At 63.9% G+C, this 67,253-nt stretch overlaps 1 protein-coding gene across 4 annotated transcripts; it reads right to left on the minus strand.

The window, feature by feature from the left end:
* Positions 1-1,322: 1,322 nt before the first annotated feature.
* CSNK1G1 (casein kinase 1 gamma 1) lies at positions 1,323-44,587 on the minus strand. Of its 4 annotated transcripts, XM_054169001.1 has the most exons (13): positions 44,297-44,584; positions 41,610-41,650; positions 37,674-37,743; positions 28,429-28,580; positions 18,365-18,599; positions 14,951-15,036; positions 14,544-14,628; positions 12,564-12,712; positions 10,266-10,370; positions 7,423-7,527; positions 6,696-6,802; positions 4,322-4,345; positions 1,323-1,500 (listed from the first exon to the last, which is right to left on the minus strand). In XM_054169001.1, exons 1-13 carry the CDS (start codon positions 44,472-44,474, stop codon positions 1,446-1,448), a joined length of 1,392 nt encoding a protein of 463 aa, XP_054024976.1. In that variant the 5' UTR covers positions 44,475-44,584; the 3' UTR covers positions 1,323-1,445. The 4 variants fall into 4 exon arrangements, with proteins under 4 accessions (XP_054024976.1, XP_054024978.1, XP_054024979.1 ...); XM_054169003.1 differs by lacking the exon at positions 7,423-7,527 and having other exon boundaries at positions 44,297-44,587; XM_054169002.1 differs by lacking the exon at positions 4,322-4,345 and having other exon boundaries at positions 1,324-1,500; positions 44,297-44,582.
* Positions 44,588-67,253: the final 22,666 nt, after the last annotated feature.

A 67,253-nucleotide genomic window follows, 5' to 3' on the forward strand; every position in this document is an offset into this window, starting at 1 on the left:
CCCACCCCTGTGCCAAGCCCCCTGAGCCCTCTGCTAGCTCCTGGCCTGGCCGGGAGGTGGCGTGCGGGCACCGTGGCTTCCCCTGTGGGGCAGGATGATGACCCACAGAGGCAGAGAGGACGTGAAGGCTTATCCCAGTCAGTCCTGGCTGACCATCTGGAGATGGAATCAGAGTTAAGGCAGTGAAGTATCCTCTCCCCTGCTGAGGAAGCTTCCCTCCTGCCAGTGCTTTCCGACGGAGGCCTCACAACCACCCCACCGCAGGGCCCTGCTCGCCCAGCACCCAGCAACACCTCGGCTTTGGCAGACCTCCAGCTCCCTCACTCCAGGATCTACCTCTCCAAGCAGCCCGGCAGAGCGGGCGCTGCTCCCTCCTGCCGGTGCCCAGCTAGGGCCTGGCATCTCCCGCTGGCAGGGGCGGGCACGGCGCGGGGGGCGTTCGCTGGCAGCTAGGGAGGCTGGCTGGCGATTCAAGTATGCTTCCCTCGGGGCACCCAGGCTGGCAGGAGGGGCAGGGAGATGCCCTCCGGATCCCCACCGCGGGGCGCTGCTCTGCACCCCGCCACGGCTGCCAGCTGGGTGCCTGCCCCCCCGGCCCCCGGCGGCGCTCCCCAGCCACGACCTGCAGCCGTAAACGCTAAAAAGGGATTAAAAGTGCAACGACTTCAGCTGCCGGCAGGCAACCCACACTGCTCCGGGCCTGTCAGAGGGGGGAGGCGCCGAGGGGGCCCCGGGGAACAGGAAACAAGAACAAAGACCCCAACGGAAAAAGAACCCGAACTGGAACAGTAGATTGCAAATGTCTCACAGCTTGCACCTTGCAGCCTCCCTGTTCCCAAGGAGCCCAAAGGGAACCTGCAGCAGCCGGGCCCGGCCCTCGCCCCGGCCTCCTGCCCCTCCCGGCAGCCACCGGCGCCTGCCGCCAGAGTTCTTCGCATCGATGAGGAGGGAGGAGGAGGACAGAGGAGCGGAGAGCGCGGGGCAGGGCGGGGCAGGGAAGTGAGCAGGAACTAAGCAGAGTCCTCAGGCTTGCGTGAACGAGCGATGCCTTCACCGTAAACAAGGGGAAGGAGGGGGTCAGCCAGCCAGCCCCCCCCTCCCGGGGTGACCAAGACCTGAGCCAGCCACAGTCCTGGTCCCAAAAGGAGCTTCAGGCTTGGAGTTGAACGAGGGAGACCATTCAGCAGATCCACCCCAGAGTGGTTTGTTTTGGAAGGTTTTCTTCTGTTTTTGGTTTCAAATGTCACTGGTTGGGGTTTCTCCTGGGTTTTTTTATACTTTTTTTTTTCCTTTTCTCCTTTTTTTTTCCTTTTTTTTTTTTTTTCCTCCTTTCCTCTCTCTTCCTCCTCCTCCTCCTCCTTCTCCCCCCTAAAGAGAAGCCCCTTCCAGTGAGGCAGGGCAGGAGCTGCAGCGCAGTGGTTCCCGCAGGGCCCAGGAGGCACCGGTCACTTGTGACGCTGCGCCGTCTTCTTCCGTTTCCTCTTAAAGAAGCAGCAGCACCTGGGGCACAAAGGACAAAGCAAGTCAGCTCCGTGCCTTGCACCCCGGGAAGGTCCCCTGGCACCCCGGGAAGGCCCCCCCTCCAGCCCAGGAAGCTTCCCCCCCCACCCTGGGCTTCCCACATGCAACGGCACCTTCGCGCCCCGGCGCGAGGGGCGGGCTGTGAGGTGCTGGGGAGCGGCTGGCACTGCCAGCCTGGGCTGGTAAACCAGCCAGGGGAAGCTGGCAGCAGGCTGTGGGGGATGCCACACCACCCAGAAGCCGTGGGTGACAGCCTGGGGCAGAGCACAAGGAGCTCCAGATGCTCAGCTCCCTCGGGCCGAACGCCGGAGGAAGCGGCCGGGGCCGGCGAGCCCTGGCCGCTCTGCCCGGCCACGAGGCTGCTGAAAAGACAAATCCCCAAGAGATCTCAGCTCAGGGACCAGGATTCTTTGCTGAACCTTTCTGGATAACCAGAGCTTCCAGCTGGGATGAAGCTGGCACGCAGAACCCCTGCTTCTTCCCTCAGCCGCCGCGAGGGAGGAGCGCAGCGCAGCGCCCAGGGCGTGGGGGAAGCAGGAAGGATGGAGAGTGGAGGCTGAGGTGGGGGGGAGAGCACCAGTCACAGCTGAGCCCTGAAGCAAGGTGGTGCCTGAGGGCCCTGCCAGCCTCCTGCAGGACGACCTGGTGCTGGAGGAGCCTCTACCTCGCTATGCTCAGCCTGCTGTGAGGAATCCTCTGCGCACAGGAAGGGGTCTCTGCCACTTCTGCTCCCCACTGGCCCTTCCTCCTGCCCTTACAGCCCCCTCCAGAGTTCCTGGGGGATGCTGCAGGTCTGCTTTTGCACCAAGAGCAGCCGAGGGCACGCAAAGACCTTTTTCAGCCACAAGCCTCTTCTACCAACAGCCTCGACCAGGAGCGTCCAAAGCCACTGCCACCGCCTCGGCCTCGCAGAGCAGGGTGGGGACAGGCTCCTCCTCACTGCTTGTCCCCAGCTGCAGCCCTGCTACAGGCTGCAAGCGCCGGGGCTGACCACCAGGGCTCCACGAGCCAAGCCTGCCAGCACACATCAGCATCGGCCGGGAGCCCCAGACCCCCTGCACCATGGAGAGCTCCAACCGCCGCAGCAAGAGGAGCGCTGCCTCCTGCCGCACCCTCCTCCAGCTAAGGGCCAGGGGAAGTTGCAGGTCCTCTTTGCCTTTAGGTTCCCCAACAGGCCCAATTTGGAGGTGAGAAGAGATAAAACACAAAGCCCTTCCCCCCTGCAGGGTCACGGCCTCAGAGCCACCTGTGGGGACTCCACCGCTCCCCTCTAGCCTGGTGCCTGCAGCATGCAGTCTGAAGCATCACCCAACCCAGGCTCCTGGGCTGGCACTTTTCACTGTCCCCCCAACCCCCTTCCCCTAGGACTGCTCTTGCATCTTAGTGTCACAGAGTCACAGAACTATCGGGGCTGGAAAAGACCTCTGAGGTCATCAGGTCCAGCCCCTGACCTAAGCAGGTGGCCAGCTGCCACCTGCTGCTGCTGCTCCCCTGCCACCGTGCTTCTCTCCCACAGCAGCCACCTTCCTTCATGATGTGGGCAAGAGTGAGTGGGGGGGCAGGTTAGGAGGAGAGAGGATGGAAGAAGATGCAGGAGTTAGGATGTGGCATGCAGCGGGGGAGGGAAGAAGAGGGCTGAGCAGCACTGGTTTCCTTGGCTGCTTCTCCTTGTCTTTGGTTTTTTTGAGGTCCAGGGAAGGGTTCAGGAAAGGAAGTCCTGGCAGATCAGACAGGCAGAGGCAAAACACCAACATAGAAGAGTAAGGCAAGGCTGACAGGTACAGGACGTGGTCTCTCTGCATGCAGACAGTGCCCAAGAGAACAGCCCCAGCCTACGACATACAGAGAAGCCAGAGAGATGCCAGAGGAATCGGAGCAGTGCCTGGGGAGCAGGGCAGAGCTGGGCAGGCTCCCACCCCAGGCCATTCCTCGCCCACACAGGAGCTTTGCCCACTGCCCCCTGGCCCTCCTCGGGACCTACAAACTCCTCCCCCCCCCCCCCCCCCCCCCCCCCCGGCTCTGCTTAGGCCTCTGCCCCCCGGGAACACCTTGCCTGAGGGCCAAGGAGGGAGGGACACCTCCAGCCGTGGCTTCAAAACCCTACTACCAGCACAGCTGTGGCTGAGCTGGGCTGGGAGCGATGCCGACCTCAACCCTTCCAGCCCTTCCTCCCCAGGGTCACCTGCAGCCTCTGCTGGCAGCTGCCCCCGGGGGCTTTGGAAAGGAGTCCTCCGCCACCCACCCTCCCAGCAGGGGCTCTGTCGCCAGCAAGGACTTCCCAGCCACGTCTCTCCAGCCTCTCTACTGCCACAGGCCCTGGCCCAGGCTTCCTCAGAGGGGCAGCAACAGGCTGCCTGTCCTCCATCCCCAGGGCAGGGTTTTGCCCCCTGTAGCTTCGTCTGCACGAGGAATTCCTGCAGGGCGCTGGGCGAGCCTGGTCCTGACTCTGCCCAGCTCTGCCAGCCAGCATCTGCTGAGGGCCCTGCCGGCTCTGGGGGGGTGGAAAGCCGAATAGCAAAGGATTGAGCTCATTTTGCAGCCTTCATTCAGCCACTGGCCGAACTGCTGGGCCTGCAGGGGGCCAGCAGGACCCAGCCCGCGGCCTGCCCGCGGGGCGCCTGGCCCTCAGGGCAGGACAGCTCTGGGTTGGCTTTGTGCTCTTTTGGTGGCTTTTGGGTTTTGGCTGCTTGGTTTGGTTTTTGGTGAGGGTTCAGTGCCTTTGATATGGCTTTTTTTTGTGCCAACCCCAGCCTAGTCTGGTCCGCTCCCCCTTGCATGTGGACTGGAGAGAGGGACTCACCACAAGTTGAGCATTTTCAGGCAGCTACAGAGAGTGTAAGAGAAAAAACACAGAAAGGAAGAAAGAGCAAAATTAGTTCACAGAGGTGGGATGGAAGCGGTCGCTGCAGCCATGCACGCATGCAGTGCAGCCCGGCAGACACACACCATGCCTGCCCGCCGCCCCCCAGCCCTCCTCACACCTCTGCCCCCCTCTCCTTGCCCTCAAGGCGCCAGCTCCCTGGGGCTGGGGTCAGGAAGGGGCTCTGGGCCCCGGGAAGAGGAAGCTGCTCCTGCCCTCCAGCGGCAGCAGGGGAGCCGGGGCCCGGGCCCTGCCCCTCGCTGAAACCCACGGCTGGGGTCAGGAGCTCGTCTCCAGTGCACCCCACAGGAGAAGCCTCTGCACTGCTCCTCTTGACTGCTGGCAGTGCCCAGGAGAGGCCTTTCTGCTGCTGCATCTCAGAAACCACAGAAACATTCAGGTTGGGAAAGAGCCTCAAGATCACCAAGTCCAAGCCAGAACCCTGCTCTGCAAGGCTCACCCCTGAACCAGAGCCCCAGGCACCACATCCAAACCACCCTGAAACACAGCCAAGGGTTGGTGACTCCACCACCTGCCTGGGCAGCACATCCCAGTGCCTGACCACTCTTGCTGGGAAGCTTTTTTCCTTAATGTCCAGTCTAGCCACCTCCAAAGGCAGAAGCCCAGCTCCAGCTCCAGCTCCTCCTGGCTCTCTCTGGGATGTTTTGCTGCAGAGCAGAATCCAAGAGTCCTTAGCCCTCCCCAGGCAATGGGGGGGCTGATGATCACAGATGCCCAGGGGGATGAAGCCTTCCCTTGGCAGTCACCAGAGAGCCCAGACCTAGCAGGGCAGAGCAGTTTGTGCTCTGCTTGCCAGCACCTCCAAACCAACCTGGGAGCACAGAGAGCAGGGTGGAGACACCTCCATCCTGGGTGCCCTGAGGCACAGCCTGGGCAGCGAGGCCCTCGAGTGCCCCTTCCTGCCTGCCCCAGCACCTGCCCTGCTTGTGGCTGTGGGGCCTGGGCCTTGGGCTGGCTGAACAAGGAGCTGCAGAAGCACAGGCTGAGGGTGGGCTCCCATCTGCAGCTCTGACTCCTCCTCACTTTGGGTTGTGCTATGGAGGACCCTTAAGGTCCTGGGAGCGACCCCAAGTCCTGTGCTGGAGGGGCACCCGCTTTGGTCAGAGCAGGACAGAGCCTGTGAGGCCACTCCGGTGTGGTCTCTGCAGGCCACCCCACCCCTGTCTAAGGGGAACGTTGTCCATCCTGCAGGCTGCACCTCCAGGCCTCCCCAGCCCCTCTGCACTCTGCCAGGAGCCTGTGCCAGGCCCCAGGCTCGGTCCACTGGCTGGAGGCAGAGCCTGTGGCTGCTGCCAGGATCAGGCCTGGCCAGCAAGACCATGCAGAAGAGCTTCCTGAGGCACAGAGGAGCAGACAGCAGAAGACCTCCAGGACAAGCAGCCTGACACACAGCTTGGGCCCCTTCCCATGCACACAGCCCTGGTGACACCTGCCAGGCTTCCTCTCCTCCCTGCCAGGAGCCATTCCTAACAGATTCCCAGAAGGGCTGAGACAACCCAGGTGGGACACACGGCCCCAGCGTCCCCCAGGCAAACCAGAGCCAGGCAGCTGGCCCACAGCACAGAGCAGCCCAGAGGCAGCCCCGGGGCCAGCTCACCCCTTGGTGACCTGCTAGGGTCCTGCTCTGGTTCAGAGGCAGCGTGTTGAGGCTCATGCAGGAGGTGAGAGGATGGTGCCAGCTGCAGCCTGTGTGCAGAGGGAGGCAAAGCTGCAACCTTCTGCAGCAGCTCTCGCTCCTGCCCGGCGGCCAGAGGGGAGAGGTTGGCTCGGAGGGGCACAGCGATCCCCACCAGCACCACAGCTGCTGCTGCTGCCTCTCACTCAGCTTCCCAGGCCTGAGCCAGGGAACACACAAAACCTCCTCCTGCCTGCAAGGGTGGCTGCAAGAGCGCTCTGGAGGCCTGGCAGCCGCTGCTGGCAGCCAGCACGCAAAGCGGCCACCGGCAGACCCCCAACCTCTCCACCCGGCTGTGCCCCCAGCGCCTTCTCCCGCCGGGAGCAGGGGCTGCTCAGCCAGGCCCCTCCGCTGGGGGCCCCCTGGTGTCTGTCTGTGCTCCTGCCTACCCTGCAGAACATGCTCTGGGGCAGAGCCACGTCCTCCAGCCACGCCACGGGTGGGGGGAAGCAGCAGCGGCGGCGCCGCAGGCACCATGCAGAGAAGCAGCAGGATGCAAGGAGAAGGGCACGGGACACGAGCGGCAGCGAGTGCTTCACCACAGGCCAACCAAGCCCCACTCCTCTCCTGGGGGAGGAGCAGGGAGCAGGGCAGGGGCAGGCCTGCTGGGGCACGTACTTAGCTTCCTCCACCACCTCCACCTCGGCCTGCGCGGTTATGGGCGCGTTGGAGTGGGCTCCCGTGGGGTCGTCCACGTTCAGCTCCCCGTTGGTGGAGCTCACCACCTGCAACACAAAGCAGAGCCCTGTCAGCACAGCCCCCCTGGACAGCCTGAGCCAGCTGAGGGCTCTGGAGCTTGGAGAGGAGGAGACTGAGAGGTGACCTCGTTCCTGTTGATAAAGAGGTGAGAGCCTGGCACAGGCTGCCCAGGGAGGTGGTGGAAGCCTCCTGCCTGGAGGTGTTTGCAGCCAGGCTGGAGGTGGCTATGAGCAGCCTGCTGTGGTGTGAGGCAGCAGGGCAGGGCAGTGCCTGGGCAGGGGCAGGGCAGTGCCTGGGCAGGGGGCAGGACAGTGCCTGGAGCAGGGGGCAGGACAGTGCCTGGGCAGGGGCAGGGCAGTGCCTGGGCAGGGGGCAGGACAGTGCCTGGGCAGGGGGCAGGACAGTGCCTGGAGCAGGGGCAGGGCAGTGACTGGGCAGGGGCAGGGCAGTGCCTGGGCAGGGGCAGGGCAGTGCCTGGGCAGGGGCAGGGGCAGGGCAGTGCCTGGGCAGGGGCAGGGCAGTGACTGGGCAGGGGCAGGGCAGTGCCTGGGCAGGGGCAGGGCAGTGCCTGGGCAGGGGCAGGGGCAGGGCAGTGCCTGGGCAGGGGCAGGGCAGTGCCTGGGCAGGGGCAGGGGCAGGGCAGTACCTGGACGGATCCGCCGTGCCGGTCGGCAGCCAGGTGGGAGGTCAGGTAGGAGGTGTTGGTCTGCCGGCTGGGTTGGATCTCCCACTCCCCGCGGCGCTCCGACGCCTGCTCCCGGCACGGCCCCGGCGGGAGAGAGCAGAGGGACAGAGGTGAGCGAGGGGAGGCGGCGGCGGGCTGCGAGTGAAGTGCCTCTGCAGGAAGCGAGGACTTCGACCCCGGCTGGGCTAAGAGCTCGGCGAGGGCAGCCGCGGCCGCGCTGCGGGCAGCCTCTGCAGCCCGGATGCCTTCCCCAGCAGCCCGGATGCCTTCCCCTGCAGCCCGGATGCCTTCCCCTGCAGCCCGGATGCCTTCCCCTGCAGCCCGGATGCCTTCCCCTGCAGCAGGAGGCACCACAGCCTACAAACACAGCAGCAGCAGGACCCCTCTGGCCGCTCCCGGGCACCAGAGAGCCTGGCAGGGCGGCAGGCTCACAGCTCACAGGAGGTGAGGGGTTGGAAGGGACCTCTGGGGATCTTCCAGTGCCCATTGCTGGCTCTTGTCCCCAGAGAAACATGCAGGAGGGGAAGGCAAACCTCCCAGCTCCCTGCCAGAGCACACTGTGGGCTCAGCACAGCACCACAGGGCTGCTTTGGGACCTTCAGAACTCCTCCAGCCCCAACCTTCCCTGCAGCCAGCAGGGACAGCCCCAACCAGAGCAGTTTGCTCACAGCCCCAACCAACCTGACCTGCAGTGCTGCCAGCCATGGGGCAGCTCCCAGCTCTCTGGGCAGCCTGGGGCAGGCTCTCAGCACCCTCAGTGTCAACCATTTCTCCCTTCTCTCCAGTCTGAGTCTCCCTCTTGCAGTTCAAACCATCCCTCCCTTCTCCTCTCACCACAGGCCCTGCTCAAAGGCTGTCCCCAGCTCTCTGCTCATCCTTGAAGCACTCAAAGGCCACCACAAGGTCTCCCTGGAGCCTTCTCCTCTCCAGGCTGAACCACCCCAACTCTCAGCCTGGCCCCACAGCAGAGGGCTTCCAGCCCTGCGGTGGCCTCCTCTGGCCCTGCTCCACCAGGTCCCTGCCTGTGCTGAGGGCTCCAGAGCTGTAGGGGGTTCTCAGCAGAGCAGAGGAAGCATCACCTGTGCCTCTACTCTCTAAAGTGTTTCCAGGCTGAAGCAGAAGTCTAAAATAAGAAGAGGGCAGAGCAGCAGAGCCCTGCTGGTGCACACCCAGCCAGCAGGAGGGATGCTCAGCAGAGACACCTCCACCCTGCCTGCAGACAGGCAGCCCCAGTGAATGACAGCAGGTTATCAGCAGGGAAGCTGCAGCAGGGGACCAAAGAGAGGTGCCTGGGCCCTGCCTGTCCCCTGCAGCCATGGATGATGAGCCCCAGCCCATGCCAGGGGAGCAGAAGCCAGAGGGCTGAGTGCTGCTGCAGAAAAGGCAGAAGAGACTTCAAGCTGAGACAGACTTCAGAACCCCCTGGGTCCTGCTCCTGAGGCTAGGAAGGACTGAAGAATGGAAGTGCAGGTTTGCAAGGCTGGCAGGGGACAGCTCCTGAGTGCTGCTTCTTCCAGAGCAGGCTGCCTGGCCAGCCCAGGCAGGGAAGGAGCACCACTCTACAGCAGCAGCAGCAGCAGAAGCCAGCTTCAGCCTGGGGGTCTGGGAGCAGCTCCTGGGCAGAGCTCAAGCAGCCACAGCAGCCAGATGGTTCTGCTCCAGCTCTGCAGCCCAGTGTGTGATGAACTGGCTCTGGAGAGGGCTGCAGCTGAGCTGCCCTGACCCATGCAGGGACACTGAGGAAGTGATGCCTGTGGGGTCTGAGTGTAGAGCTCAGAGACTCATGGAATCACAGAGTGGGTTGGGTGGGAAGGGACCTCAAAGCTCATGCAGCTCCAACCCCCTGCCATGCACAACCTCATGGGCAGGAAAACAAGGGGGAAGTTAACTTCCTGGCCAGGAAAACATGGGGGGAATCAACTTCATAGGCAGGAAAAATGGGGGAAGTCAACCCCATGGGCAGGAAATCATGGGGGAAGTCACCTTTCTGGATAGGAAACAAGGGATAAGTCAACCTCATGGGCAGGAAATCATGGGGGAAGTCACCTTTCTGGATAGGAAAACAAAGGATAAGTCAACTTCATGGGCAGGAAATCATGGGGAAGGTCAACTTCATGTCTGGAAATCATGGAGGAAGTCAACTTCACAGGCAGGAAAAATGGGGGAAGTCAACCCCATGGGCAGGAAATCATGGGGGAAGTCACCTTTCTGGATAGGAAACAAGGGATAAGTCAACTTCATGGGCAGGAAATCATGGGGAAGGGTCAACTTCATGTCTGGAAATCATGGAGGAAGTCAACTTCATAGGCAGGAAAAATGGGGGAAGTCAACCTCATGGGCAGGAAAACATGGGGGAAGTTAACTTCCTGGCCAGGAAAATGTGGGGGAAGTCAACTTGCTAGGCAGGGAAGTGAAGCTGATGGGCAGGACAGAAGGGGAAGTCCATTGCTGGCCACGAGTGCTGCCTGACTGCACAGTCCAGGTGTGAGAGTGCCAAGCAGCCAGCCCAGGCTGCAGAGCTGCCTTCACCCCCCCAGCTCCAGCCAAATGTCCTCTTCCCAAGTGTCCTCTCCTCCCTTCACAGCTGGGAGGATCTCCCTGCCCCAGGCAGAGTTTCAGCACCCTGCTGCTTGGTCAAACTCCCACTTGAGGAGCAGCCTCAGGGCAGTGCAGGGATTGTGCTGGCCCTGGCCCTGGCCCAGCTCAGCCCCAGCCACCTACCACAGCCTGTGGCTCTTCTGCCCCCAGAGGAGCCCCCAGAGGAGGCCAGAGGGGCGGCAGGGGAGGTGGCAGCAGGGGCTGACCTGGTTGCGGAGGGCCTGCTGCGAGGGCCGGTCCCTGTGGACGTGGCTGTCTCTCGTCACGGCAGAGGTCCCGGAGTCCACGTGCACAGATCCCACTGGGGTAGGCTGCAAGACAAGGCCTGGGTTAGAGGATGCACCACAGGATCACCTTGGGGTGGAGAAGCCCTTTCAGAGGCTCCAGTCCAACCATGCTCTAACCCTGCTCAGGCTGGGTGTAAGCCATGGCCCTCAGCACCACAGCTCTGCCTCTTGGAAACCCCTCCAGGGATGGGGATTCAGCCACCTCCCTGGGCAGCCTGTGCCAGGCTCTCACCACCCTCATGGGCAACAACTTCTTCCTCACATCCAAGCTCAATCTCCCCACTTCTAGTGCTGCTCCATCCCCCCCAGTCCTATCCCTCCCTGACACCCTCACTCTGTCACTCTGTGACACTGTGATTGTGCCTCTGTGATCGTGACTCTGTCTCCATGAGTGTGAGTGTGACTGTGTGCCTCTGTGACTCTCAGACTGTGACTCTGTCTCTGTGATTGTAACTCTGTGACTCTGATTCTTTGACTATGTGATAGAGACTCTGTGATACTGTGATTGTGAGTCTGTGACTGTGACTGTGATTCTGTGACTGTGACTCTGACTGTGTGACTAAGTCGCTCTGATTGTGATTCTGTGACTGACTCTCTGACTCTATGATTGTGACTGTGACTGTCTCTGTGATTGTGAATCTGTGTCTCTGTGACTCTTTCTCTGTGACTTTGTGATTGTGCCTCTGTGACTGACTGATTCTGTGCCTCTGTGATTGTGACTCTATGACTCTGTGACTGTGATTGTGACTCTGTGACTCTGTGAATTTGATTGTGACTCTGTAATTGTGACTCTGTGAGTCTGTGACTATGACTGATTCTTTGACTATGTCTCTGTGATTGAGACTCTGTGATACTGTGAATGACTGTGACTTTGTGACTCTGTGACTGTGTGACTGTGACTGATTCTGTGCCTCTGTGACTGTGTGAGTGTGACTCTGAGTGTGACTGACTCTGTGACTGTGTGACTGTGTGACTGTGTGACTGCCTCTGTGCCTATGTGACTCTGTGACTGTCTCCATGAGTGTGAGTGTGACTGACTCTGTGCCTCTGTGCCTGTGTGCCTCTGACTCTGTGAGTGTGACTGACTCTGTGCCTCTGTGCCTGTGTGCCTCTGACTCTGTGAGTGTGACTGACTCTGTGCCTGTGTGCCTCTGACTCTGTGAGTGTGACTGACTCTGTGCCTGTGTGCCTGTGTGACTCTGACTGTGAGTGTGACTGACTCTGTGCCTGTGTGCCTGTGTGCCTCTGACTCTGTGAGTGTGACTGACTCTGTGCCTGTGTGCCTGTGTGACTCTGACTCTGTGAGTGTGACTGACTCTGTGTGACTGACTCTGTGCCTGTGTGCCTGTGTGACTCTGACTGTGAGTGTGACTGACTCTGTGCCTGTGTGCCTGTGTGACTCTGACTCTGTGAGTGTGACTGACTCTGTGTGACTGACTCTGTGCCTGTGTTCCTGTGTGACTCTGACTCTGTGAGTGTGACTGACTCTGTGCCTGTGTGCCTGTGTGACTCTGACTGTGAGTGTGACTGACTCTGTGCCTGTGTGCCTGTGTGACTCTGACTCTGTGAGTGTGACTGACTCTGTGTGACTGACTCTGTGCCTGTGTTCCTGTGTGACTCTGACTCTGTGAGTGTGACTGACTCTGTGCCTGTGTGCCTGTGTGACTCTGACTCTGTGAGTGTGACTGACTCTGTGAGTGTGACTGACTCTGTGCCTGTGTGACTCTGACTCTGTGAGTGTGACTGACTCTGTGAGTGTGACTGACTCTGTGCCTGTGTACCTGTGTGACTCTGACTCTGTGAGTGTGACTGCCTCTGTGCCTCTGTGCCTGTGTGCCTCTGACTCTGTGAGTGTGACTGACTCTGTGCCTGTGTGCCTGTGTGCCTCTGACTCTGTGAGTGTGACTGACTCTGTGCCTGTGTGCCTCTGACTCTGTGAGTGTGACTGACTCTGTGCCTGTATGACTCTGACTCTGTGCCTCTGTGCCTGTGTGACTCTGACTCTGTGCCTGTGTGCCTGTGTGCCTCTGCCTGTGTGCCTGTGGCTCAGCCTGTGGCCGCTCCTGTGTCTCCGACGCTGTGCCTGTGTGCCTCTGACTCTGTGAGTGTGACTACCTCTGTGCCTCTGTGCCTGTGTGCCTCTGACTCTGTGCCTGTGGCTCAGCCTGTGGCCGCTCCTGTGCCTCCGCCGCTGTGCCTGTGTGCGGTGGGACTCACCAGGGGCCTGCCCACCCAGTCGTAGGCGTAGTCGAAGGTGTAGCCTTTCTTCTCGAAGAGCTCGGTGAAGATGGTGCGCAGGTAGTCGTAGTCCGGCCGCTCGAAGAAGTCCAGGCGCCGCACGTAGCGCAGGTAGGTGGCCAGCTCCTCTGGGGGGAGGGAGGCAGCCTCAGCCCTGCCCTGCCCCGCGCTGCGAGGGGACTCGGCGGGAGGGGGACATGGGGACGGGACAGGGGAGGAGAGACTGGAGCTGAGGGGCAGCAGGGGGAGAGAGGAGCTGAGGGGCAGCAGGGGGAGAGAGGAGCTGAGGCAGAGCAGGGGGAGAGAGGAGCTGAGGGGCAGCAGGGGGAGAGAGGAGCTGAGGGGCAGCAGGGGGAGAGAGGAGCTGAGGGACAGCAGGGGGAGAGAGGAGCTGAGGGGCAGCAGGGGGAGAGAGGAGCTGAGGGGCAGCAGGGGGAGAGAGGAGCTGAGGCAGAGCAGGGGGAGAGAGGAGCTGAGGGGCAGCAGGGGGAGAGAGGAGCTGAGGCAGAGCAGGGGGAGAGAGGAGCCGAGGGGCAGCAGGGGGAGAGAGGAGCTGAGGGGCAGCAGGGGGAGAGTGGAGCTGAGGGGCAGCAGGGGGAGAGTGGAGCTGAGGCAGAGCAGGGGGAGAGAGGAGCTGAGGGAGAGCAGAGGGAGAGAGGAGCTGAGGGGCAGCAGGGGGAGAGTGGAGCTGAGGGGCAGCAGGGGGAGAGAGGAGCTGAGGCAGAGCAGGGGGAGAGTGGAGCTGAGGGGCAGCAGGGGGAGAGAGGAGCTGAGGGGCAGCAGGGGGAGAGTGGAGCTGAGGGGCAGCAGGGGGAGAGAGGAGCTGAGGCAGAGCAGGGGGAGAGTGGAGCTGAGGGGCAGCAGGGGGAGAGAGGAGCTGAGGGGCAGCAGGGGGAGAGAGGAGCTGAGGGGCAGCAGGGGGAGAGAGGAGCTGAGGCAGAGCAGGGGGAGAGTGGAGCTGAGGGGCAGCAGGGGGAGAGTGGAGCTGAGGGGCAGCAGGGGGAGAGAGGAGCTGAGGCAGAGCAGGGGGAGAGTGGAGCTGAGGCAGAGCAGGGGGAGAGAGGAGCTGAGGCAGAGCAGGGGGAGAGAGGAGCTGAGGGGCAGCAGGGGGAGAGAGGAGCTGAGGCAGAGCAGGGGGAGAGAGAAGCTGAGGCAGAGCAGGGGGAGAGAGGAGCTGAGGCAGAGCAGGGGGAGAGTGGAGCTGAGGCAGAGCAGGGGGAGAATGGAGCTGAGGCAGAGCAGGGGGAGAGTGGAGCTGAGGCAGAGCAGGGGGAGAGTGGAGCTGAGGGAGTAGTTCTTCAATATAAGGGTGGTGAGACTGCCACAGGTTGCCCAGGGAGGCTGTGGCTGCCTCCCCCCTGGAGGTGTTGAGGGCCAGGCTGGATGAGGCCTTGAGCCTCCCTCCCTCCCCAGGCCATTCTGTGGTTCTGAGAGTCACTGAGCAGCTCCTGGAGCTGGCACACACTGCAAGTCTGCTCTTCAGTGAACCCCAATCCATGGCACAGTGCTCAAGGTGGGGTTGAAGCTGGGCTGAAGGGCAGGTCACCAGTGGGCAGAGCTGTCCACACTCTGCCCAGCTCAGCTGAGCCATGTGGAGGGACAGAAGCACAGAATGCAGGGCATGGAGTGACCTCAAAGATCACCCAGTCCAAGGCCCTGCCAGGGCAGGGCACACAGGAGCACAGCCAGGGGGGTTGGAATGCCTCCAGACATGGAGACTCCACAACCTCTCTGGGCAGCCTGCTCCAGGGCTCCTTCAGCTCAAACCATCCCTCCCTTGTCCTCTCGCCTCCTGCCACCCCACAAGCACTCCAGGTCCCACTGATTCACAGCAGCAGCTTGCAGTTGTCAACTGCCAGTGTGAGGAGCACCATAATGGCTACAGAGCACCAGACCCTCCCTGCCAGAGGAGCTCAGGACTCTCCTGTCCCCCCCCAGAGGGTCCCCTCAGGGCTTTACCTGGAAAGTTCTCACAGAGAACTTCAACTGGAGTGTTTCTCTTTGTGTCCCCAATCTTCTGATACCTCTCTTTCAAGGTGTCAGCCTGCAGCACACAAAGACAAGAGAGTGGTGTGAGGAGCAGGAGCTCAGCCAGGGGATGAAGAAGCTCTGTGTGGGAAGCAGAAGGAGCTGTGGCAGGGCTGGTGGCAGGTGATGGAGCTGGGAGCTGAGCCTAGAGCAGGGCAGCAGCAAGGAGCACTCAGCCCTGTGGCTACACTCTGGGCTGCCAGTGCCCATTGCCAGCTCCTGGCCTCATCAGGACAGGTGAAGGACCCCAAGGGCAGGGCAGTGCTTCTGGTTGGATTCTGCCCCATCAGCTGCTGAGCTGGGCAGTGGCCAAGGCCCGAGCTGAGGGCCAGACCTACCTTCAGGCCCTGCCAGGGCAGGCTGCCACGCAGGAAGTACATAAACATGTGGCCCAGGGCCTCCAGGTCATCACGGCGGCTTTGCTCTGCAACACAGGAGAGGAGAAATCACTGCCAGCCCCCTGCTGCCAGCAGCTGCCCACAGGCCACCCTGCAGCTGCTGCCTGGAGCCCAGGAGCTTCTGTGACACCCCCCAGGGGCTGTCCCCCAGGAGGGTAAGGATGATGGAGCTGGGAGCTGAGCCTAGAGCAGGGCAGCAGCAAGGAGCACTCAAGCCCTGTGGCTACACTCCCTCAGCATCTTCCCTGCTGCCAGCAAAGAGCAGCCAAGGAGAGCTTCACATCTTCAGTCCCTGAAAGCAAAGCCACTCAGGAGTGTCCTGGGAGGCTCATTTCTTACCAGCCCAGAGGAGGTTAGGGGTTGGAAGGGACCTCTGGAGAGCTCCCAGGCCAAGCCCCCTGCCAGAGCAGGAGCAGAGAATCCAGCACAGGGCACACAGGAACACATCCAGGCAGGGCTGGGAGACTCCACAACCTCTCTGGGCAGCCTGCTCCAGGCCTCTGGGACCCTCACAGGGCAGAAGTTCCTCCTCCTGCTGAGCTGGAACCTCCTGTGCTGCAGTTGCCATCCCCTGCTCCTTGGCCTATCCCAGGGCACAGTGAGCAGAGGCTGTCCCTGTCCCTTCCTTCCTGACCCCCAGCCCTCAGCTATTGAGAGACATTGATCAGATCCCTCTCAGCCTTCTCCTCTCCACACTGAACACCCCCAGGGCTCTCAGCCTCTCCTCACCAGCAGTGCTCCAGGCCCTGCAGCATCCTTGGAGCCTCCCTTGGCCTCTCTCCAGCAGATCCCTGTCCCTCCTGAGCTGGGGAGCCCAGAGCTGGATGCAATATTCCAGGGGAGGTCTCAGCAGGGCGGAGCAGAGGGGAAGGAGAACCTCCCTGGCCCTGCTGAATGCCCCCCAGGACCCCCTTGGCCTTCTGGGCCCCCAGGGCACATTGGGTCCCAGGAACTCAGAAGGTGTAAGCAAAGAGAAAGGGCAGGAGGTGACACAGGAGCTGTGAGACAGCCCCAAGGGGTGGGAGCATCACCCCCAGAGGGGCAGAGCAGCTCCCCAGAGCTCTGGAAGGCAGCACAGCACTGGGTGATGCTCTTCTCTCTGAGCTGCACAGGGTCAGTGTTGGTTTTCTCCCCCCAAAAGGACACTGAGGAGCTGGAGTGGGTCCAGGAGGAAGCTGTACAGGGTCTGGAGGGCAGGGCTGGAGAGCAGCAGCTGGGGGAGCTGGGGGTGTTCAGCCTGGAGATGAGGAGGCTGTCAGGGGAGCTTCTGGCTCTCTACAACTGCCTGAGGGGGGAAGTGTTGGCTGCCCTGGGATGTGCCTGAGGGCCTGGTCCTGGAGACATTCAAGACCAGACCTGATGTGGCCTTGGGTAGCTTGAGGCAGAGGAGGCTGAGGGGACTTTGCCCAACCAGAGAGTGGGTGAGGGAACATCCAACCCTCACCCCTGCAATGGGAAGCTCCTGCTGCTACAGACATAGAGTCACAGGATCAGGGAATCACGGAGTCACAGAATGGTCCAGGCCAGAAGGGACCTCCAAAGCTCACCCAGTCCAAGCCCTGCAGCCAGCAGGGACATCCCCAACTAGATCAGGTTGCCCAGGGCCTCATCCAGCCTCACCTTGAGTATCTCCAGGGCTGGAGCCTCAACCCCCTCCCTGGGCAACCTGTGCCAGTGTTCCAGCAGCCTCCTGGCAGCAGGGCAGAGCCCAGGCAGGGAGGCTGAGGCCAGGCAGGGAGGCTGAGGCCAGGCAGGGAGGCTGAGCCATGGTAAGAGGCAGGAGGCAGAGGGCAAGGGTCAGGGGTCAGAGGGGCAGCGTGCAGGGTCAGGGGGGCAGCGTGCAGGGTCAGGGTCGGGGGTCAGGATGGCAGTGTGCAGGGGTCAGGGTCAGGATGGCAGTGTGCAGGGGTCAGGGTCAGGGTCAGGATGGCAGTGTGCAGGGGTCAGGGTCAGGATGGCAGTGTGCAGGGGTCGGGGTCGGGGTCAGGGGTCAGGATGGCAGTGTGCAGGGGTCGGGGTCAGGATGGCAGTGTGCAGGGGTCAGGGTCAGGATGGCAGTGTGCAGGGGTCAGGGTCGGGGTTGGGGGTCAGGATGGCAGTGTGCAGGGGTCAGGGTCAGGATGGCAGTGTGCAGGGGTCAGGGTCAGGGTCAGGATGGCAGTGTGCAGGGGTCAGGGTCAGGATGGCAGTGTGCAGGGGTCAGGGTCAGGGTCAGGATGGCAGTGTGCAGGGGTCAGGGTCAGGATGGCAGTGTGCAGGGGTCAGGGTCAGGGTGGCAGTGTGCAGGGGTCAGGGGTCAGAGGGGCAGTGTGCAGGGGTCAGGATGGCAGCGTGCAGGGTCAGGGGGTCAGGGTCAGGATGGCAGTGTGCAGGGGTCAGGGGGTCAGGGTCAGGATGGCAGTGTGCAGGGGTCAGGGTCAGGATGGCAGTGTGCAGGGGTCAGGGTCAGGGTCAGGATGGCAGTGTGCAGGGGTCAGGGTCAGGATGGCAGTGTGCAGGGGTCAGGGTCAGGGTCAGGATGGCAGTGTGCAGGGGTCAGGGTCAGGGTGGCAGTGTGCAGGGGTCAGGGTCAGGATGGCAGTGTGCAGGGGTCAGGGTCAGGATGGCAGTGTGCAGGGGTCAGGGTCAGGGTCAGGATGGCAGTGTGCAGGGGTCAGGGTCAGGATGGCAGTGTGCAGGGGTCAGGGTCAGGGTCAGGATGGCAGTGTGCAGGGGTCAGGGTCAGGGTGGCAGTGTGCAGGGGTCAGGGTCAGGATGGCAGTGTGCAGGGGTCAGAGGGTCAGGGTCAGGATGGCAGTGTGCAGGGGTCAGGGTCAGGGTCAGGATGGCAGTGTGCAGGGGTCAGGGTCAGGATGGCAGTGTGCAGAGGTCAGGGTCAGGATGGCAGTGTGCAGGGGTCGGGGTCAGGATGGCAGTGTGCAGGGGTCAGGGTCAGGGTCAGGATGGCAGTGTGCAGGGGTCAGGGTCAGGATGGCAGTGTGCAGGGGTCAGGGGGTCAGGGTCAGGATGGCAGTGTGCAGGGGTCAGGGTCAGGGTCAGGATGGCAGTGTGCAGGGGTCAGGGTCAGGATGGCAGTGTGCAGGGGTCAGGGTCAGGGTCAGGATGGCAGTGTGCAGGGGTCAGGGTCAGGATGGCAGTGTGCAGGGGTCGGGGTCGGGGTCAGGGGTCAGGATGGCAGTGTGCAGGGGTCAGGGTCAGGATGGCAGTGTGCAGGGGTCAGGGTCAGGATGGCAGTGTGCAGGGGTCAGGGTCAGGGTCAGGATGGCAGTGTGCAGGGGTCAGGGTCAGGGTCAGGATGGCAGTGTGCAGGGGTCAGGGTCAGGATGGCAGTGTGCAGGGGTCGGGGGGCCGCACCTTTGCCCAGGTGCGTGTTGATGCTCATGTAGCGGGCGGTGCCGGTGAGGCTCTTGTGCTCGCGGTAGGGGATGTGCTTCTTGGTCTCGGGGTCGACGTACTCCTTGGCCAGCCCGAAGTCGATGATGTGGATGATGTGCTCCTTCTTGTTGCCCTGCCGCCCGATCAGGAAGTTCTCCGGCTTCACGTCGCGGTAGATGAGGTTCTTGGAGTGCACGTACTCCATCCTGGAGATCTGCAACGGCGCCGGCCTCACCGCCCGCCCTGCCACCGCCCTGCCACCGCCCTGCCACCGCCCTGCCACCGCCCTGCCACCCAGAGCACCCGCCCTGCCACTGCCCTGGCACCGCCCTGACACCGCCCTGCCACCCAGAGCACCCGCCCTGCCACCGCCCTGCCACCGCCCTGCCACCGCCCTGACACCCAGAGCACCCGCCCTGACACCGCCCTGCCACCGCCCTGCCACCCAGAGCACCCGCCCTGCCACCGCCCTGGCACCGCCCTGGCACCGCCCTGCCACCCAGAGCACCTGCCCTGCCACCGCCCTGCCACCCAGAGCAGCCGCCCTGACACCGCCCTGGCACCGCCCTGGCACCCAGAGCACCCGCCCTGGCACCCAGAGCAGCCGCCCTGACACCGCCCTGGCACCCAGAGCACCCGCCCTGACACCGCCCTGGCACCCAGAGCACCCGCCCTGGCACCCAGAGCACCTGCCCTGACACTGCCCTGGCACCCAGAGCACCCGCCCTGACACCACCCTGGCACCCAGAGCAGCCGCCCTGACACCGCCCTGGCACCCAGAGCACCCGCCCTGACACCACCCTGGCACCCAGAGCACCCGCCCTGGCATTGCCTTGACACCGCCCTGGCACCCAGAGCACCCGCCCTGACACCGCCCTGCCACCCAGAGCACCCGCCCTGGCATTGCCTTGACACCGCCCTGGCACCCAGAGCACCCGCCCTGACACCACCCTGGCACCCAGAGCACCCGCCCTGACACCGCCCTGCCACCCAGAGCACCCGCCCTGGCATTGCCTTGACACCACCCTGGCACCCAGAGCACCCGCCCTGACACCGCCCTGCCACCCAGAGCACCTGCCCTGGCATTGCCTTGACACCGCCCTGGCACCCAGAGCACCCGCCCTGGCACCACCCTGGCACCCAGAGCACCCGCCCTGGCATTGCCCTGACACCGCCCTAGCACCCAGAGCACCCGCCCTGACACCGCCCTGGCACCCAGAGCACCCGCCCTGGCATTGCCTTGACACCGCCCTGCCACCCAGAGCACCCGCCCTGGCATTGCCCTGACACCGCCCTGGCACCCAGAGCACCCACCCTGAGACCGCCCTGGCACCCAGAGCACCCGCCCTGGCACCTGCCCACCGCACCCACGGGCACCCAGAGCACCCTCACTGACACAAACAGCACCCACGAGGGCACCCAGAGCACCCCCACGGGGGCACCCAGAGCACCCCCACAGGCACCCAGAGCACCCACGGGCACACAGTGCCCCCACGGTGGGAGCAGACCGCTGAGCTCACCCAGTCCCACCCTGCACCCCGCTGCCAGGCCCCTTGGTGCCTGCTGCTGGCACCCCCCCAGGGGTGGTGGCTGCACCCTGCCCTGGGCAGCCTCTGCCAAGGCTCGAGACCCCCTCCCGGGGGGAGAGACTTCCTAGCACCCAGCCTGAGCCTGCCCTGGGGCAGCCTGGAACCATCTCCCCTGCTGCTGTCTGGGAGGGACCTCAGGGGATCTGTCCAGCATTGAATCCAACCTGGATCACCCAGCCAGGCTCTGCCAACCTCGGTGAGAAGCTCAGCAGCCCCCTGCCTGAGCAGGGCACCCAGGGCAGGGCACCCAGAACACTTCCAGGTGGGTTAGGAATATCTCCAGAGAGGGAAGGCTCCACACCCCCCCAGGCAGCCTGCCTCAGGCCTCCAGCTGCCTCACAATGGAGATTGTTCCTCCCGTTGCCATGGGGAGAGCTGCAAGCTGCTCCAGCCCAAGCCTCAGCCCAGGTCTGCAGGGTCACCCCCAAACCACGGCCCTGAGCACCAGCTCCACAGCTGCTGGAACATCCCCAGGGGTGGGGGCTGCAGCACTGCCCTGGGCAGCCTCTGCCGATGGCTGAGAGCCCCTGCAGGGGGGAAATGTTCCCTGAGCTCCAGCCTGAGCCTGCCCTGGGGCAGCTTGGAGCCCTCTCCTCTGCTCCTGTCCCTTGCCACCAAGGAGCAGAGGCTGTCCCCTCCTCACTCCAACCTCCCTGCAGGGAGCTGCAGAGAGCAGCGAGGTCTCCCTCAGCCTCCTCCTCTCCAGCCTCAACACCCCCAGCTCCCTCAGCCCCTCCTCTAGCCCAGGGGCTCCAGGCCCTGCTCCAGCCTCACTGCCCTGCCCTGGACCTGCTGCAGCTCCTCAGTGTCCCTCCTGAGGAGCCCAGAGCTGGACACAGCACTGGAGGTTGGCCTCAGCAGTGCTGAGTGCACCACCCCTGGCAGGGCAGCAGAGGTGGCAGCAGCCTGGCACTGAGGCACGGCAGGCCAGGAACAATGCTCTGCACCAGCACAGGTGAGGGGTGACCTGCTGGAGAGCAGCTCCCCACAGCAGGCCCGTGGGGGGCTGGTTGGTGAGAAGTGCTGCACGGGGCAGCAGTGTGCCCCGGCAGGCAAGCAGGCCACTGGGGGCAGTAAGAGCAGTGTGGCCGGCAGCTCAAGGGAGGTTCTCCTTCCCCTCTGCTCTGCCCATCTGCAACACTGTGCCCAGCTCTGGGCTCCCCAGCTCAAGAGGGACTGGGATCTGCTGCAGAGAGTCCAACAGAGGGGACAAGGGGATGAGGGACTGGAGGGGAAAGGGGAACAGGAGGAGACGCTGAGAGCCCTGGGGGTGTTCAGTGTGGAGAGGAGAAGGCTGAGAGGGATCTGATCAATGTCCCTCAATAGCTGAGGGCTGGGGGTCAGGAAGGGAGGGACAGGGACAGCCTCTGACCACTGTGCCCTGGGACAGGCCAAGGAGCAGGGGATGGAAACTGCAGCACATCACCACCACTGATGGGCACCAGCTCCCCCTCACCACCACTGATGGGCACCAGCTGGTCACCAGCTCCCTCTCACCACCACTGATGGGCACCAGCTCCCCCTCACCACCACTGATGGGCACCAGCTGGTCACCAGCTCCCCCTCACCACCACTGATGGGCACCAGCTCCCTCTCACCACCACTGATGGGCACCAGCTGGTCACCAGCTCCCCCTCACCACCACTGATGGGCACCAGCTCCCTCTCACCACCACTGATGGGCACCAGCTCCCCCTCACCACCACTGATGGGCACCAGCTGGTCACCAGCTCCCCCTCACCACCACTGATGGGCACCAGCTCCCTCTCACCACCACTGATGGGCACCAGCTCCCCCTCACCACCACTGATGGGCACCAGCTGGTCACCAGCTCCCCCTCACCACCACTGATGGGCACCAGCTCCCTCTCACCACCACTGATGGGCACCAGCTGGTCACCAGCTCCCCCTCACCACCACTGATGGGCACCAGCTCCCTCTCACCACCACTGATGGGCACCAGCTCCCCCTCACCACCACTGATGGGCACCAGCTGGTCACCAGCTCCCCCTCACCACCACTGATGGGCACCAGCTCCCTCTCACCACCACTGATGGGCACCAGCTCCCCCTCACCACCACTGATGGGCACCAGCTCCCTCTCACCACCACTGATGGGCACCAGCTCCCTCTCACCACCACTGATGGGCACCAGCTCCCCATCTCCAGCAGCTCTGGGTGGGACAAGCATCTTGCTGGGTGAACAAGGCCTGGAGACCCCTGCAGGAAGCACCTTGCTGGCTTGCAGGGTGTCCTGCAGCCACTGCTGGCTGCATGCAGCTTCCCCAGCAGCAGCTCACAAAGCATCCAGGCAGGGTGGAAGCAGAGAAGGAGGAAGCTGAGGGCCAGCAGCATCCTAGGCAGCCCAAAAGGCTCTGCCCTGCTGCCTGAGGAGCACCAAGTGCTGCAGGAGGCTCTGCTGGAGCCAGGAGCTGTTAAGGAGCAAACCAAAGAGGCTGTGCTCAGGTCCTGACTTTGCAGTTGGCATCTCCAAGAACAGAGCCTTTGGGGGAGCAGGGAGAGACTGATGGGGTCCTGAACTATCAATAGCTGAGGGCTGGCTGGCAGCAGGATGGGGCCAGGCTCTGCTCAGTGGTGCCCAGGGACAGGAGGAGGGGCAGTGGGACACAAACTCAACCACAGGAGGCTCCAGCTCAGCATGGAGAGAAATCTGTTTGTTGTGAGGGTGCTGGAGGGCTGGGGCAGGCTGCCCAGGGAGGCTGTGGAGTCTCCTGCTCTGCAGAGCAGTGCTGTGCTCCTGTGTGCCCTGCCCTGGCTCCTGCTCTGCAGGGGCTTGGATTTGCTGCTCTCCACAAGACCCTTCCAACCCTTCCCATTCTGTGATTCTGTGCAGGGACCCCCAGGGTCTGGTCCAACCTTTAAACCAACCTGGGTCACCCAGCCAGGCTCTGGGAGAAACTCAGCACCAGAGAGAGGCAACCAGGGCAGCTGGGCTGTGATGGGAGCAGGGTCAGCCCCCGGGAGGCAGAGCTGGAAGAGGAATTTGACCTCCTCTCTCTGCTCCCCCAAGCTGTGCTCCCAGCTCCTGAGGGGTGCCACAGGGAGCTGCTGCTCTGCAGCCTTTCTGCAGTGATCTCAAACACACTCAGCCAGTTCCCAGGAGCTCTTCTCCTGCCCACAGCCTTCCCTTGTTGCTCTGTGTCTCACCACCTCCCTCCCTCAGCCCATCTGCTGTTGTCTCAGCCGTGCCAGATCCTCCGTGGAAGGAGCTTTTGGGGCAGCCAGAAGCTTCACAACCCTCAGCACTGGCTGAAAACAACAATTCATCTCCTTGCTGGGGCACCAGGAAGGGCTGGAGGCTTTCCCAGCTTCTGCCTGGCTTTGTTGGGCCAGAAAGATGGAGCAGGGAAGGTGAAAGGGCAGCTCCACACCTGGGAGGTGATGCAGGGTGAGAGCCCTCTGCCAAGGCATCCCAGTCAGAGGCTGATCATTCTGAGGAGGACATTAATGAGAGGAGGATGAGATGAATGAGATGCTCATCACAGGGACCTGGCCAGGCTGGATCTAAGGGCTGAAGCCACTGGGATGAGGTTCAGCAAGGCCAAGGGCTGGATCCTGCTCCTGGGGCACAACAGCCCCATGGAGGCTGCAGGCCTGGGGCAGAGTGGCAGAGTGCCCAGCAGGAAAGGCCCTGGGGGTGCTGGGTGCCAGCAGCTGGAGAGGAGCCAGCAGTGCCCAGGTGGGCAAGGAGGCCACCAGCAGCCTGGCCTGGAGCAGCACTGGGGTGGGCAGCAGGAGCAGGGCAGGGACTGTGCCCTGTGCAGGGCACTGCTGAGGCTGCACCTTGAGTGCTGGCTGCAGCTCTGGCTCCTCACTGCCAGCAGCACACTGAGAGGCTGGAGCAGGGCCAGAGAAGGGCAGCAGAGCTGGGGAAGGGGCTGGGGAGGAGCAGCTGAGGGAGCTGGGGGGGGTTGGTGTGGAGCAGAGGAGGCTGAGGGAGACCTCATTGCTCTCTGCAGCTCCCTGAGAGGAGGCTGCAGGGAGCTGGGCTTGGGCTCTGCTCCCAAGTAACAAAAAGGGAAGAAATGGCCCCAGGTTGCTCCAGGGGAGGGGCAGGTTGGCCATGAGGAACAATCTCTGCAGCAGCTTTCTGGTAGCCCCCTTCAGGCACTGGAAGGTTGCTCTGAGTTGTGCCTGGAGCCTTCTCTTCTCCAGGCTGAACCCCCCCAGCTCCCTCAGCCTGGCCTCAGAGCAGAGCTGCTCCAAGCCCCTGAGCATTTTCATGGCCTCTCCATCAGCTCCAGGTCCTTCCTGTGCTGAGGGCTCCAGGTGATGTCTCACAGCAGAGCAGAGTGGCAGGATCCTCTCCCTCCATCTCTGGCCATGCTGCTCTGGATGCTGCCCTTGGCCTCCTGTGCTGCAGGCTCACCCTGCCTGCTCCTGGCCAGCTCCTCCCCCCCCAGCACCCCCAAGTCCTTTTCCTCAGGGCTGCTTTCTGCCTCCTCCTCCCCCAGCCTGCACTGCCAGTGAGGATTGCTCAGCCCAGGTGCAGGACCTGCACTGGCTCTTGTTGGACCTCAGGAGGTTCTCCTGGTCCCCACCTCTGCAGCCTGTCCAGGTCCCTCTGGCACATGGACAGCACCACTCAGCTTGGTGCCAGCTGCACAGTGCTGCTGCTGCCTGTGGCTGCAGCGCTGATGGCTGCCCTGGCTCATGCCTTGCAGGGCCTGGTGGCTTTTTGAGGCCCTTTGCCCTCAGCCAGCCCTGCCAAGCTCCCCCAGGGCAGGCTGTGTGCTGAGGAGCTCAGCCGGCAGAGGTCACTGCGGCTCTGCTGCGCTGGCCCTCACAGCCTGACTGCAGCAGGGCTGCAGCTGCCTGGGGGTCAGCAGTGCTGCACTGCAACAGGCAGGCCCCCAGCTCAGGGCAGGCTGGAGCTCTGCAGGCCTTGGGCGAGCTGATCTAGCGGGGAGGTGTGCCAGCTTGCAGGGCACCATGGCTGAGGCCCCTTCCATCCTCAGCCAGCTTGTGCCCAGCAGCACCCCACAGCCAGGGCCTCCAGCTGCCCTCCTTGGCTCCCCCATGGGAACTGCTGGGCTGACTCCAGCTGCTCCTTGCTTTCTAGGCCTAACAGAGCCATTCCCAGCTGGCAAATCCAGGCAAGGGCTTGGCACTGGATGGTCTCTCAGGTCCCTTCCAACCCAAACCACTCTGTGACTCTCTCTCTTCCTCTGTACAGAGCACAGAATCACAGACTGGGAGGGGTAGGAAGGGACCTCTAGAGACAAAGTCCAACCCCCACCAGAGCAGGGCACCCAGGGCAGGGCACACAGGAACACATTCAGACAGGGCTGGGAAGGCTCCACAAGAGACTCCACAACCTCTCTGGGCAGCCTGCTCCAGGCCTCCAGCAGCCTCACCCCAAAGAAGTTTCTCCTCATGCTGAGGTGGAACCTCCTGGGTCCCAGCTTGTGCCCTTAGTTCCTTGTCCTGTCCCTGGGCACCACCAAACAGAGCCTGGCCCCATCCTGCTGCCAGCCAGCCCTCAGCTATTGAGAGACATTGATCAGGTCCCCTCAGCCTCCTCCTCTCCAGGCTAAACAGCCCCAGGGCTCTCAGCCTCTCCCCCTAAGAGATCTGCTCCAGGACCTTCAGCATCCTCCCAGCCCTTGGATCCTCACCTGGCTGAGAGCTAACCCCACCAGGGCTCTCAGCCCTGCTTCCCAGCAGGAGTTCAGGACCCCATCAGTCTCTCCCTGCTCCCCCAAAGGCTCTGTTCTTGGAGATGCCAACTGCAAAGTCAGGACCTGAGCACAGCCTCTTTGGTTTGCTCCTTAACAGCTCCTGGCTCCAGCAGAGCCTCCTGCAGCACTTGGTGCTCCTCAGGCAGCAGGGCAGAGCCTTTTGGGCTGCCTAGGATGCTGCTGGCCCTCAGCTTCCTCCTTCTCTGCTTCCACCCTGCCTGGATGCTTTGTGAGCTGCTGCTGGGGGAGCTGCATGCAGCCAGCAGTGGCTGCAGGACACCCTGCAAGCCAGCAAGGTGCTTCCTGCAAGGGTCTCCAGGCCTTGTTCACCCAGCAAGATGCTTGTCCCACCCAGAGCTGCTGGAGATGGGGAGCTGGTGCCCATCAGTGGTGGTGAGGGGGAGCTGGTGCCCATCAGTGGTGGTGATGTGCTGCAGTTTCCATCCCCTGCTCCTTGGCCTGTCCCAGGGCACAGTGAGCAGAGGCTGTCCCTGTCCCTCCCTTCCTGACCCCCAGCCCTCAGCTATTGAGGGACATTGATCAGATCCCTCTCAGCCTTCTCCTCTCCACACTGAACACCCCCAGGGCTCTCAGCCTCTCCTCACCAGCAGTGCTCCAGGCCCTGCAGCACCCTTGGAGCCTCCCTTGGCCTCTCTCCAGCAGATCCCTGTCCCTCCTGAGCTGGGGAGCCCACAGCTGGATGCAATATTCCAGGGGAGGTCTCAGCAGGGCAGAGCAGAGGGGGAGGAGAACCTCCCTGGCCCTGCTGGCCACACTCTGCTGAGTGCCCTCCAGGACCCCCTTGGCCTTCTTGGCCCCCAGGGCACATTGCTGTCCCATGCAGACCTTGCTGCCCCCCAGCACTCCCAGGAGCTTCTCCTTGGGGCTGCTCCCCAGCAGATCCCCTCCCAGCCTGTGCTGCTGCAGCTTGTTCTTCCTGCCCAGGGGCAGCTCTCTGCTCTTCCTACTCTGGCAGCTCAGGGCCTCTGTGCTGCTGCTGCCCACACCTTTGGGACTCTCCAGCTGTTAGTTCTTCAAACCCTTTGGCTGACTTGGACCAATTCTGACCCAGACAGAGACCTCCAGTGTTGGTACTTTGGCCAAGCACAGCTCAGCTCCCAGCACTCAGAGAGGTTCTGTTCCCTGAGCAGCCTGGTGGCACCCAGGCAGTGGGACTGGTAGGGGTGTGGGAGGGTGTCCCAGGGGTGGGTAAGGAGAGAGGTGCTCTGGGGGTGTCCAAACAGAGGGAGGGAGCTGGGGCAGAGCCTGGGGCAAGGCCTTGTGAGGGGCAGAGGACACAGGGCTAGAGGAATGCAGCTTCACAGGCTCTGCCACACCAGCAGTTTGCTCATCAGCATAATGTCACCTTCAAAGAGTGCTCCCAGAGCTGAGAAGCCTTCTGGGATCAGAGAGATGGAGACAGAGGTTTTGCTCAGGCCTGCAGGGGCAGGGACAGGACCAGGAGCAGTGTTTGCAACCTGGCAGACTGAGGCTGGACATAAGGAAGAAATTCTCCAACATTCCCCCAGGATCCCTTCAGCTGCTGCCCAGAGCCTGGAGGCAGCCTGCAGGCTGCAGAGAGGCTTCCTGAGGGTGTCCAGAGCCAGGCCAAGGGGGAAGGGTTTGGAGCTGAGGCAGAGCAGGGTCAGACTGGAGCTGAGGAAGAAGCTCTTCAGTGTGAGGGTGCTGAGGCTCTGGCACAGGCTGCCCAGGGAGGCTGTGGCTGCCTCCTGCCTGGGGGTGCTCAAGGCCAGACTGGATGAGGCCCTGAGCAGCTGAGTGTAGCTGAGAGGTGTCCCTGGGCATGGCAGGGGTTGGAGCAGATGCTCTGTGAGGCCCCTTCCAGCCTGAGCCTTTCTGGGATTCTGTGCTGAGTGTGCTGAGGCTGTGGCTGTCCCACAGAATCAGTCACAGGATGGGCCAGGCCAGGAGGCACCTGCAGAGCTCACCCAAGCCCTGCAGCCAGCAGGGCCATCCCCAGCTGGATCAGGCTGCCCAGGGCCTCATCCAGCCTCACCTTGAACATCTCCAGGGCTGGAGCCTCAGCCCCCTCCCTGGGCAGCCTGCTGCAGTGCTCCAGCAGCCTCCTGGGGCAGAATTTGTTCCTCACAGCCAATCTCAATCTGCTCTGCTCTGGCTTGAAGCCATAGCCCCTGGTGCTGTCCCTGCAGGCCTTTGGGAACAGTCTCTCTGCAGCCTTCCTGTAGCTCTCTTCAGGCACTGGCAGGCTGCTCTGAGGTCTGCCTGGAGCCTTCTCATCCCCAGGCTGAACCCCCCCAGCTCCCTCAGCCTGGCCTCAGAGCAGAGCTGCTCCAAGCCCCTGAGCATTTTCCTGGCCTCCTCTGGAGCCTCTCCATCAGCTCCAGGTCCTTCCTGTGCTGAGGGCTCCAGGCCTGCACACAGCCCTGCAGGGGAGGTCTCAGCAGAGCACAGGGGCAGAATCTCCTCTGTGGCTCTGCTGGCAGTGCTGCCCTTGGCCTCCTGTGCTGCAGGCTCACCCTGCCTGCTCCTGGCCAGCTGCTCCTGACTGGAAGCATTCAGGGTCAGGCTGGATGGGGCTTTGAGCACCCAGTGGAAGGTGTCCCTGCTCCTGGCAGGAGATCTGGCCCAGATGTCTGGCAAGCCCTAACCCAGCCCATTCTGTGGGTGCCTGCCATCAGCAGAGGCTGCTGGGCTTTGCTGCGTGCCAGCCCCAGGCTGGGTGCCCTGGGAGGTGCCCAGGCAGGGGCCCAGGCAGGTGCCAGCTGTTACTCACCAGCTGGATGGCAATCATCAGCACCGTTTTCAGCGTGAATGTCCTGTCACAGAGGTCAAACAAATCCTCCAGGCTAGGCCCCAGCAGCTCCAGTACCATGGCATTGTACTTCCCACAGGGTCCAAAGTAATACACCTGGGGCAGGCCTTCAGCTGCAAGGAGAGGAAAGGAATGAGATCAGCCAGCAGCCAAACCCTGCCTGCTGTAGGGCCACCTGGCTGCCCACAGCCCTGAGGCTGAGTCCCCTTCTGCCTGCTCCTGCCCAGCAAGCAGCTCAGCCCCAGCAGGCCCCAGGAGTGCCCTGAAGGCTGGCTCAGTGCAGGCTGTGCTCAGCTGCACCCCTGGGCAGCCTGCAAAGCAGCAGCCTGGCCACAGGGAGGTGCCTGGCTTGGCCAGCTCCAGCCTGGGGATCAAGGTGAGGAGCTCCCAGCTGCAGGCAGCACTGGCACCACACAGCCAGGCTGGGAGAAGGGCCTGGGGGTGAGGAGCTCCCAGCTGCAGGCAGCACTGGCACCACACAGCCAGGCTGGGAGAAGGGCCTGGGGGTGAGGAGCTCCCAGCTGCAGCCAGCACTGGCACCACACAGCCAGGCTGGGAGGAGAAGGGCCTGGGGGTGAGGAGCTCCCAGCTGCAGGCAGCACTGGCAGCACACAGCCAGGCTGGGAGGAGAAGGGCCTGGGGGTGAGGAGCTCCCAGCTGCAGCCAGCACTGGCACCACACAGCCAGGCTGGGAGGAGAAGGGCCTGGGGGTGAGGAGCTCCCAGCTGCAGCCAGCACTGGCACCACACAGCCAGGCTGGGAGGAGAAGGGCCTGGGGGTGAGGAGCTCCCAGCTGCAGCCAGCACTGGCACCACACAGCCAGGCTGGGAGGAGAAGGGCCTGGGGGTGAGGAGCTCCCAGCTGCAACCAGCACTGGCAGCACACAGCCAGGCTGGGAGAAGGGCCTGGGGGTGAGGAGCTCCCAGCTGCAGCCAGCACTGGCAGCACACAGCCAAGCTGGGAGAAGGGCCTGGGGGTGAGGAGCTCCCAGCTGCAGCCAGCACTGGCAGCACACAGTCAGGCTGGCAGAGCAGAGCCTGGGGAGCAGAAGGAGAAGGGCCTGGGGGTGTCACTTGATGACAAACTCACTGGAAGGTCCTGGAGGTCTGCCTGGAGCCTTCTCCTCTCCAGGCTGAAGCCCCCCAGCTCCCTCAGCCTGTCCCCAGAGCAGAGCTGCTCCAGCCCACTGACTATGTGGCCCACCACCTCCCTGGGCAGCCTCTGCCAGCCCCTGACCACTCTGGCACCAAAGGAATTCTTCCTCCTCTCCAACCTCAGCCTCCTCTGGCACAACTCCAGGCCAGTTCCTCTCCTGCTCTCACCTGAGCCTAGGGAGCAGAGCCCAAGCCCAGCTCCCTGCAGCCTCCTCTCAGGGAGCTGCAGAGAGCAATGAGGTCTCCCTCAGCCTCCTCTGCTCCACACCAATCCCCCCCCAGCTCCCTCAGCTGCTCCTCCCCAGCCCCTTCCCCAGCCCCTTCCCCAGCCCCTTCCCCAGCTCTGCTGCCCTTCTCTGGCCCTGCTCCAGCCCCTCAGTGGATCCAGGTCTCCTTCTGAGGCATCCCAAAGCTCCCAGCAGCAGCAGGTTTCTTGGCAGGGTTGGAGGGGGAAGGATTTTCCCTTCCTGTTAGGAACTCAGCCCAGCAGCCCTGAGCAGGCTCTAGGGTCTGGAGCAGGGGCATGGTTCAACATGAGACACAGCCCCAGGGTGCAGGCTGTGCAGCCCCAGGGTCCCCTGCACAGGACATCAGCTTTGGGTCACCTTGCACAGGGAGGTCACTTGGGAAATGCTTCTCTCTAGGAACTCAACACTCCCAGTCTCAAAGATTGGGCTTTGGACTGAATATGGCTTTGAACTGAGAGAGAGGGCTCCAGAGTGCAGAGGGGGAGGGGATGGTTTAGACTGAGGGTGCTGAGGCACTGGAACAGGTATCCCAGGGAGCTCACAGACCCCTGGCACCACTGCAGGTCAGGCTGGCTGGGGCTCTGAGCAACCTGCTCTGGCTGGGGCTGTCCCTGCTGGCTGCAGGGAGGTTGGGCTGGATGAGCACTAATGATCCCTTCCAGCTCAGAGCATGCTCTGGTTGTGTGGAGGCCAATGGTACACTTGGGTGCATCAAGAAGAGAGTGGCCAGCAGGTCAAGGAAGGCTTTTCTGCCCCCTCTGCTCTGCCCTGCTGACAGCACACCTGCAATACTGCACCCAGCTCTGGGCTCCCCAGTGCCAGAGGGACAGGGATCTGCTGGAGAGAGCTCAGCAGAGAGCTGCAGGGATGCTGAAGGGCCTGGAAAGCCTCTGCTGTGAAGAGAGGCTGAGAGCCCTGGGGCTGCATGGCCTGGAGAGGAGAAGGCTGAGAGGGGACCTGGCCCATGCCTGGCAGGACCTGAGGGGTGGGGGTCAGAGGCTGGAGCCAGGCTCTGCTCAGGGATGCCCAGGGACAGGAGGGGGCAATGGATGCACTCAGTCACAGGAAACTCCACCTCAACATGAGAACAGATTTTCTCCCCAGGGAGGCTGCAGGGCCCTGGAGCAGGCTGCCCAGAGAGGCTGTGGAGCCTCCTGCTCTGCAGAGCCTCCAGCCCCACCTGGCTCTGCTCCTGTGTGCCCTGCCCTGTGTGCCCTGCTCTGGCAGGGGGCTGGATCTCTGGAGGTTCCCTCCAGCCCCTGCCACTCTGTGCCTCTGTGCTGTGCAGCTCCTGGGGAGGAGGAGGCTGCAGTGCCCCTGACCAGTGCTGCAGGAACAGAACCTCCCATGCACTGCTGCAGGGCACAGCCAAGGCCACAGTGTGCTGCAGAGGGCAGTGCCCACCCAGCAGCCAGCACCAGGGAGGAGATTCTGCCCCTGTGCTCTGCTGAGACCTCCCCTGCAGGGCTGTGTGCAGGCCTGGAGCCCTCAGCACAGGAAGGACCTGGAGCTGATGGAGAGGCTCCAGAGGAGGCCAGGAAAATGCTCAGGGGCTTGGAGCAGCTCTGCTCTGAGGCCAGGCTGAGGGAGCTGGGGGGGTTCAGCCTGGGGATGAGAAGGCTCCAGGCACAACTCAGAGCAGCCTGCCAGTGCCTGAAGAGAGCTACAGGAAGGATGGAGAGAGACTGTTCCCAAAGGCCTGCAGGGACAGCACCAGGGGCAATGGCTTCAAGCCAGAGCAGAGCAGATTGAGATTGGCTGTGAGGAACAAGTTGTGCCCCAGGAGGCTGCTGGAGCACTGCAGCAGGCTGCCCAGGGAGGGGGTTGGGGTCCCAGCCCTGGAGATGTTCAAGGTGAGGCTGGATGAGGCCCTGGGCAGCCTGATCCAGCTGGGGATGGCCCTGCTGGCTGCAGGGCTTGGGTGAGCTCTGCAGGTGCCTCCTGGCCTGGCCCATTCTATGCTCCCATGCTAAGTCCAAGCTGAGCTGTGCCAGGTCCCCTCCCCAGGAGACCATCCTGCTCCAGAGCTCCCTGGGCCCCCCCTTGGTGTGCAGCTTGGCCATGAGGTGCTGGGGCCAGGCCAGGAGGCTGTGCTGGTGGTGTCCTGGCTGCAGCTGTGGTTGCTGCTGCTGCAGTGCAGCTCCACAGCCTGGCTGCATGGAGAGCTGCAGAGAGCATCCCCTGCAGCAGGGCCAGGAGAGGCTTTAGCGGCTCAGGGACGGCTTGGGGCAAGGCTGCTGCCTCCTGCCCTCCCCTAGCTTGTGCCCACAAAGCAAAGGGCAGCTGTGGGGTGAGCTGCTGGCCTGCCTGCCAGCCACAGCAGTGCTGCTCTGGAGGTGGGCAGCAGGAGTGGGCAGCTGCAGCTGCCAGGGGCTGGCTGCAGCCTTCCTCCACGCTCCCTAATTACAGAGGGCTGCAGCAACCAGCACTTAGGTGGCCTCAAGTCACTCCAGGCCCCTCAGGGTGCTCCCCCAGTGGGACTTGTTTACATCCACCCACACCAGCCTGACTGAAATGACCTCTGCTGCCTAATTGCAATGGGAAGGGCAGCCTTGTGCAACAGGGATGGAAAGAATCCCTTGGGAAAGGACAGGGCTGCCTGCAGGGAGGAGAGCAGGGCTGGGGCACAGCAAGGGCAGCAGAGTGAGAGAAGAATGTCAGCAATGGAGAAGGCTCCAGGCAGAGCTCAGAGCAGCCTCCCAGCAGCTGAAGGGCTGCAGGAGAGCTGGGGAAGGACTCTGGACAAGGGCTGGGAGGGACAGGCTGAGGGCCAATGGCTTTGAGCTGGGAGAGGGGAGACTGAGAGTGGAGAGAAGGAAGAAATTGTTGTGAGTGAGGGTGGGGAGACACTGGCACAGGTTGCCCAGGGAGGCTGTGGCTGCCTCCTGCCTGGAGGTGTTTCAGGCCAGGCTGGATGAGGCCCTGAGCAGCCTGTGCTGGTGGGAGGTGTCCCTGCCCGTGGCAGGGGCTGGAGCTGGCTGAGCTCTGGGGTCCCTTCCAGCCCAACCCACTCTGTGATTCTATGAATGTATGAAGTGCAGGCAGGCACAAAGCACTCAGCTGCTGGCTGGGGTGGAACAGCAACAGACCCCTGGGCTGCAGCAGCAGGCAGCTGTGCAGATGCTGCTGGGGCTGCAGGTGAGGCTGGGCTGTTGCCTCCACCTTCCATCCTTCCTGCCCAGTGAGCAGGCAGCTCCCCTGCAACCCAGCAGCAGGAGGTCCCACAGCAAGCACCGAGCCTGCCCAGCAGCAGAGGTGACCTCACTGGGCAAGCAGAGTGCTGGGGACAGCTCCCTGCCTGCAGCCCCTTCCCTGCATCACCTCCCTGCAGCCCCTTCCCTGCATCACCTCCCTGCAGCTCCCTGCCTGCAGCCCCTTCCCTGCATCACCTCCCTGCAGCCCCCTCCCTGCACCTGCTCCCTGCAGCCCCTTCCCTGCACCTCCCTGCAGCCCCCTGCCTGCAGCCCCCTCCCTGCACCTGCTCCCTGCAGCCCCTTCCCTGCACCTCCCTGCAGCCCCCTGCCTGCAGCCCCCTCCCTGCACCTGCTCCCTGCAGCCCCTTCCCTGCATCTCCCTGCAGCCCCCTGCCTGCAGCCCCCTGCCTGCACCTGCTCCCTGCAGCCCCTTCCCTGCATCACCTCCCTGCAGCTCCCTGCCTGCACCTGCTCCCTGCAGCCCCTTCCCTGCATCTCCCTGCAGCCCCTTCCCTGCATCACCTCCCTGCAGCTCCCTGCCTGCACCTGCTCCCTGCAGCCCCTTCCCTGCATCTCCCTGCAGCCCCGTCCCTGCATCACCTCCCTGCAGCCCCCTGCCTGCACCTGCTCCCTGCAGCCCCTTCCCTGCATCACCTCCCTGCAGCTCCCTGCCTGCACCTGCTCCCTGCAGCCCCTTCCCTGCATCTCCCTGCAGCCCCTTCCCTGCATCACCTCCCTGCAGCTCCCTGCCTGCACCTGCTCCCTGCAGCCCCTTCCCTGCATCTCCCTGCAGCCCCTTCCCTGCATCACCTCCCTGCAGCCCCCTGCCTGCACCTGCTCCCTGCAGCCCCTTCCCTGCATCACCTCCCTGCAGCTCCCTGCCTGCACCTGCTCCCTGCAGCCCCTTCCCTGCATCTCCCTGCAGCCCCTTCCCTGCATCACCTCCCTGCAGCTCCCTGCCTGCACCTGCTCCCTGCAGCCCCTTCCCTGCATCACCTCCCTGCAGCCCCCTGCCTGCAGCCCCTTCCCTGCATCACCTCACTGCAGCCCCTTCCCTGCAGCCCCCTCCCTGCACCTGCTCCCTGCAGCCCCCTGCCTGCCGCCCCCTCCCTGCACCTGCTCCCTGCAGCCCCTTCCCTGCATCACCTCCCTGCAGCCCCCTCCCTGCACCTGCTCCCTGCAGCCCCTTCCCTGCATCACCTCCCTGCAGCCCCCTCCCTGCACCTGCTCCCTGCAGCCCCCTGCCTGCACCTGCTCCCTGCAGCCCCCTGCCTGCACCTGCTCCCCGCAGCCCCTGCCCGCAGCCCCGTGGCGGGCCGGCAGGGTGCCTCAGCCGCTGCGGGCAGAGGGCAGCCGCAGAGCTCCGCGGCTCCGGCTCCGGCTCCGCCTCCCCTGCTGCTCCCCGGCGCCGCCCGGGGCAGGCTGTGCCGCAGGGCCGAGGCCGCAATGGTTCAACAGCCCCGGGGGGGGCACCGCACCGCCTCCCTGGGCAGCCTCTTCCAGGGCTTGGCCGTTCTGGCAGCAAGTGAATTGCTCCTACTACCCAGCTTCAAGCCCCTCTGGTGCAGCTGGAGGCCACTCGCCTTGAGCTGCGGTCAGGCAGCTGGCAGGGGGGGCCCAGAGCAGCCTTGAGCTGCGGTCAGGCAGCTGGCGGGGGGGGCCCAGAGCAGCCTCAGAGCTGTGCCAGGGCTGGGCAGGACGCTGGCAGCGCTCCGGGCTGAGCACACAACCCCTTTGCCCAGGGACTGCTGGCCCCACTCCAGCTCTGTGGGTCAGCACACGGAGCATATGTCAGACCACCTGGAAGCAAAAGCAGCTCTCATCCTGTCCTGAGCTCCCCCCACAGAGTGACCATCAGGTCCTGGCTCCTGTGCCTGCCGCTTGCTCGCCCTGCTCCCTGCCCCGGGCCTGGCTCTGCCGCAGCACCGAGGAGCGGAGCCCACGGCCAGGCAGGAGAGGCCTGCAGATGGTCACTGGGCAGCAGGCCCTGGGCCTCCCCTGCTGGGGGCTTGGAAGACTTCAGGGAGCAACTGTGCAAAGCCATTCCTGAAGCAAATGTCCCTGCACTGGGAGGGGGAAGGGAGGGCACTGCAGAGGGCCTGCCAGTGGCTCTGGATAGAGGGAGGCACTGCAGCAGCAGAGGAAGCATCAGCCAGCTGCAGAGGAGTCACCCAGCTGCAGAAGAGCCACCCAGCTGCAGAAGAGCCACCCAGCTGCAGAGGCATCAGCCAGCTGCAGAGGCATCAGCCAGCTGCAGAGGAGTCACCCAGCTGCAGAGGCATCGGCCAGCTGCAGAAGAGCCACCCAGCTGCAGAGGAGTCACCCAGCTGCAGAGGAGTCACCCAGCTGCAGAGGAGTCACCCAGCTGCAGAGTCAAGGACAAGGCCTCCACATCTGATCAGCTTTTAAACTCCTCAGTAGTGCACTCACTGAGAGCAGCCCTGAGGAGAAGGTCCTGGGGGTGTTGGGGGGGTGCAAAGCTGGAGATGAGCTGGCACTGAGTGCTGCCAGCCCAGAGCCAACCTGTCCTGGGCTGGTCCCCAGCACCCTGGGCAGCAGGGGCAGGGAGGGGATTCTGCCTCTCTGCTGTGCTCTGCTGAGGCCTCCCTGCAGTGCTGGGGCAGCTCTGGAGCCCTCAGCACACACAGGGAGCTGGTGGAGCAGGGCCAGAGGAGGCCACAGCAGTGCTGGGGACAGCAGAGCTGGAGGCAGGACTGGAGGGGAGGTCTGAGCAGAGCAGAGCCAAGGGGCAGGATCCCCTCTGCTGCCCTGCTGCCCACACTGCTCTGGCTGCAGCCCAGCACACAGCTGCCTGCTGGGCTGCCTCAGGCCACTGCTGGCTCCTGGGGAGCTGCTCAGCACCCAGCACCCCCAAGGCTCTTTCTCCAGGGCTGCTCTCCCCCCACTCTGCACCCAGCCTGGAGCTGTGCCTGGCCTTGGCCCGAGCCAGCTGCAGGACCTTGCCCTGTGCCTTGTTGAGCCTCCTGCAGCTGGCACTGGGCCACTTCTCCAGCCTGTCAAGAGCCTGGAGGAGCAGGGAAGGCACAGCAAGAGCTTAGAAGCTCTCAGACTGGGAGAGACCTCCTGCTGCAGTGGGTGCTCCATGCTGGCAGGGGAAGCAGCCCAAGGCCAAAGCCTGGGCTGGCTTGAGCAGCAAGCAGGAATTCAGGGCAGGGAAGCCCAATGGCAGCAGGTGGAAGCTCAAGGCCTCTGCTGGGGAAATCAGAGACTTTGCTAAAAAGCAAGCCAACAACAAACCCCCAAAGCTCAGCACCTTTGGCTTCTCCTGGGATCTGCCTTTGATGCCTGCTGCAGGCTATGGTCACAAAGAGGCCTCTGAGGCCCAGGGCTGTAGGACACTGCTGTGACTGAGGAGAGCTCACCAAAGGCTCAGGGTTGTGGATGAGGGGAGGGAGTCAGTCAGCAGCAAGTGTGCAGATGGCACCAAGCTGGGAGCAGAGGTTGGTCAGTTAGAGGGCTGAAGGGCTCTGCAGAGGGACCTTGCCAGGCTGGACAGATGGGCAGAGGCCAACAGGATGGCATTCAACAAGTCCAAGGGCCAGGTGCTGCACTTTGGCCACAGCAACCCCAGGCAGAGCTACAGGCTGGGGGCAGAGTGGCTGAGAGCTGCCAAACAGAGAGGGACCTGGGGGTGCTGAGTGACAGCTGCCTGAACATGAGCCAGCAGTGTGCCCAGGGGGCCAAGAAGGCCAAGGGCATCCTGGCCTGCATCAGGAAGAGTGTGGCCAGCAGGAGCAGGGAAGTCATTGTGCCCCTGGACTCTGCACTGGTTAGGCCACACCTTGAGTGCTGTGTCCAGTTCTGGGCCCCTCAGCTTAGGAAGGACTTTGAGAGACTTGAAGGTGTCCAGAGAAGGGCAACAAGGCTGGGGAGAGGCCTTGAGCACAGCCCTGTGAGGAGAGGCTGAGGGAGCTGGGGTTGCTTAGCCTGCAGAAGAGGAGGCTCAGGGGAGACCTCATTGCCCTCTGCAACTCCCTGAAGGGAGGTTGTAGCCAGGAGGGGGTTGGGCTCTTCTCCCAGGCACCCAGCACCAGAACAAGAGGACACAGTCTTAAGCTGTGCCAGGGGAGGTTTAGGCTGGAGGTGAGGAGAAAGTTCTTCCCAGAGAGAGTTGTTAGCCATTGGGATGTGCTGCCCAGGGAGGTGGTGGAGTCCCCATCCCTGAAGGTGTTCAAGAGGGGACTGGATGTGGCCCTTGGTGCCATGGTCTAGCCATGAGGTCTGTGGGGACAGGTTGGACTCTGTGATCTCTGAGGTCTCTTCCAACCTTGGTGATTCTGTGAGACTGCTGCAAAGCCTCTGGAGTTTCACACCATTTTCAGACTTGTGCCTCCTGGCTCAGGGCTGTCCCTTGGCACACACAGAGCTGCCCTGCCCCTGCCACCTCCTGTGGCACCACAGCTCTGTCCTCCCTCGCAGCTCAGGGTCCTAGCCCCACACCATCACCCACACCACAGTGATGCTCTGCTGACCAAACCTTTGCCAAAGGCAGCAGGAGGCTGCCCAGAGCAGCCAGGGCAGGAGCTGCTGTCCAGCCAAGCCTGCAGGAGAGGTCTGGAGCAAGGGAGGAGCCAGAAGCTTTGCCTTACCTGCACTGCCCAGCTGCTTGTAGAACCTGTACTCCAGGTGGAGCTGTGGTGCTCGGGATTTGATGGGTTCCTGCAAGAGAGAACACCCAAAGGCCCCTGGTCAGGAGCAGCCTGGCTGCAGAAACATCCTAGCACCTGGAACCTGCCCCAGCACAGCCTGCCCCAACTGCCTCCAGCTGGGAGACAGCACAGCCTGGCCTGGAAGGCTAACAACAGGCTGCAGGAGGCCATCACTGCATGGAGCCTCCCAGGGGGCTGGAAGGGACCCCAGAGCTCAGCCAGCTCCAGCCCCTGCCACGGGCAGGGACACCTCCCACCAGCACAGGCTGCTCAGGGCCTCATCCAGCCTGGCCTGAAACACCTCCAGGCAGGAGGCAGCCACAGCCTCCCTGGGCAACCTGTGCCAGTGTCTCCCCACCCTCACTCACAACAATTTCTTCCTCCTCTCCACTCTCAGTCTCCCCTCTCCCAGCTCAAAGCCATTGGCCCTCAGCCTGGCCCTCCCAGCCCTTCTCCACAGTCCCTCCCCAGCTCTCCTGGAGCCCTTCAGCTGCTGGGAGGCTGCTCTGAGCTCTGCCTGGAGCCTTCTCTTCTGCAGGCTGCACAGCCCCAACTCTCCCAGCCTGGCCCCACAGGGGAGGCTCTGCAGCCTCTGCTCCTCCTGGTGGCCTCCTCTGGAGCCTCTCCAGCAGCTCCAGGTCCTGCTTGTGCTGGGGGCCCCAGAGCTGGAGGCAGTGCTGCAGGTGGGCTCTGAGCAGAGCAGAGCAGAGGGGCAGAATCCCCTCCCTGTGCTGCTGCTCTCCCTGCTCTGGCTGCAGCTCAGCACTCAGCTGGCTCTGGGCTGCCAGGGCCCAGTGCTGGCTCCTGGGGACTCTGTCACCACCTGACCCCCCCAAGGCCTTCTCCTGCAGGCTGCTCTCAGCCACTCCCCACTCAGCTAAGGGTCAATGTGAGCAGCACAAAAAGCAGTGAGACTTGCACTCTGGAGGAGGAAGAGGAGGAGGAGGAAGAGCTTCCTGATGGCAGCACAAAGCTCTGCCACAGCAGGATTGCTGAGGGGAGCTGCTGGCTCCTGCAGCATGCCCCTGGCAGAGGAGCAGCCAGGCTGCAAGAGGTGAAGCCCCAAGCTGATGCTGTGGGCTGTGGCTGCCCACAGGAGCTTTGGTGGTCACTGGCCTCTGTCTGTGGAGGGTGTTGAGTCATGTGCCTGGGTGTGAAGCCAGACCACAGCCACAGGGCTGCACAGCAGGCACCAGGGCCCAGGCAGAGAGCTGCTGAGAGCACAGGGAAATGTCAGCACCTGCCCAGCAGCTGCCACTCAGACCTCTCAGAGCACCCCAGAAGGCCCTCTCTGCACACAGGGAAGAAGTCTGCACACTCCTCAGCACACTGCCAGCTCCCTGTGAGCCACACAGGCAGCAAGGAGGCTGCTGCCAAGGGGAACTTCACAGCCTGGAGCAAGAAGTGGGCACTTGGCATTGTTTGTGGTTAGGGTTGTCAGGGCTGGAAGGGACCCCACAGCTCAGCCAGCTCCAAGCCCCCTGCCATGGGCAGGGACACCTCACACCACAGCAGGTTGCTCACAGCCACAGCCAGCCTGGCTTCCACCTCTGGATCCTCTCCCTCCACCTCTGGCAATGGGCACTGGCAGCCCAGAAGGCTCAGCTCAGCTGCCCTTGGCCTTCTGGGCTGCCAGTGCCCATTGCTGCCTCCCTGGCCCAAGCCTGATTCCTGCCCCCCTCAGAGGTGTCCCAGACCCCTATCCCTCCCTGACACCCTCCAAAGTCCCTCCCCAGCTTTCCTGCAGCCCCCTGCAGCTCCTGGAAGGCCACCAGAAGCTCTCCTGGGAGCCTTCTCCTCTCCAGCCTGCACAACCCCAACTCTCTCAGGCTGTCTACAGAGCAGAGCAGCTCCAGCCCTCTGCTCCTCCTCCTGGCCCTGCTCTGGACACCTTCCAGCCCCTCCAGAGCCTTCCTGGCCCAGAGGCTCCAGAGCTGGCCCCAGAGCTGCAACTGTGGTCTCAGCAGAGTGGAGCAGAGGGGCAGAATCCCCTCCCTGGCCCTGCTGGCCACACTTCTCTGGCTGCAGCCCAGGCTCTGCTTGGCTCTCTGGGCTGCAAGTGCTCCCTGCTGGCTCCTGTGGAGCTTCTCCTCCCCCAGCACCCCCAAGGCAGGATTGCTGGGCCAGGCAGCAGTGGGCACTCACCCAGGTGGCTCTGAGAGGGGCTGAATTTCTGTCTGGGTGCTGCTTCTCACAGCACTGTTTGGTTGGAAAAGGCCTCTAAGGTCATTCACTCCAAGCACACCATGGCCCCAGCTGCCATGGCCACAGGGCTCTGCAGCACCTCCAGCCATGGGGACTCCACCACCTCCCTGGGCAGCCTCTGCCAGACCACTCTGGCAGGCAGTGCTCATTGCTGGTGCTGCAGCTGGTGGGACCACCTGTGAAAGGCCAGGAGCAGCTTTACTGATCCCAGGTGAGGCTAAGCAGGCTGTGAGCAGCCTGCTCTAGTGGAGGATGTCCCTGCTGACTGCAGGGGGCTTGGAACTGGGTGACCTCTGCAGGTGCCTTCCAACCCAAGCCATTCTCTGCTTCAGCAGCACACCCTGGCTGTGTCCACAGCTTGTTTGCTGTCATCAGGTGCCCCTAACCCACCTCCTGCTCAGCAAGCAGCAGGGCTCCTCCTCAGGGTGGATCCCTACCCCAGGGCACCCTGAGCTGCCCTGCAGGCAGTTTGGTCTACTTCAGGGAGCATCTCCTGCCCGTTGCCAGCAGCCTTGGACAAACCAGGCCCCACAGCCCTCTGCCACCTACTGCACACCACAGAAGGAGGAAGCTGGGGAGAGGAGATGTGTGGTGCTGGAAGGTGCTCAGAGCTCATGCAGCAAGTCCCCCTTGGTCTGCTGGGATGTGGAGGGCTCCAGGTCCTGCCAGACAAACCCAGCTGGGCAGCCAGGAGTCTGCAGCTGAAGCACATCAGAGTCACTACTGCAGGGGCAGATGACAGGGCCTGGATCTGTGCTCAAGGAGCAGGAGGGCAGGAAAGAGCCAGCAGCTGCAGACAGAACATCTGCAAAGTGCCAGGGACTGCTGGAGGTCCTGGTGTGCAGGGGGCACAAGGCAGGGCAGCACCACAGCCTGCTGGCCTTGGAGAAGAGGAGGCAGAGAGAGACCTCATAGCTCCCTACTGCTCCCTGAAAGGAGGCTGCAGAGGAACTCTGGCACAGGTTGCCCAGGGAGGCTGTGGCTGCCTCTTCCCTGGAGGTGTTCAAGGCCAGGCTGAGTGCTGAGCTGCAGCCAGAGCAGGGAGAGCAGCAGCACAGGGAGGGGATTCTGCCCCTCTGCTCTGCTCTGCTCAGAGCCCACCTGCAGCACTGCCTCCAGCTCTGGGGCCCCCAGCACAAGCAGGACCTGGAGCTGCTGGAGAGGCTCCAAGAGGAGGCCACCAGGAGGAGCAGAGGCTGCAGAGCCTCCCCTGTGGGGCCAGGCTGGGAGAGTTGGGGCTGTGCAGCCTGGAGAGGAGAAGGCTCCAGGCAGAGCTCAGAGCAGCCTCCCAGCAGCTGAAGGGCTCCAGGAGAGCTGGGGAGGGACTGTGGAGAAGGGCTGGGAGGGCCAGGCTGAGGGCCAATGGCTTTGAGCTGGGAGAGGGGAGGCTGAGAGTGGAGAGGAGGAAGAAATGCTTGTCAGTGAGGCTGGGGAGACACTGGCACAGGTTGCCCAGGGAGGCTGTGGCTGCCTCCTGCCTGGAGGTGTTTGAGGCCAGGCTGGATGAGGCCCTGAGCAGCCTGTGCTGGTGGGAGGTGTCCCTGCCCATGGCTGAGCTCTGGGGTCCCTTCCAGCACAGCCTGTTCTGTGATTCCATGGTTCCACCAAAGCTGCTTTTGGTCTGAGTGCTTCCCCCAGGGTAACTTCAGAAGTCTTGGAGCTCCTACTCACCAGTTTGATGGCTACATACTCATTGGTGTAGAGATTTTTACCTGTGAAGAGAAGATAGAAAACATCTTTGAGTTCCACATCCAAGAGCTGCAGGCAGAGGCAGCAGGCAGAGCTGTGGCACCCATGGCCAGCAGCTGGCTCTGCTCAGTGCCCTGCTGCAAGGTCTGCCTCTAACAAGCTGGGAGCCTGGGGGGCACACAGCAGAGTGTGGCCAGCAGGGCCAGGGAGGTTCTCCTCCCCTCTGCTCTGCCCTGCTGAGACCACACCTGGAGGATTGTGTCCAGTTCTGTGCTCCCCAGCTCAGGAGGTACATGGATGAACTGAAGAGAGTCCCATGGAGGCTGTGAGGATGCTGAAGGGACTTGGAACAGCTGTGTGAGGAGGAGAGGCTGAGAGCCCTGGGGCTGGGCAGTGTGGAGAGGAGAAGGCTGAGAGGGACCTGATCAATGTCTCTCAATAGCTGAGGGCTGGGGGTCAGGATGGAGGTGCCAGGCTCTGTTTGGTGGTGCCCAGGGGCAGGACAAGGAGCAATGGGCACAGGCTGGGACCCAGGAGGTTCCACCTCAGCATGAGGAGAAACTTCTTTGGGGTGAGGCTGCTGGAGGCCTGGAGCAGGCTGCCCAGAGAGGTTGTGGAGTCTCTTGCTGTGGAGAGCCTCCAACCCCCCCTGGCTGTGCTCCTGGGTGCCCTGCCCTGGGTGCCCTGCCCTGGCAGGGGGTGGGCTGGATGCTCTCTGACCTTCTACAGCCCCAGCAGGTCACCAGGGCAGGCAGAGGCTGCCTTCCCCTCAGGATGAGGCCACCCTGCCTGTGGCAGCACTCAGGCCTGGTGCAAGCAGCTGAGGAGCTGTCCCAGCTCTCACTGCCCACAGTGGGGAAGGACAGAGGCAGAGGATTGCTTCTGCCTGAACTCTCTTAACTCTGAGCAACTTCCCCCTGGGCCTGCAGAGACCTTCAGCAGCTCCCTGCTGCTGCACAGCCAAGCAAGGAGGCCTCTGAGCACCACCCCTGCAGCCACTCAGCACACCCCCACCCCCCCTGCACACAGGCTGTGTGCATGCCAGCAGCACAAAGGCAGCCCTGGGAGTCCACAGAACCAGAGACCTGCTGGGGCTGGAGAAGGCCTCCAGGCTCAGCCAGGCCAAGCTCAGCCCAGCCCCACCATGGCCACCACACCATGGCCCCAGCTGCCATGGCCACAGGGCTCTGCAGCACCTCCAGCCAGGGGGACTCCACCACCTCCCTGGGCAGCCTCTGCCAGCCCCTGACCACTCTGGCACCAAAGGAATTCTTCCTCCTCTCCAACCCAAGCCTCCCCTGGCACAACTCCAGGCCAGTTCCTCTCACCCTGCAGGAACATCACTGTTTTCCTCAGCCACAAGAAGCTCAGCCAGCTCCAGCCCCTGCCAGGGGCAGGGACACCTCCCTCCAGCACAGGCTGCTCAGGGCCTCATCCAGCCTGGCCTGAAACACCTCCAGGGAGGGGGCAGCCTCCTTCTGTGGAGAGGTCCAAACTCCACCCCTGGCCATTGTGATCCTGGGCAGGCTGCTGTGGGGGCCCTGCTGTGGAAGAGATGCCACCAGCTGAGCCTCCAGACCACCTCCTTACTCAGGAACTTGCTCTGTGGGTTCTTCTTGCACTGATCCAACAACCCCAGCAGGGTGGGGTTGGAAGGGACCTCCAGAGAGCAACCTCCCTGCCAGAGCAGGAGCACCCAGGGCAGGGCACACAGGAACACAGCCAGGGGGGGCTTGAAAGCCTCCAGAGAAGGAGGCTCCACAACCTCTCTGGCAGCCTGCTTCTCCCAGTCTCCTCTCAAAATCAATCAGCATTTCTTTAGGAGGATTTAAGAGCTGTGCAGCACCTTGGGCTCTTAAGTCCTCCTAAACAAATGCTGCCTTGATGGAACCAGCCCCTTAGGTGGCCAGGAGACCAATGGACCACAAATCCTGAGCTACCTGGGCTGAATGCCAGCCAAAGAGGTGGGACAGCTGGAGCAGGCCATGAAATTAGGGCCCTGAGGTTAGTGTGGAAGGTGGGATGGAGAAGATGGGGAAGAGTCCAAGGAGACCCTCAGATAATCACAGGATTGTCAGGGCTGGAAGGGACCTCAAGGCTCAGCCAGCTCCAACCCCCTGCCATGGGCAGGGACACCTCACACCACAGCAGGCTGCTCACAGCCACCTCCAGCCTGGCTGCAAACATCTCCAGGCAGGAGGCTTCCACCACCTCCCTGGGCAGCCTGTGCCAGGCTCTCACCACCCTCATGAGGAAGAAGTTCTTCCACCACCTCCCTGGGCAGCCTGTGCCAGGCTCTCACCACCCTCATGGGCAACAACTTCTTCCACCACCTCCCTGGGCAGCCTGTGCCAGGCTCTCACCACCCTCATGGGGAAGAACTTCTTCCAGCACCTCCCTGGGCAGCCATGGTCAAGAGGAAGAGTTCAGAGGTGCAGGCAGCCAAGCTATTGTCACCTGGAGTGCTGGGAACAGTCTTCAGCGTGGGGATGGCTCAAAAATGTCCATCTCTGGCCCCTCCAGTGAGCTGATGCCAAGACCCCCACCAAGGCCAAGAGCCAGAGGCACATCCTCTGGGCAGCAGCCCTCAGGCCAAGGCTTCAGGCAGTGACCCTCCAGCTTGGCCCGGCCAAAGGCAGCTGGCCACCAAAACCCCAGCCCCTTCTTACCTAGCCTGAGCTCTCCAAAGTTCCCACAGCCAATCTTCTTGCCCACTCTGAAGTTGGGTCCCACCATGAGGACCCCGGAGGAGGCGGAGGAGCTGGGGCGGGAGCCGTGGCCGCTCCGTCCCGGCATCCCTTTGGCCGTCCGCTGCCTCTCATCCTTCTCCCGGCCAGGATGGTCCATGGCCCGAGTCAGCAGCCTCTGCCAGGGGGCTGGCAGCGAGCACCCGGGGGGGACACTGCTCTGCTCCTTACAGCACGGCTGTGAATGCACAGGGATGGGAGGTGGGCTCCGAGCCACTCATGGAAAGGCCTGGAGGGGTCTTGGCAGCGGCTCCGGCTTCCTATCGCATGCTGAGGGGGCGGCGGGGGGCGGCCGTGCTCCAGGGCTCCAGCAGGGCAGCTTGCTTGGGCTTCCTTGCCTGGGGACAAGAGCACAAGGACATGGCACATGAGGGCCAGAGCCTCCCCAGCACTGGGGAAGTCAGGAGTCAGCAGGGCAGCACAGACACGAGGGGGCTGCAGGAGGTCCCCAGGATCAGGCAGGCCCCAGCGACCCAGCACCCACCATGGCCACCCTGCCTGCCACCCTGCCTGCCACCCTGCCTGCCACCCAGCCTGCCACCCTGCCTGCCACCCAGCCTGCCACCCAGCCTGCCACCCAGCCTGCCACCCTGCCTGCCACCCTGCCTGCCACCCTGCCTGCCACCCAGCCTGCCACCCAGCAGGTGCCAGGCTCCTTGTGGGGGTGCCCAGGGACAGCACCAGGACCAATGGGCACAGGCTGGGACCCAGGAGGTTCCACCTCAGCATGAGGAGAAACTTCTTTGGGGTGAGGCTGCTGGAGGCCTGGAGCAGGCTGCCCAGAGAGGCTGTGGAGTCTCCTGCTGTGGAGAGCCTCCATCCCCCCCTGGCTGTGCTCCTGGGTGCCCTGCCCTGGGTGCCCTGCCCTGGCAGGGGGTGGGCTGGATGCTCTCTGACCTTCTACAGCCCCAGCAGGTCACCAGGGCAGGCAGAGGCTGCCTTCCCCTCAGGATGAGGCCACCCTGCCTGTGGCAGCACTCAGGCCTGGTGCAAGCAGCTGAGGAGCTGTCCCAGCTCTCATTGCCCACAGTGGGGAAGGACAGAGGCAGAGGATTGCTTCTGCCTGAACTCTCTTAACTCTGAGCAACTTCCCCCTGGGCCTGCAGAGACCTTCAGCAGCTCCCTGCTGCTGCACAGCCAAGCAAGGAGGCCTCTGAGCACCACCCCTGCAGCCACTCAGCACACCCCCACCCCCCCTGCACACAGGCTGTGTGCATGCCAGCAGCACAAAGGCAGCCCTGGGAGTCCACAGAACCAGAGACCTGCTGGGGCTGGAGAAGGCCTCCAGGCTCAGCCAGGCCAAGCTCAGCCCAGTCCCACCATGGCCACCACACCATGGCCCCAGCTGCCATGGCCACAGGGCTCTGCAGCACCTCCAGCCAGGGGGACTCCACCACCTCCCTGGGCAGCCTCTGCCAGCCCCTGACCACTCTGGCACCAAAGGAATTCTTCCTCCTCTCCAACCCAAGCCTCCCCTGGCACAACTCCAGGCCAGTTCCTCTCACCCTGCAGGAACATCACTGTTTTCTTCAGCCACAAGAAGCTCAGCCAGCTCCAGCCCCTGCCATGGGCAGGGACACCTCCCTCCAGCACAGGCTGCTCAGGGCCTCATCCAGCCTGGCCTGAAACACCTCCAGGGAGGGGGCAGCCACAGCCTCCCTGGGCAACCTGTGCCACTGCTGTCACCACCTCATGAGAATGGCTGCAGTGAGGATGGCATCAAGCAGGGCCTGTGAGGGCTGCCAGAGCCTTGGCAGAGCAGTGGCAGCAGAGTGAAGCCTGGACTGGCATTTGAAGGCAGCCACATTAGCACTGGAAGGCTGCTGAGGAGGCCAGCAGAGCCTCCTGCTGCCCCTGCAGCTTGCTCACAGCCATTTCCCTTCCTCCTTTTCCACCCACTCAGCCCCTGCCCTCCAGTGAAGCTGTGAGGAGATCTTCCCCTAATGGTGACTCAGTCCCATCCCAGGGGAGATGGAGACCCAGCCACAGCCCAGGCAAGATCCCAGCCTGAAAGGAAAGCACTCCAGGCACAGGGAGCTGCCTGAAAGCCTCCCAGCAGCAGCTCCAACCATCCCACTCCAGAGCCAAGGTTTCAGTCACCACCTCACCAGGTCTGCAGACAGCACCAAGGGGGAAGCAGAGACCTGCTGGGGGGATCCACAGAGGGCCAGGCTGCCTGGGTGGCCAAGGCCAATGGGATGAGGGTGAGGGTCAAGGCCAAGGGCTGGATCCTGCTCCTGGGGCACAACAGCCCCATGGAGGCTGCAGGCCTGGGGCAGAGTGGCAGTGCCCAGCAGGCAGGAAGGGGCTGAGAGGGGCAGGCAGCTGAGAGCAGGAGCTGTGCCTGAGGGCAAGCACTTGTCAGGGGCTCACTGCTGAGAAGGACACCAGGACAAGCTGGGACTGCCTGCTCAGCACTCCCCCAGCACAGCAGCCCCTGCACCATCCCAGGGCCTGGGCTGGCAGTGCCTGGGCACAGGGAGGGGAAGCAAGTTAGAGTCTGCCTCTGCTGGGCACTGCTGAGCCCACACCTGCAGCACTGGGGGCAGTGCTGGACCCTCACTGCCAGCAGGACATTTGAGGGGCTGGGGCAGAGAAGATCTGAGCCTGGAGAGATTGCCAAGGGCTGGATCTTGCTCTTGGGGCACAACAGCCCCATGGAGGCTGCAGGCCTGGGGCAGAGTGGCAGAGTGCCCAGCAGGAAAGGCCCTGGGGGTGCTGGGTGCCAGCAGCTGGAGAGGAGCCAGCAGTGCCCAGGGGGGCAAGGAGGCCACCAGCAGCCTGGCCTGGAGCAGCACTGGGGTGGGCAGCAGGAGCAGGGCAGGGACTGTGCCCTGTGCTGGGCACTGCTGAGGCTGCACCTTGAGTGCTGGCTGCAGCTCTGGCTCCTCACTGCCAGCAGCACACTGAGAGGCTGGAGCAGGGCCAGAGAAGGGCAGCAGAGCTGGGGAAGGGGCTGGGGAGGAGCAGCTGAGGGAGCTGGGGGGGGTTGGTGTAGAGCAGAGGAGGCTGAGGGAGACCTCATTGCTCTCTGCAGCTCCCTGAGAGGAGGCTGCAGGGAGCTGGGCTTGGGCTCTGCTCCCTAGGCTCAGGTGAGAGCAGGAGAGGAACTGGCCTGGAGTTGTGCCAGGGGAGGGCCAGGATGGAGAGCAGAGGAACCTCACTGCTCTCCAAGAACAGAAGCTGTCACAGCCTTGGCTTGTGGCACAGCTTCAGGAAGTGTCTGAACTGCCCCTGGGAATGAGAGCATCTCCTCCCCTCCCCTGCTAACCAACTGCAGCAGCCCTGCCCCTCCTGGGGCTTTGGTGCAGGAAGGGGCAAGCAGTGCTGGGCACCCACCTGGCAGTGCCTGGCAGAAGGAGCAGCAGAGCTCAGCCCTGCACTTCCTTTGGAGCTCTCCTCAGAGCAGCCCTCCCAGGCAGCCTCCTTCCCTGCAGGGCTGAGCTCATCCCACTTCCCACACAGACAGCAGCTCACATCCTCCAAGCAGCTCCCAGCCCAGGGCTGCAGGGTGGAGGCCACAGCTCCTGCCTGCTCCTGGACTTCCAGCACCCACCCCAGGTGCCAGGGCAGTGCCTTTGGTGAGCCTCTGGAGCTGCAGAGTGCTTCCCAGACCACATCTCCTGCTTCCCACAGGACTTCAAGGGTGAGGAAATCCTCCAAGGGCCTCAGCTGACACATTGCAGGCACAGGGATGTGAGCTCAGCAGCCTCCAGCCTCACTGCATGGGAGGCAGCAGAGCCCCCAGCTGCAGGCAGCAAGGGGGCAGCCCCTGGGGAAGCTCCAGCAGGCAGGGGGGGAAGGGGCCCTGGCAGCCCAGAGCCAGCTGAGTGCTGAGCTGCAGCCAGAGCAGGGAGAGCAGCAGCACAGGGAGGGGATTCTGCCCCTCTGCTCTGCTCTGCTCAGAGCCCCCCTGCAGCACTGCCTCCAGCTCTGGGGCCCCCAGCACAAGCAGGACCTGGAGCTGCTGGAGAGGCTCCAGAGGAGGCCACCAGGATGAGCAGAGGCTGCAGAGCCTCCCCTGTGGGGCCAGGCTGGGAGGCTGTCCCTCAGCCTGTCCCTCCCAGCCCTTCTCCACAGTCCCTCCCCAGCTCTCCTGCAGCCCTTCAGCTCCTGGGAGGCTGCTCTGAGGTCTGCCTGGAGCCTTCTCTTCTGCAGGCTGCACAGCCCCAACTCTCCCAGCCTGGATGTGAGGAACAAGCTGTGCCCCAGGAGGCTGCTGGAGCACTGCAGCAGGCTGCCCAGGGAGGGGGTTGGGGTCCCAGCCCTGGAGATGTTCAAGGTGAGGCTGGATGAGGCCCTGGGCAGCCTGATCCAGCTGGGGATGGCCCTGCTGGCTGCAGGGCTTGGGTGAGCTCTGCAGGTGCCTCCTGGCCTGGCCCATTCTATGCTCCCATGCTAAGTCCAAGCTGAGCTGTGCCAGGTCCCCTCCCCAGGAGGCCATCCTGCTCCAGAGCTCCCTGGGCCCCCCCTTGGTGTGCAGCTTGGCCATGAGGTGCTGGGGCCAGGCCAGGAGGCTGTGCTGGTGGTGTCCTGGCTGCAGCTGTGGTTGCTGCTGCTGCAGTGCAGCTCCACAGCCTGGCTGCATGGAGAGCTGCAGAGAGCATCCCCTGCAGCAGGGCCAGGAGAGGCTTTAGCGGCTCAGGGACGGCTTGGGGCAAGGCTGCTGCCTCCTGCCCTCCCCTAGCTTGTGCCCACAAAGCAAAGGGCACTGCTGGCACTGCCAACCCTGCCCTGGCTCCTCCCCAGTGCAAGGTACAGCTCCTGCAAGTGGCTGCCAGGCTGTGCCCACAGAGCCACCCCCAGCAGCTCCAGCAAGGCCTTGGCACAGCCCTCAGGCAAACTGCTGCACACAGGAGGGCAGGGAAGGAGCAAAGGGCAGTGCCTGCTGCTGCCCTTGCTCTGAAGGCAGCAGCCTGTGCCAGCTGCCTGTGCCACCCCAGCTCATCTCCACCAGCCTGTGCCAGCTGCCTGTGCCACCCCAGCTCATCTCCACCAGCCTGTGCCAGCTGCCTGTGCCACCAAGCTCATACCCACCAGCCTGTGCCAGCTGCCTGTGCCACCCCAGCTCATCTCCACCAGCCTGTGCCAGCTGCCTGTGCCACCCCAGCTCATCTCCACCAGCCTGTGCCAGCTGCCTGTGCCACCCCAGCTCATCTCCACCTGCCTGTGCCAGCTGCCTGTGCCACCACAGCTCATCTCCACCTGCCTGTGCCAACTGCCTGTGCCACCCCAGCTCATCTCCACCTGCCTGTGCCAGCTGCCTGTGCCAGCACAGCTCATCTCCACCAGCCTGTGCCAGCTGCCTGTGCCACCAAGCTCATACCCACCAGCCTGTGCCAGCTGCCTGTGCCACCACAGCTCATCTCCACCAGCCTGTGCCACCACAGCTCATCTCCACCAGCCTGTGCCAGCTGCCTGTGCCAGCACAGCTCATCTCCACCTGCCTGTGCCAGCTGCCTGTGCCACCACAGCTCATCTCCACCAGCCTGTGCCAGCTGCCTATGCCACCAGCCTGTGCCACCAACCCACATCCACCTGCCTGTGCCAGCACAGCTCTGCTGCCCTGCTGCCCACACTCCTCTGGCTCAGCCCAGCACAGGGCACTGTCCTTGTGCCACCCACAGGGCTTCACCACCTGACTGAGCAGACTCAGCTGGAGCTGGCATCTCTTAGTGCTCTGCAGGCAGAGCCCCACAGGGATGCTCTGGGGCTGGATGCAGAGCCCTGCTCAGCTCTCAGGCCCCAGAAGGTGCCCTGTGCAGAGGTGCTGCCCAGAGATGCTGTGCCCCTGCAAGAGCTGCCCTGCAGCTGTGCTTGGCTGTGCAGCTCTCTCAGGCTGGCATGAAAGGGGAGCAGGCACTGGCAGAAGGTCTTCTTCAGAGAACAGATTTCAGATGCTCTTCAGAGGCTCTCTGCAGCTGAGGGCAGCAGGGCTTCACAAATCATCACAGGCTGGCATGGGCTGGAAGGGACCTTCAAGGGCAGGCAGCAGGCAGCAAAGCCCCCTGCAGCTGGAGCAGGGCAATCCCCTCTGAGAGGCTCTGCCTTGAAGTGGAGATTACAGGAAGGCTGCAGAGAGACTTCTCCTGAGGGGGTCTGGAGCCAGGCCAAGGGGGAAGGGTTTGGAGCTGAGGCAGAGCAGGGTCAGACTGGAGGGGAGGAAGAAGCTCTTCAGTGTGAGGGTGCTGAGGCTCTGGCACAGGCTGCCCAGGGAGGCTGTGGCTGCCTCCTGCCTGGGGGTGCTCAAGGCCAGGCTGGATGAGCAGCCAAGGCTAAGTGAGAGCTGTCCCTGCCCCTGGCAGGGGCTTGGAGCAGATGATCCCTGAGGCCCCTTCCCACCTGAGCCATTCTGAGACTGATACTTCTCCTTCCTCAGCTTTGGCCTCTCCACCAGCACCAAGGTGTCCCCTGCCTGGCACAGAGACACCAAGTCCAGCTGAGAGCTGTCCCTGCCCCTGGCAGGGGCTTGGAGCAGAGCATCTCTGAGCAGCCTTCCAGCCTGAGCCATTCTCTCCCTCTCTGATCTGCAGCTCCCCCCTGACCCCAGGAGCTCCAGTGCCAGCTCCCCTTCCCTCCCCTGGAGCTGCCCTCCCTGAGCAGCCCTGCACCACCAACACAACCAACCTCACAGCCTCTCACCAGGAGCACCTCCAGCAAGGGGCAGGCAGTGAGGGCTGCTCTGCAGCCTGGGGGAAGGCAGCTGCCCTGGCTCCACACTCAGCAAGCTGCCCTCGGCCTTTGCTGCCCTCGGCCTGGGAGGAAGAGCTGGGGAGGGCTGCTCACAGCTTCTCCAGCAGAGCAGAGCTCAGGCTGCTCCACAGCAGCCCCCAGCAGCAGGGTGACAGCCTGGCCACCCAGGCACAGCTCCCCCAGGAGCTCTGGAGGGACCTCACAGCTGGGGAGCTGAGAGGAGGAGGAAGAGGCAAGGCCTGGAGAGCCTCTCTGTGCCTTGGTGGTGGGGAAGGATTTGGATGGGGGATTGGTGCCTCCCCCATGGTTAGGAGGGACAAACCCCTCACATCTTGCTCCTGGGAGGGGGGAAGAAGCTCTCAGCCTCCTGCTCAGCACTCCTGCTGCTTGTGCAACAGAGGCTGAAGCTCACCATGAGGCAGCCACCAGCCCAGCCTGACCTCCTAGCTAGTGCCAGCCCATGTGTTGCAGGGCAATGCTGGCCTCAGGAGGTGCTTTCCTTGCCTGCCACCCCCTGCAAGCCCCTGTGCTGCAGCTCTGCTCCACTGCCAGAGGTGAGCTGAGGCCTGGGGGAGTGTGGCAGGGCAGAACAAACAGCTTTCTCCTCCAGCCTGAGTCACCCAGCACTTCCCCTGCTCCTCTGCCCTTCTTTGCTGTTTGTTCCTCTGGGTGGTGGCTGCAGGCTGCTCCCTGCTGCTAATCCACAGCAGGCCCTGAAGCTCCCTTCTCATCTCCTCTGGGCCAGACTTGTCTGGGCTGCCTTCATCTTATCACAGGCACTTTGTTTTGGCTCTTGAGGAGTCCTTCAGCTTCTCCCTGCAGGGTCACTCATGAAGTCCTGCCAGGGTGGGGACTCCAGAGGCATGAAGCTGTGGCTCCCTCACAGCCTCCTTCACCCATTCACAGCTGGCACTGGCTGGGAAGGGAGGCTGCAGGAAGTGATCTCTGAGCTTCCTTCCAACCTGAGCAGCCCTTCTGGGGCTCCAGGAGTCAAGCCCTGACCTCTGGGCTGCTCCTGACCAGAGGGGAAGCAAACTGACTTGGCACAGGAACACTTCCTATGCTCTTTCCCTGGAGCTGTTCAAGAAGAGGGGGGAGAAGCTGGCCAGGAGCTAGCAATGGGCACTGGCAGCCCAGAAGGCCAAGGGCAGCTCAGGTGGCACAGACTGCTGGCACAGGCAGGTGGAGATGAGCTGTGCTGGCACAGGCAGCTGGCACAGGAAGGTGGAGATGAGCTGTGGTGGCACAGACTGCTGGCACAGGCAGGTGGATGTGGGTTGGTGGCACAGGCAGCTGGCACAGACAGGTGGATGTGGGTTGGTGGCACAGGCTGGTGGAGATGAGCTGTGGTGGCACAGACTGCTGGCACAGGCAGGTGGATGTGGGTTGGTGGCACAGGCTGGTGGAGATGAGCTGTGGTGGCACAGACTGCTGGCACAGGCAGGTGGATGTGGGTTGGTGGCACAGGCAGCTGGCACAGGCAGGTGGATGTGGGTTGGTGGCACAGGCAGGTGAAGATGAGCTGTGGTGGCACAGACTGCTGGCACAGGCAGGTGGATGTGGGTTGGTGGCACAGGCAGCTGGCACAGGCAGGTAGATGTGGGTTGGTGGCACAGGCAGGTGGAGATGAGCTGTGGTGGCACAGACTGCTGGCACAGGCAGGTGGAAGGGACCCCAAAGCTCAGCCAGCTCCAGCCCCCTGCCATGCCCAGGGATACCTCCCACCAGCACAGGCTGCTCAAGGCCTCATCCAGCCTGGGAGGAGGCAGCCACAGCCTCCCTGGGCAACCTGTGGCTTCCCTCCACCTCTAGCAGTGGGCACTGCCAGCCCAGCTGAGCTGCCCTTGGCCTTCTGGGCTGCCAGTGCCCATTGCCAGAGCTGGAGAGAGAGAGGATCCTGCCCCTCAGCTCAAGGACCTCAGGGAACTGCTGGAGAGAGTCCAGCCCAGAGGCACAGAGCTGCTGCAGGCAGTGGAACATCTCCTGTGGGGCCAGGCTGAGGGAGCTGGGGCTGGGAGCTGGGAGCAGAGCAGCCTGAGGGCTGCCCTCATTGCTGGGGCTAAAGATGTGCAGGGCTGGAGCCAGGCTCTGCTCAGGGATGGCCAAGGGGCACTGGGGGCAAGCTGGAGCAGAGGAGGTGCCCTGGGAACAGGAGGGCAAACTTTGTCCCTGTGAGGGTGACAGAGCCTGGAGCAGGCTGCCCAGAGGGGTTGTGGAGTCTCCTTGTGAGGAGGAGACAAGTCCTGCATCTGGGGAGGAGCAGCAGCAGGCACCAGGGCAGGTCAGAGGCTGCCTCTGCTGGAGAGCAGCCCCATGGAGAAAGGCCTTGGAGTGCTGGGGGGCAGCAAGCTCTGCATGGGACAGCAATGGGCCCTGGGGGCCAAGAGAGCCACTGGGGTCCTGGGGGGCAGCAAGGGAAGTGTGGCTCTCTGCCCCTGCTGCTCCCAGAGCTGGTCCAGAGCCCTCAGCAGCTCTGTGTCCAGGAAGCACCCCTGGGGTGCCCAGGGAAGAGACTCTGCAGTCCCAAAGGCACTCAGGACTCACCACAGGGTGTGTGACTCCCTCCTGGGGGTGGTGAACTGCACTCAGAGGGCAGCAAGTGCTGGGGCAGAGGGGCAGCAGAGCAGCCAGCCAGTCATCCCTGGAGAGGGTCTGCAAGAGAGGAGAGGAGAGGAGAGGAGAGGAGAGGAGAGGAGAGGGCTTAGAGTCTGCATGCAAGAGCTGATACCCAACAGCCACCCTGACATCCACAGATGAAGGTCCTGTCCAACCCAGAGCCCAGCCAGCTCCAGCCCCTGCCATGGGCAGGGACACCTCCCACCAGCACAGGCTGCTCAGGGCCTCATCCAGCCTGGCCTGAAACACCTCCAGGCAGGAGGCAGCCACAGCCTCCCTGGGCAACCTGTGCCAGTGTCTCCCCACCCTCACTCACAACAATCTCTTCCTCCTCTCCACTCTCAGTCTCCCCTCTCCCAGCTCAAAGCCATTGGCCCTCAGCCTGGCCCTCCCAGCCCTTCTCCACAGTCCCTCCCCAGCTCTCCTGGAGCCCTTCAGCTGCTGGGAGGCTGCTCTGAGCTCTGCCTGGAGCCTTCTCTTCTGCAGGCTGCACAGCCCCAACTCTCCCAGCCTGGCCCCACAGGGGAGGCTCTGCAGCCTCTGCTCCTCCTGGTGGCCTCCTCTGGAGCCTCTCCAGCAGCTCCAGGTCCTGCTTGTGCTGGGGGCCCCAGAGCTGGAGGCAGTGCTGCAGGTGGGCTCTGAGCAGAGCAGAGCAGAGGGGCAGAATCCCCTCCCTGTGCTGCTGCTCTCCCTGCTCTGGCTGCAGCTCAGCTCTCAGCTGGCTCTGGGCTCCCCAGCAGCTCCAGGTGCTCCTTGTGCTGGGCCCCAGAGCTGGAGGTGTTTGCAGTTTTCAGTCAGCTCCAGCAGCTTCCAGCCCCAGTGTGGGTGAAACAGAGCCCAGCACCCAGCACTGCTCCTCACCCACACCAGGGCAGGCCAGCAGCCTTCTGTGCCACAGCAGCACTTCCAGGGCAGGAGATGAGAGCATCCTGCTCAAACCCTGAGCTCCTGGCTGCTCAGGAGCTGGGGCTCTGCCAAGCTGCCTTCCCCACCCCAGGAAGCAGCTTGGCAAAGCCCAGCTGCCATGACACAGCATCCTGGGCCTGCTCCAGCCCCTGTGGGCAGAAGGAAGCCCCTGGGGACGCTTTGTGGCTGCAGAGCACAGAGCCCACCCCAGGGGTGGTGGAACAGGGCCCCAGGCTCAGTTGCCAGGGGACAATGAGCCCTGTGGGAGGCAAAGCAACAGGAAGCAAAACCAGAGCCCTGGAGCAGGCTGCCCAGAGGTTGTGGAGCCTCCTGTGGAGCTTCCAACCCCCCCTGGCTGTGTTCCTGGGTGCCCTGTGTGTGGTGTGGGCATGGCTTGGCACTGCCAGCATGCCCCCTGGGTCCAGAGGATGCCACAGAGGTGAGGAGAGGGCTGCAGAACCTCCCCTGGGAGAGTTGGGGCTGTGCAGCCTGGAGGAGAGGAAGCTCCAGGCAGAGCTCAGAGCAGCCTCCCAGGAGCTGAAGGGCTCCAGGAGAGCTGGGGAGGGACTTTTGGTGAGGGCTGGGAGGGACAGGGCAAGGGATGCTGGCAATCTGGAGAGCTTCCAACCCCCCCTGGCTGTGTTCCTGGGTGCCCTGCCCTGGGTGCCCCTGCTCTGGCAGGGGGCTGGAGCTGGATGAGCTCTGGAGCTCCCTTCCAGCCCCTGGCACTGTGTGAAACTCTTGCTGGAAGCTCTGCCTGGGGAGCCCAGGGGCACTGCTCTGCCTGGCACCCAGAGCCTCAACTTCCTGCAGCAGAAAGCCAGTGGAGGACAGGAGCACAAATGGAAACCTGCAAAAGCAACCTGCAGCTCTGAGCAGCTTGGAGCATCCTCCAGCAGGCAGCTGCCTCTGCCCTGCAGGCTCCAGAGGAGGCCACCAGGATGAGCAGAGGCTGCAGAGCCTCCCCTGTGGGGCCAGGCTGGGAGAGTTGGGGCTGTGCAGCCTGCAGAAGAGAAGGCTCCAGGCAGACCTCAGAGCAGCCTCCCAGCAGCTGAAGGGCTCCAGGAGAGCTGGGGAGGGACTGTGGAGAAGGGCTGGGAGGGCCAGGCTGAGGGCCAATGGCTTTGAGCTGGGAGAGGGGAGACTGAGAGTGGAGAGGAGGAAGAGATTGTTGTGAGTGAGGGTGGGGAGACACTGGCACAGGTTGCCCAGGGAGGCTGTGGCTGCCTCCTGCCTGGAGGTGCTGAGGACCAGGCTGGATGAGGCCCTGAGCAGCCTGTGCTGGTGGGAGGTGTCCCTGCCCATGGCAGGGGCTGGAGCTGGCTGGGCTCTGGGGTCCCTTCCAGCCCAGCCCTGTGCCAGAGCAGCCTGGCACTCAGTGGGTGCTGGCAGGGTAGACAGGGAGCCAGCAATGGGCAGCTGAGCTGCTCTTGGCCTTCTGGGCTGCCAGTGCCCATTGCCAGAGGTGGAGAGAGAGGAGAGAGAGGACCAGTTGTGGCTCCTCACTGCCAGCAGCACACTGAGAGGCTGGAGCAGGGCCAGAGAAGGGCAGCAGAGCTGGGGAAGGGGCTGGGGAAGAGGGCTGGGGAGGAGCAGCTGAGGGAGCTGGGGGGGGTTGGTGTGGAGCAGAGGAGGCTGAGGGAGACCTCATTGCTCTCTGCAGCTCCCTGAGAGGAGGCTGCAGGGAGCTGGGCTTGGGCTCTGTGGCTCTGGGCCTGCTGAGGTGCCTCATGGCTGGTGTCACCCAGCAGGACTCAGTGCCACTCACTGCCTGGCCCCCAAAGCCAGGGAGTGGTGGTGCTGGGTGCTCCTCAGCCCTGTGGTTGGCTTCCTGCAGCAGCTGGGGCTGGCTAATTGCAGCAGGGCTTAATTAAGGAGAGCTGCTGGGAGCTCAGGGAGGCTTTTGAAGCCTCCTCAAGGCCATTGAGCAAGCCCCAGCTTCTTGAGGCCAGAGTCAGGAAGGGCTCTGGGAGAGCAGCCCATGGCAGGCTGCCCTGGGAGCCTGCTCAGCTCCCTGCCAGCCTAACCCCCTGGGTCTGGGCTCAGGAGAGGAGGGGGCAGAGGCAGAGCAGGCTCCTGTGTGCTTCAGGCCGGGAGACATCCCCTGGCACAGCCACCCCCTCCTGAGCCCCCAAATGGCCCCCTCCTGAGCCCCCCACCTGGCCCCCTCCTGAGCCCCCCACCCAGCCCTTCCTGAGCCCCCACACAACCCCTCCTGAGCCCCCAGCCCAGCCCCTCCTGAGCCCCCAGCCCAGCCTCTCCTGAGCCCCCACACAACCCCTCCTGAGCCCCCAGCCCAGCCCCTCCTGAGCCCCCGACCCAGCCCCTCCTGAGCCCCCACACAGCCCCTCCTGAGCCCCCAGCCCAGCCCCTCCTGAGCCCCTGACCCAGCCCCTCCTGAGCCCCCGGCCCAGCCCCTCCTGAGCCCCCACACAGCCCCTCCTGAGCCCCCAGCCCAGCCCCTCCTGAGCCCCCGGCCCAGCCCCTCCTGAGCCCCCGGCCCAGCCCCTCCTGAGCCCCCGGCCCAGCCCCTCCTGAGCCCCCGACTCAGCCTTTCCTGAGCCCCCGGCCCAGCCCCTCCTGAGCCCCCAGCCCAGCCCCTCCTGAGCCCCCGACCCAGCCCCTCCTGAGCCCCCGACCCAGCCCCTCCTGAGCCCCCAGCCCAGCCTCTCCTGAGCCCCCACACAACCCCTCCTGAGCCCCCACACAGCCCCTCCTGAGCCCCCGGCCCAGCCCCTCCTGAGCCCCCGACCCAGCCCCTCCTGAGCCCCCGACCCAGCCCCTCCTGAGCCCCCAGCCCAGCCCCTCCTGAGCCCCCAGCCCAGCCCCTCCTGAGCCCCCAGCCCAGCCCCTCCTGAGCCCCCGACCCAGCCTCTCCTGAGCCCCCAGCCCAGCCCCTCCTGAGCCCCCCGCCCAGCCCCTCCTGAGCCCCCAGCCCAGCCCCTCCTGAGCCCCCAGCCCAGCCCCTCCTGAGCCCCCAGCCCAGCCCCTCCTGAGCCCCCGACCCAGCCTCTCCTGAGCCCCCAGCCCAGCCCCTCCTGAGCCCCCACACAGCCCCTCCTGAGCCCCCGACCCAGCCCCTCCTGAGCCCCCACACAACCCCTCCTGAGCCCCCGACCCAGCCCCTCCTGAGCCCCCGACCCAGCCCCTCCTGAGCCCCCGACCCAGCCCCTCCTGAGCCCCCGACCCAGCCCCTCCTGAGCCCCCAGCCCAGCCCCTCCTGAGCCCCCACACAGCCCCTCCTGAGCCCCCGACCCAGCCTCTCCTGAGCCCCCAGCCCAGCCTCTCCTGAGCCCCCACACCCCTCCTGAGCCCCCGACCCAGCCTCTCCTGAGCCCCCACACCCCTCCTGAGCCCCCAACCCAGCCCCTCCTGAGCCCCTGACCCAGCCTCTCCTGAGCCCCCAGCCCAGCCCCTCCTGAGCCCCCAACCCAGCCCCTCCTGAGCCCCCAACTCAGCCTCTCCTGAGCCCCCAGCCCAGCCTCTCCTGAGCCCCCACACAACCCCTCCTGAGCCCCCAACCCAGCCTCTCCTGAGCCCCCACACCCCTCCTGAGCCCCCACACCCCTCCTGAGCCCCCACACCCCTCCTGAGCCCCCACACAGCCCCTCCTGAGCCCCCGACCCAGCCCCTCCTGAGCCCCCGACCCAGCCCCTCCTGAGCCCCCGACCCAGCCTCTCCTGAGCCCCCACACAACCCCTCCTGAGCCCCCAGCCCAGCCTCTCCTGAGCCCCCGACCCAGCCCCTCCTGAGCCCCCGACCCAGCCTCTCCTGAGCCCCCACACAACCCCTCCTGAGCCCCCAGCCCAGCCTCTCCTGAGCCCCCGACCCAGCCCCTCCTGAGCCCCCGACCCAGCCTCACCTGAGCCCCCACACAACCCCTCCTGAGCCCCCAGCCCAGCCTCTCCTGAGCCCCCGACCCAGCCTCTCCTGAGCCCCCACACAACCCCTCCTGAGCCCCCACACAGCCCCTCCTGAGCCCCCGACCCAGCCCCTCCTGAGCCCCCACACAACCCCTCCTGAGCCCCCAGCCCAGCCTCTCCTGAGCCCCCGACCCAGCCCCTCCTGAGCCCCCGACCCAGCCTCTCCTGAGCCCCCACACAACCCCTCCTGAGCCCCCAGCCCAGCCTCTCCTGAGCCCCCGACCCAGCCTCTCCTGAGCCCCCACACAGCCCCTCCTGAGCCCCCACACAGCCCCTCCTGAGCCCCCGACCCAGCCCCTCCTGAGCCCCCACACAACCCCTCCTGAGCCCCCGACCCAGCCCCTCCTGAGCACCCGACCCAGCCCCTCCTGAGCCCCCGACCCAGCCCCTCCTGAGCCCCCACACAACCCCTCCTGAGCCCCCAGCCCAGCCTCTCCTGAGCCCCCACACAACCCCTCCTGAGCCCCCAACCCAGCCTCTCCTGAGCCCCCACACAACCCCTCCTGAGCCCCCACACAACCCCTCCTGAGCCCCCGACCCAGCCCCTCCTGAGCCCCCAACCCAGCCCCTCCTGAGCCCCCACACAACCCCTCCTGAGCCCCCGACCCAGCCCCTCCTGAGCCCCCAACTCAGCCTCTCCTGAGCCCCCGACCCAGCCCCTCCTGAGCGCCCGACCCAGCCTCTCCTGAGCCCCCGACCCAGCCCCTCCTGAGCCCCCACACAACCCCTCCTGAGCCCCCAGCCCAGCCTCTCCTGAGCCCCCACACAACCCCTCCTGAGCCCCCAACCCAGACCCTCCTGAGCCCCCAACCCAGCCCCTCCTGAGCCCCCACACAACCCCTCCTGATCCCCCGACCTGAGGCCCTCCTGAGCCCCTGACCTGAGCCCCCCACACAACCCCTCCTGAACCCCCATCCCAGCCCCTCCTGAGCTCCCACTCAGCCCCTCCTGAGCCCCCACCTGACCCCCTCCTGAGCCCCTGACCCCGACCCCTCCTGAGCCTCCTGAGCCCCTGACCCCCTCCTGAGCCCCCGACCTGACCCCTCCCGAGCCTCCTGAGCCCCCACCCAAGCCCTCCTGAGCCCCCACCCAAGCCCTCCTGAGCCCAACAGATGCTGCCCCTGGGCCACTCTGCTCAGAGCCCAGGTAAACCCTTGCTGAGGACACAGCAGGAGCTGTGCACAGGAGCTGCAGGTGAGGCTGGCTGGGCAGCCAGGCCCCCAGCTGCCTCCAGCTCAGCCCCAGGCTGCAGGGAGAGGAGGGACCTGCACCCAGGCAGCTCAGCAGAGGACAATTCCCACCTCACTTCCAGGGCACAGCAATTGTCTCCAGGAACAGAAGTAAATAAATCATCTCCAGCCCTGCTGAGGCTGAGGTGCAAACCAAGGGCCAGGGATGATTCATGCTCTGCTTGAGGAACAACACCACAAGCAGCTTAGAGAGGAGTCCAAGCAGGGCATGAGGAAACCAAGGGCCAGCAGGAGCTGAAGGGCTCCAGGAGAGCTGGGGAGGGACTGTGGAGAAGGGCTGGGAGGGCCAGGCTGAGGGCCAATGGCTTTGAGCTGGGAGAGGGGAGACTGAGAGTGGAGAGGAGGAAGAGATTGTTGTGAGTGAGGGTGGGGAGAGCCTGGCACAGGTTGCCCAGGGAGGCTGTGGCTGCCTCCTGCCTGGAGGTGTTTCAGGCCAGGCTGGATGAGGCCCTGAGCAGCCTGTGCTGGTGGGAGGTGTCCCTGCCCATGGCAGGGGCTGGAGCTGGCTGAGCTCTGGGGTCCCTTCCAGCCCAGCCCTGTGCCAGCGCAGCCTGGCACTCAGTGGGTGCTGGCAGGGCGGACAGGGAGGCAGCAATGGGCACTGGCAGCCCAGAAGCAGCCCAGCTCAGCTGCCCTTGGCCTTCTGGGCTGCCAGTGCCCATTGCCAGAGGTGGAGGGAGAGGATCCTGCCCCTCTGCTCTGGGGCAGCACAAGAGAGCCCTGGAGCTGCTGGAGAGGCTCCAGAGGAGGCCACCAAGAGGAGCAGAGGGCTGCACAACCTCCAGGCTGGGAGAGTTGGGGCAGATGAGCCTGGAGCAGAGAAGGCTCCAGGCAGACCACAAGGAGCAAGCAGGCTCCCTGCCAGCTTCTGCCAGCTAATTAAGAGGCTTGGGGGTTAATGAGCACCTCCAGACACCCAGCCCATTTCCTGTGACATCTCCTTTGATGGCACCAGCTAGGCCTTAGGCTTGGAGACTCATCTCAGCTTGAACTCAGCACACCCTGGCCTAGGTCATGCTGCTCTGGAGGGGAGAGGTGTCCAGGAGCAGCCCAACAGTGGCCATTCAGGAAGGCCTCTGCTGGGCTTCAAGAGGTGTTCACAGAACCAGAGACCTCTTTGGGCTGGAGAAGGCCTCCAGGCTCAGCCAGGCCAAGCTCAGCCCAGCCCCACCATGGCCACCACACCATGGCCCCAGCTGCCATGGCCACAGGGTTCTGCAGCACCTCCAGCCAGGGGGACTCATCCACCTCCCTGGGCAGCCTCTGCCAGCCCCTGACCACTCTGGCACCAAAGGAATTCTTCCTCCTCTCCAACCTCAGCCTCCCCTGGTACAACTCCAGGCCAGTTCCTCTCCTGCTCTCACCTGAGCCTAGGGAGCAGAGCCCAAGCCCAGCTCCCTGCAGCCTCCTCTCAGGGAGCTGCAGAGAGCAATGAGGTCTCCCTCAGCCTCCTCTGCTCCACACCAACCCCTCCCCAGCTCCCTCAGCTGCTCCTCCCCAGCCCTCTTCCCCAGCCCCTTCCCCAGCTCTGCTGCCCTTCTCTGGCCCTGCTCCAGCCTCTCAGTGTGCTGCTGGCAGTGAGGAGCCACAACTGATCCTCTCTCTCCTCTCCCTCCAGCTCTGGCAATGGGCACTGGCAGCCCAGAAGGCTCAGCTCAGCTGCCCTTGGCCTTCTGGGCTGCCAGTGCCCATTGCTGCCTCCCTGTCCACCTTCTCCTCCCAATCCTCCCTGCAGCCAGCAGGGACAGCCCCAACCAGGGCAGGTTGCTCACAGCCCCAACCAACCTGACCTGCAGTGCTGCCAGCCAGGGGGCAGCTCCCAGCTCTCTGGGCAGCCTGGGGCAGGCTCTCAGCACCCTCAGTGTCAAACATTTCTCCCTTCTCTCCAGTCTGAGTCTCCCTCTTGCAGTTCAAACCATCCCTCCCTTGCCCTCTCACCACAGGCCCTGCTCAAAGGCTGTCCCCAGCTCTCTGCTCATCCTTGAAGCACTCAAAGGCCACCACAAGGTCTCCCTGGAGCCTTCTCCTCTCCAGGCTGAACCACCCCAAGTCTCAGCCTGGCCTCACAGCAGAGGGCTTCCAGCCCTGCTGTGGCCTCCTCTGGCCCTGCTCCACCAGGGGCTGAGGGCTCCAGGGCTGCCCCAGCACTGCAGGAGGGTCACAGCAGAGGGGCAGAATCCCCTCCTTGCCCCCTGCTGGCTTCTGAGCTGGATGAAATAGGTGCTGCCCACTCTGAAGCCTTCTGCACCAGCCAACCCCTTGCAGACCTCCTTGCTCTGCACTGAGAGGGGGAGCTGGAGGCTGCCAAGAGCAGTGCCAGGAGGCCTCAGCCAATGCTCCACCACAGAAAGCTTCCTGGCATGGCAGAGCCTCAGAGCTGCGAGCACCACAGCCAGGCAGCCTGGGTGCCTCCCTGCAGACAGGAGCAGGAAGTGTCCTTGGCACACAAGGTCACAGCCAGCCTGCTGCCAGCCTAAATTTAGCCACCTGTGCCTCAGGCAAGGCTGCTGAGCCATGGGGAGGAGGATCCTGGGGCAGGGCAAAGCCCTTGGCAGGCTCCAGTGCAGGGCAGATCACAGAGTCACAGAGCTGGCAGGGCTGGAAGGGACCCCAAGGCTCAGCCAGCTCCAAGCCCCCTGCCATGGGCAGGGACACCTCACACCACAGCAGGTTGCTCACAGCCACAGCCAGCCTGGCTGCAAACACCTCCAGGCAGGAGGCTTCCACCTCTGGATCCTCTCCCTCCACCTCTGGCAATGGGCACTGGCAGCCCAGAAGGCCAAGGGCAGCTCAAGCTGCCCTTGGCCTTCTGGGCTGCCAGTGCCCATTGCTGCCTCCCTGCCCCAAGCCTGATTCCTGCCCCCCTCAGAGGTGTCCCAGACCCCTATCCCTCCCTGGGAGGGAGCCTTCTCCTCTCCAGCCTGCACAACCCCAACTCTCTCAGGCTGTCTCCAGAGCAGAGCAGCTCCAGCCCTCTGCTCCTCCTCGTGGCCCTTCTCTGGACACCTTCCAGCCCCTCCAGAGCCTTCCTGGCCCAGAGGCTCCAGAGCTGGCCCCAGAGCTGCAGCTGTGGTCTCAGCAGAGTGGAGCAGAGGGGCAGAATCCCCTCCCTGGCCCTGCTGGCCACACTTCTCTGGCTGCAGCCCAGGCTCTGCTTGGCTCTCTGGGCTGCAAGTGCTCCCTGCTGGCTCCTGTGGAGCTTCTCCTCCCCCAGCACCCCCAAGGCCTTTGCTCCAGGGCTGCTCTCCAGCCAGTCCCTGCCCAGCCTGGATCAGTGCCTGGGATTGCCCTGCCCCAGCTGCAGGACCTTGCTGAGCCTCAGGAGGTTGTCCTGGCCTGGCAGTGACCTGTGCCAGTCTCTCACCAGCCTCAAGGGGAAGAGCTTAGAGAGAAGTCAGCAAGCAACTGAAGCTGCAGTGGCAGCTGCCTGTCCCAGGGCTGGTTTACAGCTCACCATCCTCTTCCTCTTCACACCCAGCAGTGATTTATTCACATTCTGCCAAGTCCTGGTCAAGAGCTGTGGAAGCTCCTCAAGGGACAGCCTAAAACCACCCCAGCTGCTGAGCCAGGCTGAGGGACCCCTGGCTAGCAAAGCAGGGCTGCAGCAAGGCTCTCCTGGGTGGGGAGAAGCAGCTCAGTGCCTGCTGCCTGCATCTCTCCTGCCCCAGGGCCCCCTCCCAGCCCAAGCCCTGCTGGGACCTGCTGCTGCTGCAGCCCAGCCACACAGGGATGACTCTGCCTGAGCCTCCTCCAGGTGAGGCCTTTGAAGTCTCACTGGGACTCCAAAAGAGGCAACTACAAAGGGCTGTGGCCTCTGCTTCATTAAAAGAAGAGTCTGCAGCTGCTTCAGTTGCATTTGGCCATTGGAATTGGCTCTTTTGAGAGGGGAGAGGGGGCAGGGGGAGAGGGGGCAGGGGGAGAGGGGGCAGGGGGAGAGGGGGCAGGGGGAGAGGGGGCAGGGGGAGAGGGGGCAGGGGGAGAGGGGGCAGGGGGAGAGGGGAATGAACCAGGTTGGAAAAGAGCTTTGGGATCCTCAAGTCCTATCACCCAACACCATCTGATCAACTCATCCATGAGAGCCAGGAGAGGAAATCAAGCTGTAGAAAGAAGCCTTCTGTGGCACCAAGGAACACAGAAGATACCTGAGGACGGACAGACAGACTGCACTGGGTTGAAAGGGAGCCTCCAAGGGCATCCTGTCCAAGCCCTGCACCCAGCAGGGACAGCCCCAGCTGGAGCAGGCTGCCCAGGGACACAGCCAGGCTGAGCCTGAATGGCTGCAGGGACAGAGCCTCAAGCACCTCCCTGGGCAGCCTGTGCCAGTGTCTCCCCTCCCTCACTCTGCACAACTCCCTCCTGGGGTCCAACCTAACTCTGCCCTGCTCCAGTTCCAAACCACTGCCCCTCCTCCTGTCCCCACAGCCCCTCCTCCAGGCAGGAGGCAGCCACAGCCTCCCTGGGCAACCTGTGCCAGTGTCTCCCCACACTCACTGCCAAGGATTTCTTCCTCCTCTCCACTCTCAGTCTCCCCTCTCCCAGCTCAAAGCCATTGGCCCTCAGCCTGGCCCTCCCAGCCCTTCTCCACAGTCCCTCCCCAGCTCTCCTGGAGCCCTTCAGCTGCTGGGAGGCTGCTCTGAGCTCTGCCTGGAGCCTTCTCTTCTGCAGGCTGCACAGCCCCAACTCTCCCAGCCTGGCCCCACAGGGGAGGCTCTGCAGCCTCTGCTCCTCCTGGTGGCCTCCTCTGGAGCCTCTCCAGCAGCTCCAGGTCCTTCATGCCAAGCTGGGGCTGTTACTTCCACAGACAAGATGTGACCCTAATTGCAGAGGCAGCACAGCAGGAACTGAGACAAAGCTGAGGCAGATCTCAAGCTCAGAAGCACCAAAGGCAGATCCTGACCTGAGCTCTGCACCAAATGGCAACACAGCTGCAAGAAACTCAGCCTGGGGAAGAGAAGGCTTAGCAGGAGCTCCCCAGGCTGCCTCAGCAGGCATTAAACCATGACCAGGGCAGGAACTACTCAGGGTGCTGAATAAATCATGTGGCCTCCTCTAATGCACCTTGTGCAGCCTGCCCAGCTCAGGGGAGAAGACAACAGCAATGGGACAGCAGCAGAGGACAACAGAGAGCAGCTCCTGGCCTGCAAAGGAACCTTCTCTCCTTTGGAGAGAGCTTGGATGACCCCAGGCTAAAGGAGGCAGCTGAGAGCTGAGCTGCAGCCAGAGCAGGGAGAGCAGCAGCACAGGGAGGGGATTCTGCCCCTCTGCTCTGCTCTGCTCAGAGCCCACCTGCAGCACTGCCTCCAGCTCTGGGGCCCCCAGCACAAGCAGGACCTGGAGCTGCTGGAGAGGCTCCAGAGGAGGCCACCAGGAGGAGCAGAGGCTGCAGAGCCTCCCCTGTGGGGCCAGGCTGGGAGAGTTGGGGCTGTGCAGCCTGGAGATGAGAAGGCTCCAGGCAGAGCTCAGAGCAGGCTCCCAGCAGCTGAAGGGCTCCAGGAGAGCTGGGGAGGAACTGTGGAGAAGGGCTGGGAGGGCCAGGCTGAGGGCCAATGGCTTTGAGCTGGGAGAGGGGAGACTGAGAGTGGAGAGGAGGAAGAAATTGTTGTGAGTGAGGCTGGGGAGACACTGGCACAGGTTGCCCAGGGAGGCTGTGGCTGCCTCCTGCCTGGAGGTGTTTCAGGCCAGGCTGGATGAGGCCCTGAGCAGCCTGTGCTGGTGGGAGGTGTCCCTGCCCATGGCAGGGGCTGGAGCTGGCTGGGCTCTGGGGTCCCTTCCTACCTGAACCATTCAGTGAGGCACAAGAGAAAGGAGGAGGACACAAAGCCAGGAGCAGGCAGCAGAGCAGCTTCCCTGGCACCGCCCCGAGCGCCCATGGCTCCGCCCTGAATGCCCCCAGCACCTCCCTGTGCGCCCCCAGCACCTCCCTGTGTGCCCCCAGCTCCACCCTGAACGCCCCCAGCACCTCCCTGTGCGCCCCCAGCTCCACCCTGAACGCCCCCAGCACCTCCCTGAACGCCCCCAGCACCTCCCTGTGTGCCCCCAGCTCCACCCTGAACGCCCCCAGCACCTCCCTGTGTGCCCCCAGCACCTCCCTGTGCGCCCCCAGCACCTCCCTGTGCGCCCCCAGCACCTCCCTGTGCGCCCCCAGCTCCACCCTGAACGCCCCCAGCACCTCCCTGTGCGCCCCCAGCACCTCCCTGTGTGCCCCCAGCTCCACCCTGAACGCCCCCAGCACCTCCCTGTGCGTCCCCAGCTCCGCCCCAAGGGACCCCGGCACCTCCCTGTGTGCCCCCAGCTCCGCCCCAAGGGACCCCGGCATCTCCCTGTGTGCCCCCAGCTCCACCCTGAATGCCCCCAACACCTCCCTGTGTGCCCCCAGCTCCGCCCCAAGCGACCCCAGCACCTCCCTGTGCGCCCCCAGCTCCACCCTGAACGCCCCCAGCACCTCCCTGTGTGCCCCCAGCTCCACCCCAAGGGACCTTGGCACCTCCCTGTGCGCCCCCAGCTCCGCCCTGAACGCCCCCAGCACCTCCCTGTGTGCCCCCAGCTCCACCCCAAGGGACCTTGGCACCTCCCTGTGCGCCCCCAGCTCCACCCCAAGGGACCCTGGCACCTCCCTGTGTGACCCCAGCTCCGCCCCAAGGGACCCTGGCACCTCCCTGTGTGCCCCCAGCTCCGCCCTGAACACCCCGGCACCTCCCTGTGCGCCCCCAGCACCTCCCTGTGTGCCCCCAGCTCCACCCCAAGCAACCCCAGCACCTCCCTGTGCGCCACAGCTCCGCCCCAAGCACCCCCAGCTCCACCCCGAGCGACCCCAGCACCTCCCTGTGTGCCCCTGCCTCTGCCCCGAGCAACCCCGGCTCCGCCCCCGGCTCCGCCCCGAGCGCCCCCCAGCTGCTGCAGCAGGCGCAGGGGAAGCACACCCCGAGGCCTTCCATTGCCTGGCAGCAGGCAGGAGCTGTCAGGCTCATCTCCGGGGCAGCTCCTGCTGTCAGCTCCTCAGGCTGCTATTATCTGGCAGAGATTTGCTCACAGCTGAGCGACCCAAACCAGCAGCTTCTGACAGGTAAGAGACAGTGATCTGTGGCAGAGGAGCAGCTGCTCTGAGGAGATCCCCCAGCCAGGAAGCAAGCCAGGAGGAGAGGCTGCCACTGGCTGGTTTGGCCAAGCCTGGGGCAGCAGAGCCCTTTGGCAAGCTGGGGACTGCTGGAGCAGCAGAGAGGGCTGCAGCAGGCAGCTCAAACCCCTCCTCCCTCCAGCCACAAAGAAAGGCTGAGGGGGAAGATGTGCAGCTCAGAGGCTGAAGGGTCCCTGTTGACCTGTGCCAGGGCCTCCCCTCCCTCACTGTGCACAACTCCCTCCTGTGCTCAGCACTGGTTAGGCTACACCTTGAGTGCTGTGTCCAGTTCTGGGCCCCTCAGCTTAGGAAGGACATTGAGAGACTTGAAGGTGTCCAGAGAAGGGCAACAAGGCTGGGGAGAGGCCTTGAGCACA

Source organism: Dryobates pubescens, chromosome 17 (genome assembly GCF_014839835.1).
Source record: "Dryobates pubescens isolate bDryPub1 chromosome 17, bDryPub1.pri, whole genome shotgun sequence".
NCBI lineage: Eukaryota > Metazoa > Chordata > Aves > Piciformes > Picidae > Dryobates > Dryobates pubescens.

Excerpts from the sequence above, each read along its gene's own strand:
- CSNK1G1 (XM_054169001.1), bottom strand. The coding sequence starts at position 44,474 with ATGGACCATCCTGGCCGGGAGAAGGATGAGAGGCAGCGGACGGCCAAA. Across the intron at positions 41,651-44,296 it reads CTTTGGAGAGCTCAGGCTAG|GTAAAAATCTCTACACCAAT; the intron begins GTAAGAAGGGGC and ends TTCTCTTCACAG. Across the intron at positions 28,581-37,673 it reads CAAGCAGCTGGGCAGTGCAG|CTGAAGGCCTGCCCCAGGTG; the intron begins GTAAGGCAAAGC and ends CTCTCCTTGCAG.